Source organism: Thunnus albacares, chromosome 21 (assembly GCF_914725855.1).
Source record: "Thunnus albacares chromosome 21, fThuAlb1.1, whole genome shotgun sequence".
Taxonomy (NCBI): domain Eukaryota; kingdom Metazoa; phylum Chordata; class Actinopteri; order Scombriformes; family Scombridae; genus Thunnus; species Thunnus albacares.
The window spans coordinates 3,522,412-3,581,380 of record NC_058126.1 but is presented as its reverse complement, the minus strand read 5'-3'; the positions used below and the strand labels follow the sequence as shown (position 1 = coordinate 3,581,380).

The following is a 58,969-nucleotide window of genomic DNA, read 5'->3' as shown; positions in this document are numbered from 1 at the left end:
GAAGAGTTTATATAATGAAGCTGCAGGTTTTACAGACTCTTTGCTTCTCTAACAACAGCAGAACAATGTTCTCACACAAAATATATAAATTCAAGCACTTTCAATGACCCGTCTATTTATCTTTCAAGGCCTTGAATTTTTTTTCCCTCAAAATCACAAACTTTCAAGGATTTCAAGGACCCGTGTGAACCCAGCGTTGTTGAATCAACTGTAAACCGTCTCCTACTGAAGTCATTTTAATAAATACTGTTAATTTATATTAAAGCAGAAAATCAAAACATTTATGATAAAACTATAAAACAAAAAGATAAATGAAACAACACTTAAGGAGAAAACAATGATGAGATTTAGAGTCCCGACACTGACATACGGGGGTCCTGAGGGGGTCTCTGGGGGTCTCGGACTCCTTAATTGACAGCTCTCTAATTTTAGGCGTCTCAATAACGAGCCTAATTATTTTTCTATCTGCACAGTGAGGTTGATTCTTATACAACTGTTGAAATCTTTGATGTTTTTTATTATAACAATAAATTTATATTGTAGTTTAATAATTTACATCATTTGAAGACAGTTTGCTTCGTCTGCAGATTAAAACATTAATTAAACTAATTCATGTTTACAAAATAAGTCCTTTTGTTTATCTTGAAAACATTTAAAAAGTCATAAACTGTCAAATAATGTTCATATTCTGACTCCTCACAGTCTCATAATTAATCTTTTTACTAAACTTCTTAACAATAAATCATTAAAACCTCATCGGTCAGATAAATGTGATTAATCCTTAACGAAGCTTTCAGAGTTTATTCTTCAGCTTATTTAATGATCCTTCATCACATAAACAGGAGAAAATAACAATTTCAATTATATTAAATGTGATGAATGCAACAGGGTTTCTGAATAAATGTGTCAAACTACAAAAATGTTTTAAAAAAAGTTGAAATATTTCCTTTTTTTTTTTTTGTATGTTCTGCATCACTTTAGTGTTCAGAGAAGTAAAAACGGGTCAAATGTGACCTTGAACAGGAAGTGAAGGTTAAACGACGGGTTGCTGAGTTACAACCTGCAGGAGATAAAAGAACATTATTATGTTAAAAAGACACTTAAAGTTTCTAATGTGACATTTAAAGTTTAGTTCAGGGTCGATGATAACGAAGGTTTTGAGTGTTTTCTGTTGATCATCCAGAGTAACTGACTGTTTCTGGGAAGACAGTTTATAAAATACAGTTTTCCAATATTTATATAAAAACATGACTCTGTGGTAACTCAGTTATTTAAAGAGCTTCTGTAGTTTGAGGACCAGAGATAAGAGCTTCTAGTTGACTGTCAGAGATGATTAAAAGGCCTTTAGAAGGCAGATAAAATAAACAAAGGTTCTCTAGTGAATCTTAAAGTGATAATCAGTAAAATAAAAGGTTCTAATACTTTAAATCTGAACTCAAATTCACTTTTAGACAAAGAAACAGCAAAAACTACAACAAAACTCCACAACTTACTGAAATAATGAATCTGATGCAACTGGAGACGATGGTTTAATGTCACACAGGTCAGAGACTGAACCAGGTCTCTGATCAGTTCAGGTGTGTCCTGTTTGGTTAAGTCCCGCCCACCAGGTTTACATTTAAATACTTTATTATCCGTCATATTAAAGTAGAAACACATGAAATCCTGGATAAATAAAAAGTCCTGCTTCAGTTTCTTTAATAACTAGAGAAGTTGAGACATAATTGAACCATTTAGAGGTTAATTAGAGTTTAACAGTAATCAGAGCAGCTGGAGGTGACGTCACCCGCTGACTCGTCGATACTTTCCTTCAAAATAAAAGTGAATCTTTTCTGCTTCAGTCAAGGAAAAAATTTACTGACTGACTTGCAGCTTTTTAGAAATGAATGTAAGTTTCTCTTTGTTGTTTTTAAATGTTCACTTTTAACACAAACAGCAATAATTAATTAATTAATTGACAAAGTTGCAAAATTATGAACCAGAGTGATGCAGCAGAAGCTCTTTATAATCTAAATAAATAAAAAATGACTGTCTTTATATTTGATCAAACTACAACTGAAACAATTTATCAGTTAAATAATTAATCAATAACAGGAAATTAATTGGAGGCAACTTTGATAAACTGATCATTAATGAAGAAAAAATGATTTTAAAGCTTCTCAAATATCAATATTTGATCGTCTTTGAGTTTTCAACTGTCAGACAAAACATTTGAATGTGTGAAATTATTAATTACATCTTCTGGTATTTTATTGATCAAATCTAGAAAATATGCTGATTAATTGATAATGAAGATGAAGTTGCAGCCATGTGACTCTTCAAGTGATAAATTTAAGACGAGATCTGCGACTGAAAAATGAAAGATTTGATCTCAGTCTGATCACAACCTCAAATAAACGATTACAAACATGTTAATGAGTTAATCCATCGCTGTGATCAGATGAAGAAACGTCTAAACTAATCGTTAAGTTTAAAAGTTGTGTTAGTTTAGAAGGAAAAAAACAAGAAAACAACCATTTATAATATTTTAATCTGCATCACTTTAAACAACAAAATCCCTGTAAACATTACAAAATCAGCACCTGTGTCATCGGAGGAAAGTGGTTCTGGTTCAACATGAGGAGAAAAAATAATGCAGGCTGATGGTTGAGGCGAGGCCGAGTAACTGTTACCCAGCCCACCAATCACAGATACAAACCATGAACCTTTGACAGTTTCAGAAGTTCTTCATCATCATCATTATCATCATCATCATCATCATCGTCCTGTACCCAAACCTTAAATCTGTCCGTCTGAGTTTCTGAACATCAGTGATTCTCTGACTGAACTCGTCAGCAGCTGATTTACACACCAGGAGAAGAAGAAACGTCTCACGTCTGTAAACTCCAAACTACAACCTGCAGCTGCTTAGCTTAGCTTAGCTTAGCATAAAGACTGGAAACAAAGGGAAACTGCTAGCCTAGCTCTGGCTAAAGGTACCAAAATCCTCCTACCAGCAGTGGAAACTAATTTTAAATTGCTACTTTATACTTCCACTCCACTACATTTCAGAGGGAAATATTGTACTTTCTACTCCACTACATTTATTTGACAGTTTTAGTTACTTTTCAGATGAAGATTTGACACAATGGATAATATAACAAGCTTTTAAAATACAACATATTGTTAAAGATGAAACCAGTGGTTTCCAACCTTTTTGTCTTTTGACGTCTTACAAAAAGCAGTGTGTAGTCGGGGTCACATTTCACATGTCTATGAGTTGTTAACAGCTCCACCAAATAGTGATTTTTCCCTCTAAACTTCTCACATGCTTTCATTTCAATAAATGTTCAAATGATCCAATATTTCAGCAAAAATCAAAGATGAGAGAAAAAGTCCAAAAACTGAAAACAGATTTGTGTATCAGAACTTTGTTTTTTCTTCTTTCCTCTCCCATTAATCATCTCACCACCCCTCAGATTTATCTGCTGACCCTTTGGAGGGGCCCGACCCCTAGGTTGGGAACCACTGGACTAAACTAGCTAACTGTATATAAAGTAGTGTAAACTAGCTCCACCTCCAGCAGCTACAACAGTAACATGCTGCTCTAACACTGATGCTTCACTATTAATAATCTAATGATGTCATATATAATAATATATCAGTCAGAGGGACCAAACCACTACTTTTACTGCAATACTTTAACTACATCAAGCTCATAATACTTATGTACTTTTACTGCAATACTTTAACTACATCAAGCTCATAATACTTATGTACTTTTACTGTAGTGGGATGTTTCATGCAGGACTTGTAATGGAGTATTTCTACATTGCAGTATTGGTACATTTACTGTAGTAAAGTATTTCTAAACTATCTACCAGCATCTATAAAGTTGTTTTATCTTGTTTGTTGTACAAAATCTTCAGTGTAGCAATGACTGGTCTGGCGGTTATTTAATTATTGTTTAATTAAATATAATTTTCTCCATTAATCAATCATTCTTGTAATCTACATAATACGTAAAAATAGTTTCAAAATAATGACAATTTTCTTGTTTTTTTGCAACCAACAATCCAAAATTTCAATATATTTAATTTACTGTCATATATGACAAAGGAAAAAAAAATAGCAAATTGACACATTTAAGAAGTTGAAACAGAAATTTTGTCATTTTTGCTTGAAAAACCAGCAGATTTCTGTTACACTACAGTTTTTTTTTCACAGATTAAAAAAAAAAAAACAACAAAAACGATACATAACATGTTAATTAATGAGCTTTAGAGATGCTGGCAGGTGAACTCTGTTACCTTTAGACAGAGCCATGCTAGCAGTTTCCCCTCATTTCCAGTCTTTATGCTAAGCTAAGCTAACGAGTTGTAACTCTCGACCACACAGACAGAACATGAGCTCGTTTCTTGAACTGTTCCTTTAAGAATCACTGGTGTAAAATGGTCTTAAAAAAAAAAAAAAAAAAGAAGCACCAGACTGGCTTTTACGAACGCAGTCAACGCACCAATCAGATACATCGTCACTGTAAGGAAACACAGGAAGGCTCATATGAATCAGCAGTAAAAAGGTTTGCGATCTTAGGCAACAGATAAAATAATAATAATAATAATAATAAAAGGTTCCTACACATCCTGGTTTGAACAGTTCTCACTGTTTGGATCAGCAGATTCTGGTCAGAATCTCTGCATAAAAAAAAATAAAATACTGAGACGTCACCATCAAACGGACTTCCTGCAGACAGACGTGTAGGAACCCTGCGAGTGAAGCACCAGGTTTCAGAGTCTTTTTTTTTTTTTTTTTCATCCAACAACCACAGACGTGATGAAGATCGAAGGTCGCTCTCCGTCGCCTCCGTCTAAAGTCTGTAATAAGTTACGTCTCCTCAGCAGGAAGCGTCCCGAAACAAGAGGCTGGTATTGCTTCAAGTCCAGTCTGTGGGGTTTTTTTTTTTGTTTTGTTTTTTATGTTTTTTTTTTTTTGTTTTGCTGCGAGCACCAGAATTCACATCAGACAAAATAAAAAGTGTGATTGTTGTTATTAAAAAGGCTTATTTAACAGGAGAGGAATGCTCTGATAACAGGTTATTATAGTGATCACATGGAGGCGGTTCAGTGTCTCTCCTCCAGACAGACGGGAACAGGAGAGGAAGAGGAGGAGGAAGAGGAAGAGGAAGAGGAGCCTCTGTTTGGGGGTTTGTTTGTTTGTGTTTTTTTTTTTCCTCTAAAACTTCATCATGCAGAAAGTAATCAGACACCAACAGGACTGTTCAGTGTTCTGTTCAAGGCTGAAGGCACAGCAGAGAGAGAGAGAGAGAGAGTGAAAACATCTATTAACACTCAGTGACTATTTAACAGTTTAGAAACCAGGTTTTCCCGCCGTACTAGCCGAGCTCAGCGTCCGTCTCAGAGACCGGTTCACTTCTACGTCAGACGTTTATGTTCGTTAGAGAGGAAATCAGGTTTTAGAGCTGAAACAGTTCACCAGTCGTAGTAAATCCAGCTTCTCAACTGTGTTTCATCATCATCATCATCGTAAACTGAACATCTGTTGGTTTTGTGTTGTTGATCAAACAAAATAAAACATTTAAAGACGTCGTGTTGAGTTTTAGGAAACACTGACGGACATTTTTCATACTTCAGGTATTTAATTAGGGCTGCGACGAAGGATTAGCTTCATTAAATTGATTATTTTCTCAATTAATTGATTGTTTGGTCCATAAAATGGTGAAAAATGTTTATCAGTGTTTCTCAAAGATATTCAGTTTATCATCAGAGACTAAAAGAAAACAAAATATTCACATTTAAGAAGCTGCAAATCATTTTCTCTTTAAAAATGACACAAAATGATTAAATTGATACATTTTCTGAGAATCAACTAATCGTTAAACTGATCATTACATTTGATCAAGTCTGGATCAAGTGAAGCTGAACGATGATTGGAGGTTATTGGTAAAAGTTGGTGAATCTTAAATCAATGCTGGTGTCGTTTTATAAAATAATACAAACGTTTTCTGATAAATTAAAATCCTGTTAATAGACAAACTAACAGGAATCTGTTCAGATTATTCAAGTAAAAACAGAACATGAACTTTATCATTATGGTGAAAATCAATCACCTCACAGTGCTGATATATAAAAACAAACATGTTTTACTACATTTAATGAGAAGATTTAATGTTTTTAATCTTTTTGACGCCGACCAACAGAAATATTTCAGTCCTTCAGTCTTCATGCTGCAGGTTTATTAAATCTACTGAAACCAAACAGCTGATCTGCATCACTGAAAACTTGTTTATGTTTGTAGAATCTGTTGATCAGCGTCGTCTCGTCTGATGACTTTATAAACTCTGTAAGTTACTTTATAGATTAATGATTCCACAAATTATAATTGTTAGTTTGTTTTACACATTTCAGAAGTGATTCATAAGAAAAAAAAAGGTCAATTTGATTATTTTGTGATTTATTTTGAAACATTTATCAAATCTGAGGAATAATTTCATCAATAGTGAAATTTATTTCAGCTCTAGAATCAAGAATTAATTAAATCAAACCTGAATCTTTATTTCTGATGAACTTTGGTTCAATTTACACCAAGTTCACGTTGCAAAAGTTAAATATAACTTTAAAGAAGTTCAGTTCAAACACTGACGAAGGAAAACTCAACAACGACTCCAATCAATCATCCAAAATAAAAGAGACCAGATTTGTAAATTCAGGACTCAGTTTCTATTAGAGACTAAAACTCTGCTGATGATGACAGACGATGAAGATCAGTGACTAAAATCTAAAACCAACTGGAGGAGTTCCTGAAGTACGACGGGAAAACACAGACAGACAGACAGACAGACAGACAGACAGACAGACAGACAGACAGCAGTGTCAGAGGAGAAGATGAGTGAGAAACCTTCATCAGTATCGGTGTATTTTGGTTGAGTTTGGTGATGAGCGGCGCTGCTCAGCGAGGAGAGCAGCAGCAGCAGCAGCGGCGGCGGCGGCGACGTGTTCCGGACGGGAAACGTAACCGACCAACCCGCCAGACGACCGGCGGCTGCGGTTGAGTTTCTCGTCGGGGTGAAGTAGCGCTGGTTTTATATGTTTTTTTAGACCATTTCACATTAGCACCTGAAGCACAGGCAGCGTCACAAAGCAGAGTCATCTCCACCAATGAGAATAAAAGAAAAATAAGAAACCAGGAAGTGGAAGCAAAACACTTGTGTTGATATTCGCCTCTGCAGGTGAGTCTCAGACCTGATGACACGATGCTTTAAGATGTTAAGATTTCCTGCAGCACTTGAAGGCATCATGATGAGATGCCTAACAGAGATTTTAACACATTTTAAGTTGTTTTTCTCTCCGTTACATAATCTGAAATCAATTCAGAGAAAACAGTTCACTGATATGAACAAAAATTGAAACTTTAAGAGGCTGAAAATAGTTTTCAGACGCAACTTTGACTTTTTCTTTGATGTTTTTTTTATATAAAAAGTTGATGAAAAGATGAAAACAGGAGCTAGAAAAGACAATAAATGTGATTTGACTGGATTAATTAAGTCAATTAAGTTTTTACTGCTTATGTTCTGTAATCAATGTGTCTGATTAAGTTTCACAATTTTATGGACGAATGAATTAAACCGAATTAGCGACGACTTTGATTAAACATCAAACTTCCAGCTTCTAAAATGTGACGATTTGCTGCTTTTGTGTTTCATAACATTATTAACTGAACATCTTTGGGTTTTCTGACTGTTATTTGAAGCAGTTTTTTTTTTTTTTACTAATTTGACATTTTATTAATAAAATGATTAATCAAAAAAAAAGAATATCCAACAGATTAATTGACAGTGAAAAGAGTCATTAGTTGCATCTCAGCCAATGTTAGTATCAATTCAAAAGAATTCTTGGAAAACCAAACTTCAAAAATGTGTTTTAATAGCAAAAATTTTTTGTTTTTTTTTTCTCACAAAGCTTGTACATAAAATCACACGATTGTCCACCAACGGCCACAACTAACGATTATTTTAATTATCCTTTAATCTGCTGATTGGTTTCTGTTAATAGATTCATGTTTTAGTCAATAAAACCAGAAATACAAAAAAAACCCGCCAAAGATATTATGTTTTCTATCATAGAAGACAAAGAAAAGCAGCAAACAGTAACAGCTCAGAAGATGGAATTAAGGATTGTTTTTTGCGACAAGTTGATGTTGAGTGTTCGAGTGACGCTGCTTTGTGAAAACGCTCCTGTTTGACAGACAGACAGTGATCTGGCACTCTGAGGAGTGTGCGGCTGGTTCAGTTCACACTGTAGAAAAAAAACACACACACACACACACACACACAATACGACAAAGTGTGTCTGCAGACCAGCGAACACACACACACACACACACACACACACACACAGAGACGAGCAGTAAAAACAGAGTCCAGTCAGTTGTGTGGATGCGGCTGGTGGAGGTTTTGGTCCCTGAATGTTGAATTTAAATGCCAGTTTTAAACAGAGTTGTGGGTTTGTCTCCTCTCACCGTTGAAACACTTTATAGATACATTTAAAAAAAACAAAAAACTAAAAAAAAAAAACAACAAGAGTCAGTTTGCAGTTGATCTGCACCTTCAGCTGAGGGAAGATTTATGAATCTGAGACTCCCGCCTCGAGAGAAGACGAAGATTTGTTGACAGAAGAAGAAAAAAAAAAGAAAAAAAAAAAAATCACACAAAGAAAAAAAAAAAGAAAAAAAAGAGAAAACAGATATGAAAAGTTTTTTTGTTGTTTTTTTTTTTTTTTTTTTTTAAAAAGACCATTTCGGCAAAAAGACAGCAACAAAATTCTGCTTCAACGTGTTCAAATATTCCCAGTATTCCTGAAGCTTTCTAGCATTTTGACAAGTCGTCTGGATTTCCTGAAGTGAAGGTGTGTTTGTTTGTTTGTTTGTGTCGGTGTGTAAGGCCTTTGTGTCGTTGATCCACAGGAGGTAGAATCAGAATCAGGCGATCTCCATCTCCCGCTCGATCCCGACGTACTTCAGAGCGTCAGCCTGACTGTACCTGTCACGCACACACACACACACACACACACACAGAAACACAGATAAACAACATATTTATCATCAGCTGCAACAGTTAGAGTCACTTCAGTCACAACTACAGAGACACAAGTGAAATATCTGCATTAATATTATTCAACATTAATCAAACAGCTCCAGTTTATTGTGGCTTAAAGTAAATTCTGCTATTATTGAACACCGAAACACGTGTAGAGCCTCTATGATAAGTTGATTATAATCAATAACTCGTTTCAGTCACTAAGCTCCATAAATGTGAGGAGTTGCATCTTTTCTTCATCATGTCAGATTTTAACACAAACATTGTTGGTTTTGGACTGTTGAATTGAAGACATTACTTCAGACAGAAGGGCATTTTTCTGATATTTTATAGACTTGTCAGTCGATAATAACCGTCAGATTCATTGATGATGAAAATAATTGTTAGTTTCAACCTTTGTTTTTAGTGTGTGTGGATTTGTGTGTCTGCCAATACACTCAAAAAAATCTCTAGACTGTCACGTGAACTGAAACAAAGACGTCTGAACAAAACTTTGAAGACAAATCCAAACATTAATTATTATTACTAGGGCTGCAGTCAACCAAAGAAAATCTACGACTGAAATCGTACATAATCAAATCTTCAACTAATGGGGGCGACGACGACAGAGTGCACCGTAAACTCGGCAGCCACATATTTCTCTGTTCTGTGTCTTCAGGTTATGCTAACCCATTGTTGCTAACTTTGAAGCTAACCCTCTTTACTTTTCCAGCATTTGGGAAAACAACTGACGTGACTTTTTAGCATTTATTAACTGACACATTGTAGTCTGTACTGTACATTTACTATCAGACTGACAACTTACTACTAACCTTTTCCTCTGCTGGACTCGTATCCACCGTCACTTCTCTGTCCCTCGCTCTTTCCCGCTCGCTACGCAAACATACTCCTTAACGGAGCCGCGCGACCAGTGGTTTCCCCGGCAACGACACAGCGGTTGACTCACGTACCGGAACAGCGCTGCTCAGAGACTCCCAAACGCTGTCGATTTCATTTTTTCATTCGGATATCAAATATTAGAAAATATTTTTTTTATATTTTTTGGCCTGGCGGGGGTTCTCGTTGTGTCATTATGGAGAAACACAGATTCAGTAAACGTTCAGTAACCGTTGAGAACAGTTAGACCCAGCAGTCTCCGTTAGGTTGGGCGAGTTCAAAGTTGTGAAAACAACGGGGGTGTTTTGAATACACCCCCGTTGTTTTCACAGGTAATTTGTTAGTCTGTCCCTCCCGCCGCAGGAAATAATGGATTAATCCTGGAAGGCTGTTGATGTAGCACTTTTCTCATTATGAAAGTAACACGGAGATTATTCGACCAATGAGAATTTAATCGGACGAGAGCATATCGACCAACTAATCGACCAGCAGACTACAGCCCTAATTATTACAGTTAAATAACTGGTTCATAGTTTCAGCTGCAGCCGTTTCTTCAAACTACTTCTCAAGTTAAACCTGCAGCTTCAGTTCAGAGTCAGTATGAATGAAGCTGGAAACAAAACATCACCAGTACCTCCGTGTACATGTGATCCATCAGAGAGAACCCAACTTCCCCTTTAAACATTGTTGTGTATATTTTTTTATCTCTCTTCATCATCAATCTACCTTATTAGCCCGAATATGAAACAATATTTTATTTGGAAAGTTACATGTGACGAACTGTAGGTCGTCTGATCAGAGATCCTCTCTGAATGAAGAGAGTAACGCTATAACACCGGCTCCAAACTGATGATAACGACATCTACGCTCGTTATTGTGCAACAAAACCATCGAGGGTAAAAAACCAAGAAGGATTTATCAAACCACCTGATCAACAAACATAAACATGTAGAAAAACAATATTTTCAACTGCTTTGCCTGCAGTGTCTCATCCTGGTTAAACTAATAACAGGAAAGCTGTTATCAGCTGACAACATGTGTAACATCAGACAAACATACAAAACTTATGGATGACGATTATTCATAATAAAGGTTGAGAAATGTGCAAATTACAGGAGTTTCCTGGAGAAACAAAATGGGAGCACAGCAGGGATGAAAATACGGGAGAAACTCAGGAGAAACAGGAGTGCTGGCAGGTCTGATCGGCTCCTACAGAGAATGTTGCATTATGGGTTGTTTGTAGCCTTAATGTTGCTAAGCTAGCCGGTTTCTTCCAGTCTGTTTATAGTGTAATTCTGATTCCAGACAGAGATGGTACGCAATAAAGCAATAAAGGAATTTATTTAGGTTTCAGGATAATAATCTCAGACACTGATGTTATTGGATAAAATAAAAACCTCTGAGTTGTTCCTGTTAGTTTATTAGAAATGAAGACAAACACATGAACGCCGTTACCTGTAGTCAAAGAACAGTTCCTCTCCGGTCTGGATGGCTCTCTTGGCGAAGATCCCGATCCTGTGATCCCCGTTCACCATCATCACTACGAAGAAACAGACAGACGAGTTACCACGGAGACGGAGACACGAGGTTCGGTAAAGCCGCTGGTTGCTCGGCAACATCTTCTTACCTTTTGCATAGCAGTTAGGATTGACAGAATGGTTAGCGAAGCGGATCTTGTTGCCTTTCCTTGTGGCATCAACAACAAAGTCTGGAGAGACAAAAAACAACAAACGTTAAAACCTGCGTTGTCTTTAACAGATTTAAATAATAATAAATAATAATAATAATAAAGGAAGTGATCTGCTCAGAGCTACATCTTCAACATCAACGCTGTGAGTTTCTCGTGTTTGTTAAGTTACCGTTGTTGAGGTTGAAGAGGAAGCTGCACATGTATTTATCGTAGACTTTCCCTCTGCGGTCTGCTTCATCCTGAGAGATAATCTGCAAAGACCAACGTCATGTTACACTTAATATTTCAAAAAGTTTTATATTTCATATTCATACTTTTCTACAGTTGAGAAGAGCTGATAGAGAAGTTCATGTACAAACACATAAAATGTCTCAAATTCTTACATTTTTAAAGTGTTTAATCCACGATTTAAGAGTTTTCCTGCACAGAGAATTTATTTGGGTAGTTCACCCGAACATATTCAATCAAAAATATTGATTTTTTTTTTTTGGATTTCTTTCATCAAAACTCTGTGGAAATGACACCAACAGACACATCACACAGACAGTAGTAGTGAAGGAACGGCAGCTGGGATGTGTTGATCTGAAATCCCTGCTTTTCTGAAGAGTTGAACATGTCGCCGTTGGGAAATAACAGCAGCGTATCGACGAGGAGCTGATGTGCTGAAAACATTGAGTTCAGGTATTTGGATGCTGCTCATTCACTGCCTGATGCTGCCTTCAGGATCAATCGTCTTTTAAAAAAAAAAAATGCAGGTTCAAGTGCAGCTGAACTCGTCAGAGTTTAAGCTCGTGAATACAAAGCTTCTGGTTCAACTCTCAAGTGTCAGAATCTGATCACCACCAATAAACTCTCAACGTCTTTGACAGACAGTTTTTATATAATCTGGATGAAGCAGGTCAGTCAGAGCGTCACGTACCTCTCCACAAAAACATATTCCATCAAAAACATTGATTTTTTTTTTTGCATTTCTTCCTGTCAAAACTCTAGAAACGCAGTCGAGAGTTAAGTGCAGCACACGTTGACTGTGTCGAAGGCGTCAAATCATCTGACACCAACAGACACGTCACACAGGCGGCAGTAGTGGTGAAGGAACGGCAGCTGGGATGTGTTGATCTGAGGTGGGAACGTGATGAAATCGCTGCTTTTCTGAAGAGTTGAACATGTCAACGTTGGGAAATAAGTATTACGAGGAGCTGATGTGCTGAAAACATTGAGTTTGGGTGAGTTGATGCTGCTCATTCACTGCCTGATGCTGCTGCATTTAGGAAACTGCAGGAACGGTGCGTTCAAGTGCAGCTGAACTCATAGAATTTAAGCTCGTGAACACAAAGCTTCTGTTCAACTCTCAAGTGTCTGATCACCACTAATAAACTCTCAACGTCTTTGACAGACAGTTTTTATATAATCTGGATGAAGCAGGTCAGTCAGAGCTTCACGTACCTCTCCACAGTATTCAGAGATGAACTCGTTCTTCTGGACCGGCTCTTTGATGAAGATGCCCCATCCCGCCACGTCTGACGGGGCCAGCAGCAGGTGCTGAGACGGGAAACATCAGAATGAGGTTGTGATGTGTTGATGCACAAAAACACACATGTATGTAGCGGATATGTTCAGTAAGATTGATGACTAAAAAAAGGTGTGAAAGTTACCTTTTTGGCTCCTCTCTGGATGGAGCAGTTCTTGCAGGAGACGTTCTTGCTGTCCCAGTGTTCTGCGGCGCCGCAGGTGAGGCAGAGGTCGGGGTCACACTCCCTGACCGCCAGGTAGCAGGGACACTGCTTGGTGTTGCACTGGGCTTTGCACCGACAACCTGGGAACCGGTTCTGACCTGCGGACACACAGCGGCACAGAAACAGTGACACAACATGAGACGCATATTATGAGAAACACACAAGAACAGCAAACTCTCCCGTTTCACAGGAAGTAATCTGAAGACGTCAATCTGATATCATTGACAAAAATGTATAATCTGATCCAAACTACTGAGTGTCAAGTGTCACACGGGGAGGTCACAGCAGGACATCAGAGAACACATTAGCAAGAACTGCAGTGACTCTTTTAGAGCTGCAACTGTTTGAATGTTCATTATCATTACAATTAACCTGATGAATATTTTCTCAATTAATCATTTGGTCACTTAATTATAAAAAGAAGTCGTTATAGTTTCCCCAGAGTTAAAGGCGACGTCCTCAGATGTCTTATTTTGTTCAACCAACAGTCCAAAACACAAAGTTATTGTTTACGATCATCTACAACAAAGACAAATCTTCACATTTGAGAAGCTAAAAATCAGCATTAAATCCTTTAAAAAGTCAAAACCTGTGAGTCAATTATCTAAATAGCTGCAGATTCATTTCTGTCAATAGACCAATCGATTAATCAACTAATCTTTGCAGCTCTAAACGCTTTACTGTGATACATGTCAACATATAATCTGGTTTCTCTATAATTTTGATTTGTTTTAATGAAATATCGCTGCAGCCTGAAGACTTTTATTCTGCGTTTTGACTGATGACACTTTTTTTTTTTCTGTATCTGTGTGTGAATCTTATCAATAACCTCCAGTGAAGTTGTGTTGGAGACGTTTAAACATTTACTTCAGTATCTGTTTTAAGTGTCTACGTGACCATTAAATCCTCTTTCTCCTGCAGATCTGTGTTCTCTTCCTGCAGCTATGAAAAGCAGTTTTGTTGTTGTCATGAAGATAAAGAAAACAAAGTAAAAGAAACCTGGTTACAAACATCGTTAAGCAGCATGTTTCCTTCCGTCTTTCATCGTCTCCATGATGATGATGATGATAATAATGATGATAATAATAATAATAATAATAATAATAATAATAATAATAATAATAATAATAATAATAATAATAATAATAATAATAATAATAATAAAAAAAGGTAAATGTGTGTTTCTTACACTCAGAGCTGCACTGGCAAAATTTCTCACAGAAGTTTTGAGCGGTGACGCAGGGACAGGAGGAGTCGCAGGGCTGCCGCGGGTGGTCACATGGCTGGTAGTTATACACGTGATTGGACGAGCCGTCTGTAAGGAGATGGAAATATCATGCAAATACAAACTTGAAGTCTTATTTCTCTTCTATCTTATAAAACAGTTGAGTCCAAACAACAACAAAACAAACTGTAACTGAGTATGAATTTAAGTGTATTTAGTGGTTCCATTAGCACGTCTACACGTCTGTTTCCTTTCATGTTCAGGTTGACGTGACCTCTGACCTTTCTTCAGCTGGATCTTCCTGCAGTGAGTGGCCCACAGTCTGTGTTTCCTCTTCTTCTTTCTCGGTGGCGTGTCCTCGTCTTCAGTGGGAGCGCGAGCGATGATGCTCGACTCCTTGACCCTGAACTCGTAAACCTGCAGGACGAAGTCGAGACGACGTCAGGAAGAGTTTAATCTATAGTAGAGCTTATTATCAATTAATCTGCTGATTATTTTTTCAATAAATCATTTTGTCTATAATTTCATCAGAGCTCATAGTGACATCTTGTCTTGTTTTATTCAATCAACTCTAAAATATTCACTTTATCATCATTTATGACAGAAAAATGTCAAATCCTCAAATTCAGGAAGCTGCAACCAGAATTTTTTTTGTGTTTTTGCTCAAAAAAAAAAAATGTCTAAAACGATTAATCAGTTATTAAAATAGTTGCTGATTAATTTCCTGTTGATAAACTAATTGATGAATGATTGTAGCTCTAGTCTGAAGACGACTCCTGGTTGTAGCACCTCACCTGCAAACCCTCATATAAGACTAATGTATGTAAAGGTTTTAACTCCATAAAGCTCTTCTACCTGTTAAATAGTCATCGAATGAAAAATGAAAGGTTACACTCTTAAAAACATTTAACTTTACAGCTTCCAGTTTTAACAGACCAGCTGATCTCTTGCTAGTTTGGTTCTCCGTCGACATTCTACTTTTAAATGATCCTGTGTTTCAGATTTTTATGAAATGATGCATTTCTTCAGATTACAACAGAAGTCATTGTTTGCACCTGTTATAACTGATAAACATAAGATTCTGCTGGATGAGTTTAAATCCTCTGCAACACTTTCACACCCAGACTGTGGAGGTCACATAGAAGTGGTACGCTGATGTTATTTTATTCCTAAAAAACCAGTCAGAACCAGTTTAACACTAATGTTTTAAGACTGAATAATTCCCACATTTAAATACCTTCATCTGTCGCAGAGAGAGAATCCGTGTTTTCATCTGAGTCACTGTAAATGTGTTCAGTTCTCTGCACAACACAAATCTGCCTGTGGATTAGTTTATAGTTTTAACTTTAAGTTTATGTTTAAAGTACAGAATGTTTTAGTATTAAGAGAAGTTTTATCTTTGGCAGTTAAATCTGGTTCTTAAACTTTTAACCCTGCTAGATGACAAAATTTCTGTATAACGCATACAAACCTTTAAACAAGATTAAAGTCGTGTTCACATATAAATAATCCGGACATTGTCCAGAGTTTCACACATGTAGCACTCTGTCTGGTTCAGGTGAGGCGTGCAGGAGGCAAAAAGTACGCTGCAGTTGTGATTTAGTGTTTTTAAGCTTTTCAGCAGAAATAAAACAGCTTTTATCTTACGAGAAATCACAGGAAGTCCTCTCTCCCATTAAAGCTAGCTTCACAGTGAAGCTGCTTAAAGTCCGTTTGACTGTTTCAGACATTTGTGTTCACACATGCAGCTCCTCAGGGTCTCCGGATAACTTGCAGGGTTGCGGTTCATGTGTGAGACAATCAAACATCCAGTCAGGACTCAGCTCTCACCTGTCTGCAGGTCTTGGTGCCTATGAGCCGTGCGATGGCGCAGTAGTTGTCGTAGTACGTCCCGATGAGAACCCTGAACAGAGAGGCCTCGGCTCCGCTCCAGTCCACCGCCTCGGCTTCACCAGTCAGCTTCATCTTCACTGGAGTCTGGCAGCGCGAGTTTCCCTCTGCACAGATATACAACATGACCACCGCTGTTACCAGAGAGCAACAACAACAACAAAGGGAATCGATCATTTTGCTTTAGAGACTCGTATTTTATTTTTTTAAGTTTGTACCCGAGCTGCTGGTGTTGTCGTCCTTCTTGTCGTCATCGTCTTTGTCGTTGTCCCGCTCGTCGTCTTTGCTGCCCTCGCGGTCGCTGTCTGTGTCTTTGGTTTCCGAGGAAACGGTTGGCGTGCTGGGCCGGCTGTTGCTGTTCGGCAGTCGTCCGCGGCGGCGGCCCACCATGCGCTTGGAGGGCGTCTTGGCTCGCTCTGCAACTACACCTGCAGGGTATTCCCTCACCATCCCATCCTGAGAAACAACAGCACAACACTGTCACAAATAAAAACAATCCCTGCTGGCTGTCAGTGTTTATTTCTCTCTCTTTAGTGTTTGAAAAAGTACAAGAAGAGCTCAAAAAGAAATAAAAACCATGAACGCTGCCGTGAAAGCTTCAGGTATTAGTGAACTCACCTGCACCAGGTACATGTAGCAGTCGATGCCGCAGGGTTTACTGTCCACCAGGTTCTCCAAGTTCTTGCGCTTATACGTGTTTGGAGTTGCATGGAAAGCTAAAGGAAGGAACACAAGGAGGAGGACAGTGTTTAGAGAAGATGCAGCTGGTTGGACGTGTCAAAGTCTGACGTTTATTTTAAGGTCATCAGACGACTTTCAGTTTAAACTTGACGGAACAAATTTAAACCTTAAAGCTGCCAGTTAAAACCACATCACAACTTTAAACTGCTACACATTTTGAGCTAATATGATGGAAATGTTATCTTTATTGTTTGGTTTTCTGTCAGTACGTCCGGCTGCTTGAGGAGTGTGTGTGTGTGTGTGTGTGTGTGTGTGTGTGTGTGTGAGTGTGTGTGTGTGTACTAACGGTGGAGGAAGCAGTCGTATTTGAAGCAGCGTCTGCAGAACAGTGTGTGGAAGGAGTGCAGGCTCTGCTCTCGCTGCACGGAGCGAGCGTTGGGGCCGTCGATGTTCGGCGTGCATTCGGGGGGCAGCGCGCCCGGCAGCTGCTGCTCCGTCAGCTCCTTGTACCTGAAAAAACAAAAACACACACAGAAATCAGAGCTGCTGCAGTCATGAGTCATGAGCTGAGACACACGTGGCTGAACAATACTGGGTTTTTGACGCCAATCTGATAAGTTGAAAGACAATACGATATATGAGCCATAATGAGTTGCATGAACACAAAACACTTTGGCAACGATCGCTGAAAATCGTTATTAAAGAATTGTGACAAAGATCAAGTGAAGCAAAAAGGTTCATTATCAAAGACGACATTAACAGTTAACATTTATCATTGATTATTTCCATAATACCTACAAATAAAAGTGTAAATATGACAAAATATATTAAACCTGATTTGTGAATAGAGGTGTAAATATCAAGCATCAACCTCCGGGGCTGTAAAATGAAGCCAAAAACTGCAGTTCCTTGAATGGCCACTCGAGGCTCCAAAAGTGAGTCAATCCTCATAGACCTCCATGTTAAAATGTCCAACTTTACAGCAGAAATAAACTTGTTTACAGCCTGGTACAAACAACGGTTTTGGTCTCTGTAGCTAATTTCCTCTTTCATGACAACTGTACGGGGGGTGATTCTTTTTATAACTCACTCATTTAAGTTTTATTAAGCCGTAATGAATAATGAAGGACATGGCTGCTTTGAGTGACAGGTCCACCAGCCACTAGGTGGCTTGTTTCAGCCATTCGGCCCCGCCTCTTTGCCTATTTTTGATTGGCTGGGAGTTAGGCAGAGTCACGCGCTGCCAAGATGGCGACGGCCGGATTTGTTTCTTTAAGAGAAATGCTTCCATGTTTGTCCTCGGTTCTGGTGGCCAGTTTAGGTGTATTTGGATTCAATCAAAGTCACAATGGGCTGTGTCATTTAATGCTATGCTACTCAATTGATTTTATCTCACCATTACCATGACAACGCTAGCACATGCACGCACAAACAAAACCCACTAACTTCTCTTTCAGCTCCTCAGTGGAGCCCTTGTCGGGGAACATGGAGGAGATGGCTTCAAAGATTTTGTCAGAAGGAAACTTCTTGGTGCTGTCGTTGCTGGTTCGACCTGCAGAGACACACGCACACACGCACACACACACACGAACACACACACACACACACACACACACGCACACACTTTCCATCAGGGCACAAAACTAACTAACACGGTTTTTATTAACTGAAACAAAAGCTTCTGAAATGTTGTTCAGCCATGAAGGAAACTGCAGAATATACAAATAATCTTTAACCCTTCATGTTTCATCAACATCAGGCCAGAGGTTTGACAGTTATATCATTTTAAACTTTGACCTTAAATATAGTTCCCTTATCAGGTGACCTGTGTGATTTGTTAAACTTGTGTAAAAGTGCAGATGATTGGACGCAGTTTCAACTGTAATCTTTCCTGCCAAATTCACTGTGTGAGGGACAAGAAAACAGAAAATAAAGGAGGTATTAAAAAGTTTTCTCCAGATTTTACGTGATACTCTGCAGGAATAAATGAATAAAAAAAATGTTGCATCCATTGTTGGGAGTGCAAAGACAGTCCTAAAGCTGCAGGAAACACAACGTGCTCAGTTTAGTAGCTGCACAGAATAACGAGGTGAATCTGACTGAAGCCTGTCGGTCTGGACACACCGAGACGTTAGCAAGCGACGCGGAGGAACAGCTGGTGAAGAGGCAGGTTGGCTTCATCTGACCCTACAAAGACTGATGTACTTACTCTCGTTGTTGATGAGGCCATCCTTGCGGGGGTCCTCTGGGTGCTCTTTGCCGTCGCACAGCTCCATCTTGTCCACCTTGAAGTCCTGTTCTTCCTCCTCCTCATCGTCCTCGTTGTCGCTGTACTGTGCCAGAGCGCTGACCAACTCCACGAAGATCTCGTCGTTGATGAAGCCGCACTCTACGAAACACAAGACGCGCAGAAAACGTCTGACGGTTACGACTTACAACACTTAGAAAAATAAAGAAATACAAAGCAACATCTCTAGTTTTAAGAGCCACAAACTCTTGAGTTGAACTTTTACCTCGTTATCTCTGAGGATAAAATGATCAAACATTTGTAAACATTTGTCATCGTATTATAAACTGCTGTGCTGTGTTCAAGTGTCTCATAAGTTTTGAAACTCTTGAATCTATTACTCAAACTGGACCTTCTGAGTCACTCTCCACATCCTCACCAGTCCTTCAGTACTGACGGAAAACACCCACAACGCTACACCTCCCTTGCATATTTTTAAACACGGCGCTATTTTCAGTCAGAGATATTGATACAGGATGCTCAAGAGTGCAGAAAGAACATTTCGAGTGCAGCTACAGGCTCCGTTTACCGCCGCCGAGCCTCACCTCTGTCTCCGTGGACTTTGCCGTCATAGTTCTTGATGAGCTCTTCTATGAAAGTGCCGTCCTGGTCCAGGATCTCGTCTCCCATGTAGGGGATGTTATGGAGCACCGTCTCATCCTCCACCTAATGCCAACAATTTAAAAAAAAACAAAACATTACAAAACGACACATCATCACAACCGGATGCAAAAAGTAACATTTTACTGTAGGTTTTTCTGATTCGCACCATGAAGTTTTGCTGCAGCGGTGACCAGGAGTACATGACCGGGACCGAGGCCACAGCGTTGAGGGTCTTCAGGGGGATCACCTGCCTCGGGAACTCGGAGAAGCCGCTGTCCACCGTGCACTGCGACGGACAGCAGGGAACAGGAACACTCAGAACACCCTTTTAAACACTTCTGACAAAACACTTTATAGACACGACGGGTCACCGAACACGATGTCGATCAATCCACTGACCTCTCGGGTTCCTCTTAGGGAGCCGACAGACGTCATGATGTGAACAGGCTGGATTCTCCTGGTCTTCCATTCCTGGTTCAAAATGTCGGTCCGCTCCATGATTTTCTGACGGTTGGTGTTGAACATGCTCTGAAAGAGTTCAAGGAAACTTTAATCAACAACAAAAAAATTTTAAGGAGGAACTGATGGGAGCGGAGTGCCAACATTTCACAGACTTTGTTCAGTCTTCCAGCCGTTTTGGCAGATGAAACTTTATTTGAGTTTCCCTTTTAAAACGCTGTAAAAACAGTGACATCACCAATAAAAGATGCATCACCAGTATAAGTGACAGAGAACATTACTGGAATGTTAAGTGGTCTCTATATCTGACAGTGATTTAAAGAATTTCCAGTAGCTGTGGCTGCTGGTCTCCTCTCCGTCTGGATAAATTAACAACATTTTATGTTCTTTTATATGAACATTTCTCATAAATCAAAAGGCTGAATTAAAGACTCCCCCGGTGCATCTAAAGCTTTTCTTCAACTGCCTGAACAGCAGAGACAATTTAAACAAACCATTACAGAGACAAAGTGCTGCTGAAGTGAGGGTTAGAAGCCTTTATGAACCTAAATCAAGGTCAATATGACTTTGAACTTCAGCTTTTAAACCAACATGAGAAGCCTTTACTTGATCAGAAACATCTACAACACCATGACAACTGAAACTTCCTCTACTACACTGACCCTGTGGTGAAAGTTGTTTTTCTCAAAGTCTAAATCTCAATGTGGTTATTTTTAACTGCTGTTTTGTCAGTTTTACACAAGGGAACAGTGAGAAGCTGAAGGAGTTTACAGCAGCTTGGACAAATATCCGATTCAGTTAGTTTATAAGAGTAGTGTGGGTCAGTGTTGTCATACAAACAGGGAGACAACAAAAGACAAACTAACAAACAGCCTCCTGTCTTCTAAAAGCAAACGTCTCTTCTGCAATTCTGCCAAACACCAAACACAACCAAGAACCTAATAAACATTTTACCTTCTTTTTTTCCCCGATGACACTTCCTGGTATTTTTGCACTGTGTTTAATGCTATAAATGATCGTTAGTCCTCTGCCAGCCTCCGTTAACATGCACCAGCCCCTCAGCTGATTTCTCTGAACATGTGCACGGAGTGAACGTCTTGTAAACGTGTGTGTGTGTGTGTGTGTGTGTGTGTGAACAAACCTTGACCTCGTCGGCCCGTCTGAAGCGTTTGAGCTGCCGAAGCCTCATGTACTCAGACTTCACTCTCCTCTTCCAGCAGGCAGGACCCTTTTCCGAACGCTTCCCAGTCAGCACCATGATCACCCTGCAGTCAAACACAAGGAGCGTCTTCACACAGTTTTCATAATCAATGTCGTCACAACTGATATCGTCACACTTTTACGAGACATTGAGGCCTAATAAAAGTCTGCTGATCATCTCCAGCTTGTGCCTGTCGAGTAACTGCTGCCTTAAACCTGCGTTCTCTCTAACGGCCAGCAGGGGGCGACTCCACTGGCTCCAAAAAGAAGTCCGATTGTTTGGAAGTCTATGAGAGAATGACTCGACTTCTTATTTGATTTATTACCTCAGTAAACATTTTCCTCACGAGTTTATTGTCTCAATCGCTAGTTTCAAGTCTTCTTCAATACAACATGATGTTCATTTTATAAATTGTGGTCCCCATTTAGAGTAAAATAGACGATAAAGCAGCGTACGCGTTAGGGCGTGCTACATTGTGATTGACAAGTCGCTACCACAGCGGTGCATGAGGTGCTGTAGATGGAGCTCCTCCCCAGCTCCACGCTCTTGTCCAAATATGGTCACTTCTGGCTCCAAACAAACCCCAAGATGGTGACGTTCAAAATGCCAAACTCAAGGTTTCGAAACAGGAGCCCATAAACCGATGGGTGACGTTACAGTGGCTACGTCCGTTATTTTTATACAGTTTATGTTTGATCCTTTTGTATTTATGATTATAGTGCAGTAACAGATAAGCTGGTCTTCCCATCAAGAACCAGACAGACTTTGCTGTTCAATAACCTGCAAGGTTTTTCACTTACTGTGTTTTCTGAAGACATGTCTCCAATCTTCAAAGCCTTTTCTGTTGGGCTGGTACAAACTATATATATACACTGTATATATTAACTTCTGCTGCACAGTGAAGTAGATATTAAATCCCTTTTGCAAGAAGTGAAGCCATTTCTCAAACCAATACGCGTCTACTTTTTTTGTAGAACACATCACCAAAACACAATGTTTTATTATCATTTTTGTTCATTTATCTATATTAATCTCACTATATATGAAAATATAAAATCATGTGTTCTTGCAACATACGAGGAGATACAGTACGTCATTTATCTAGTTTAGGAAAGAGTACAGACTATAAAACAGTGGCTTTAAAGTGGGAGAAAACTGGTTTATATCTGTGACTCGGACGCAATAATCAATCTTCAAATCGTGGGGGTAAAAACAATGTTATACAGGTATAAACTGATTTCTGACACTGATACATAATCAGCAACTTTCTTTTATGGAAGGAAAAAGTACCTCATAAATTGAGTAATAAATGTTCATCACATCAGAAAGGATAGTAACGTCATGGGAAGTGAAACTGCGGTTGTCATTTTAAGAAACGTCGCCTCCATGAAATGTTGTAGCTGCAGGTTTTAGACGGTGTTCAGGAACTTTTCTTATTAATAATCCTATAAAATCTCCCCCTCACCTCCCCCCCACCCCCACGCCGAGAGACACACAGCAACAACTCATCTACAACTACAGCTTCAACTCAGCTCTCATTCCTGTGGAGGACGGTTCAGGTGCAAGTGACGGGATTCCCCAAAACCTCTTTGCAAGATCTGTTGTTCACTTGGAGGGGGGGGGGGGGGTATAGAACAGGAAACTTTCTCTACTCTTTATGAATTGCAACAGTCTTCTTGTCCATGTGTGATATCCATCTGTCACCCCGGCAGTCAGCGCCTGTCGCTGCCTACCGGCCCGGCTGGTCTGACTGAATGTCACACTTCTGATCAGACATGTCAGACGGCTGTCATGGAGACATGCTGCTGCAGTCTCAGTTAGAAATGTGGGGGACTGAGTACACCTATTAATATTTAGCACATCCTCACTGATATGAATGGAGCAGAGAAAATATTAGAAACAGCTCACCATATAATTCAACAGCCTTCAAAATTACCGCACTAAATACGCTTTTGACATCACAACTCCCACTACGGCTGTATTCACTGCAAGGCCGTAGTTTTAGATTGCATCAGCTCCGTGTACATAAAAAAAAAAATATGTAACTGAGTGTGTATGAGCCTCTTTATCAACATGTGGCTGTTTGACATGACTTCAAACTGATATGGTGAAACAAAGAGGTGCCTCGGTTATAAACCAGCACCAGAAATGACTCCATAGTTGACTCCAGTTCATATGATGTTGTGAATAATACAATAAAGTACATTTACCCAACAACTGTTCTTGTACTTTACTTGAGTATTTCCATGTGATGCTACTTTCTACATTTCAGAGGGAAATATTGTACTTTCTACTCCACTACATTTATTTGACAGCTTTAGTTACTTTTCAGATGAAGATTTGACACAATGGATAATAAAACAAGCTTTTAAAATACAACACATTGTTAAAGATGAAACCAGTGGTTTCCAACCTTTTTGGCTTTTGACGTCTTACAAAAAGCAGTGTGTAGTCGGGGTCACATTTCACATGTCTATGAGTTGTTAACAGCTCCACCAAATAGTGATTTTTCCCTCTAAACTTCTCACATGCTTTCATTTCAATAAATGTTCAAATGATCCAATATTTCAGCAAAAATCAAAGATTAGAGGAAAAAGTCCAAAAATTGAAAACAGATTTGTGTATCAGAACTTTGTTTTTTCTTCTTTCCTCTCCCATTAATCATCTCACGACCCCTCAGATTTATCTGATGACCCTTTGGAGGGGCAAAGTAGTTCAAACAAGGATCTAAATACTTCTTCCACCACTGGTTGAATATATGGCACGTAGACAAACAAACAGAGGGATCTTTGATTAAGTGACCAACAGCGTGTCTTGTTGATGGTGAAAACACCTCCCAGTTAAGTGTCCTGGTTTGATTTAGAGAATACACATCATCCAGAGTGCTGTTCTCTGCCTCTCCCTCTTTATCTAAATACACTCTAGCAGACAACCAGAGACATGTCAAGCAATAACAGGAAACAGCCAAGTTCATTAACGACATATCTGGATATACAAGGATGTGAATTAATCTAGATAAGGACTGCTTCCACCTGCTTTCAGGACCAGTTAGCTTCAAATAACAATAGTAAGGAGAGCTTACTCCACCTTTATTTAACATCTGGAAGTCAAATGTAAACATAATTTTAGAAATGGAAAGAATACTTTATAAAATCAGTAAACAAGAACTGTGATATTTGAAACTGGTATAAATGGATTAAATATGAGGTTCACAATTACATAACATTGAAGGATTTATTGTAAAAGGAAGCAGATGGTGAGCTATAAAATAAGGATTCAGCCTTGAAGAGTTAAAGATGTAATCAAATCAATGTTAAATATAAGGACCAAAGGATTATTTGACATTGATAAATGAGTTAATCAATGAGGTATTTGTATGTGTGTGTATATAATATATATATATATATATATATATATATATATAAAAAAGAGGTATGCAAGTGTACTGTTTTTACCATGTACCATGGGCAAACTGTCAGCCCTGCCAGCCATTTTCACCACCATCATTATCGTTGTTTCAGGCGACATCAAACACTTCACAGCTCTCCCACCTTCGTTAGCAGTTTTATTTTTATTTAGCCACAAAGACGGAGCTTTCTACCGGTCAGACAGAGACAGAATAACCACCAAGAACCAGGTTCCTGTCTGTCCGGCTCCTCTGGCCATGACTGTCTATATCAACATAGTCGTCAACCCACTGCAGTGTGGCTAATTAACAGGTGTTTAGTTGTAATGTTAACAGAGAATGCTGCATTTTACCAACCTGACAAACTCCCTGGGTTGAGATCAAACATACTACGTTCTTCCTCACGGCTCAGATTCAGCTCTGCTGGTTTTTGTTAGTGATTATGTGGAGCAGGTGTTAGTTAGCGCTTCTGGCCTGTAAGAGCCCAGTAGAACTGTTATGTTCTGTGTGCGTTTTACTAATTTCTCTGCCTTTTAAAAAGATTACTTTAACTGTTAATACCCAGCAGATAAAACTTGCAACACAATTCTTGCACTCCAGAAATCAATCGATCAATTTCATCACGAAAAATGTATTAATTTTCAATATATGAATGGGTGTGTAGAATCTAAAAAGACACTGAGCTGCATTCAAAGTCATTTTTTGGTGGGCGGGGGGTTCTTATGCAGAGTCCAACAAAGCTGCAATAAACAGGCCACTGTTAAGTGAATAAAATGTGAGGTAATTTAACTATATTTTAGCGCTAATAGTGTGATCTCAGGAAATGTTGGTTATTGCGATAATACTGCTTACTGTGATATCACTATAGGTCATTCTTTTCAAACCTGAAAACTAAAGTTGACTAGGCTCTTCTGTTAGGGCCCCTCAGTTGTTGAAAGACCTGCTAACACATTGTCTTCTTTTAAGTCACTTTTAAAAACTCACTGTTTTAGACTAACTTTTTAAAAAATATATATATATTACTGTTTATTTTATTATATTTCAGTGTATTTTATTATGATTTATTAACCCTTTGCTTCTCTTTATAAAATAGTATGTAAAACACTTTATAACTTGTTTTGAAAAGTGTTATATAAAGGTATTCTTCTTATCATTATTATTATTATTATTATTAACATCCATAACAATCATAGCATGAAAATGTGATACTGACAAAACCCTAATATACACATGTGTGTGTGTATGTATATCCTCCATCATAACACCTCATTTTTTTCATTTCTTTATTTTTCTTTCATTTTTTATGAATGCCATCATATGAAATCAAATGTAAATTACGTAAAATGCACTCTTAGCTGTCGATAGCTTGCCGGTGTCGTACCAAGTTTGTATCCCCTCATAAGTGTGTTTCTCCCGGCATAAAAACGACTTCACCATGGTCCAAGTTGAAATGAAGAGTGGCTCTTCCAGCATCCATTTTTAAATTTAAAGAAATGCGTAAGAACTACGCTTAAAAAAGTTAGTATCTCTTTACGAAGGGGAACAATTCTGACAGGGATACAAAATTTGGCACGACACCCCCGGCGAGCTAGCTAACAGTTGGTTAGTTAACAAAGATTGAGACGTCCGCAAAGCATCAAGAGCTGAATATTAAAGACACCAACACTGACACCTCGTCTTACCTGTACAGGTGGCTCCGTCCTCATTCAACGGGGTGATTCGAGATCGATACGACAAACACGGGCAAAGTCGTCCTTTGTGTTGGGGATTAGCACAGCTAGCTGGACGGTTAGCTCGGTGGCTAACTAGCGGTTAGCTCCGGAGGAGGGAGTGATTCTCTACGCGACGCCGGCTTTACGCACACGGAGTCGGCACACAGACCAACCAGCCGTCCCCTCCTTCTAGACACGGCTTTACCACTAAAGACACCGTGTTTACAGGTGGGATTCACACTGGTTATTTCCACCACTGCCTTGTAAACGATTTGTCCGGCTTCAATGTTTCCGCCTCGGCACGGCCGCGGTTCAAACTGCTCTCTCACTCACCGCCCACTACGGCTGCAGCAGATTCAAGAGGCGCCAAACGTTTGGGCCAATCACATCAGCCGACGTTAGGGATTCTCAGTGTCGTGGCACACGATTGGTCAGATTGTGTCACAGTGTTAGCCAATGAGATTTAGCAGTGCGCCGGGGGCCCTGCAGCGGGGACATGTGGACAGGTTCCCTTTGTTCTCTCTCATGTCAGCGGAATAAAACACACACAAAAACACACAAAACAGCGCGTTTGACAGCTAAATTGTTAATGACTATTCTTAACCATTAATTTTCCACCAGTGTCAGTGACGCGTGTCAGTTGTCACATTCGTATTAGTGAGCTAAAAACAACCAGGTTTCAGGAAAATATTGTGCCGAATTATCAATTAAGTAAGACCTCTGTTATCGCTGGATCTGGGTTTTCTTTAGTTAACATCCCCCTCCACTCAAAAATGTGTTTTTCCTCTTGTTCCCACAGCTGAATGTTTGATTTTCTCTGTGCAGAATGATGTGTGTGCAGAGTTTGTTTTCATATTCATCTGCTGAAAGTGGAAAGTTTCTCTGTGAACCCTGAAAATCAGATTTTGAGGAGTGGGCATACCAGCAGGATTTGTGACATAACAGCTAATTTGGAGCTAATCTTGGATCAATATTCAATATACACAAGTGTGATGTGGAAACATGAAGTCTCCAGTGCACAAACACTGAGAATTGACTTAACAGTGAAGTAGGAGACATCTTGAGGTCCCAAACAAACACTCATAAAACAAATGGAAAACGAAACAGCACATGACACAATAATACATAACACAACAATGACACAACAAACAACCAAACAAACAAGAAACTGAGAAACAAAAAAACAGATGCGTTACAACCTTAGACTAGACATAAGAAAAAAGATCAATCTGTAAAGGAACAGTGATAGCACTACTGAAAACAGACAATTTGTTTTAAGAGGAGAAAACAAAACATTTTTAAATAAGCCAAATTATGACGTATATATTTTCAGGTAACTTATTCTTCCAATCAGAAGGAGCCTGAATCATAAAAGCTCAATAACAGTGAGCATTTAAACGCACTCTGTGTCTCATCTACTGTGTTTTAGATGTGATAAATCCTCCACCTGTCTCGTGCCCGGCTGATGACAGCTCAGGTAAGAGCACGAGCGCAGGTGACAGCTCCGTCTGTAGCAGCTGTGACAGTTAATAAACGTTCAACAGCCTCAGTTTATCCAGAAAACACACACACAGGGATGTTGTGGGCCAAGCGGTGTGTGTGAATGAATGAGACTGCCGCAGGAGCAAGGGTCGCAAAGTTTATTAAGCCCCGCCTCTAAACAGCCATTGGCTGACAGCTCGACGCTGTCGTCATGCTGCGTTCAAAGACCAAAGGAAATACAAGACGCAGCAACCAGAGATGTTATCCATCAAACTACTCCCCCAGAATTATGCATGAAGAGTTCTAGTACTTGTTTTTGAGTTAAAAACAAACAAACAAAACAACTAATAATAATTGTATAAGTGAAATAATTAAGAGAGAATTAAGTAAACCTGCGTCTGCATTTGTTTGGAAAAATCTGCAAGGTTATTACCAGGGATTTTTGTTTGTTTGTTTGTTTCATATGAGGTGTGAGGGGTGTCTGAAAATATTGCACACAGGGGCAGACTTTACCACAAGGCAAGGCAAGGCAGGAAACTAACAAACAGCTAAGAAATTATAAATATTACAGACAAATAGAGTTTTAAAGGCCTTTTTGTTAAGAGAGGTCCCAGTAGTTTTAAAATAAAGTTTAAAATCCTTTAAGAAAACAAAATAAAGGGGTTTTGCTTAATAAGATCAATACCTTTATATAAAAAAACTGTCTTTTTCAGATCTGTGAAAATAGCACATTATGGATATACAAACAAAAATTATGACATATATTAGTGATAATAAAACCTGCAAGATCTTGCCAACATATTGTAGTGTGAGAACAGATCCAAAGCAGTGTTTCAGAGTTTTTCAAAATGACTTGTTTACATAAATATCAGGTTTAAATCTTGTCATGTAATGCTGAACTGGATGTGAATAATCTTACATGTCACTTCATTTATCTTATCTGTGATTAAATATTTATGTGGTAATATCCATCGATCCTATTGTAGACACTCTATATGTAATACAAAGTTACATTCAGGAACATTTTGTTGAAAAAGAGACCTGCTGGCTCTGTTGTTATTCTTTGATGTAGAAGAAAAATACATTTTCCCTTTGAAAGGAATCAGTGGGATTAACAGAGGAGATTTGAACAAGTTGTTTAATGTACATTTATGAGTTTTGTTCTGTTTGCAAGTACAGTGTCATATTTGTTTTAAGACACTGCTAAGAATAGTAATTTATGTCTACTTTTTATTTTTTGTTTGTTTGCACAATAAAAAAATACAATTTTTTATAAGAGATTTAAAGGACCAGTGTGTAGGATTTAGTGGCAATTACTTAGTGTATAATCACCTGAAAATAAGAACTAAAGACTGGCTCTAGAGAGGGCCTTTTGTGTTTTTCGTAAGTTTCACAGCCGCCATAGGTTCTCCTACATGCTTGGATGGAAGGCAGCCTGGTCGCCAGAATAAAACATTGGCATTGTACGTTTCTGCAAACCACAGATACATTGAATATCTACGTCTCAACACGTGTTATACGTATCATATCAACATTTCAACAAAATGTATCATATCAACATTTCTAAAGTGATGTAGTTCATGTGAGATCTTTCCCTCACTAACCCTAACCAAGTGGTATTTGTGCCTAAATCTAACTAGACCTTAACCACAGCGTTGTCACATCATAATACATAATTATTCAACGGATAATGGCCAACATTGAAATATTGACATTCAACGTATCTGTGGTTTGCAGAAATGTACAATGCCAAAGTTTTGTTCTGGCATTTGGGTTGTGGAAGGGGAGGGGTATTCAGCTGGTTGCGATCTGTGACTTCACCACTAGATGCCACTAAATCCTACAGACTGGTCCTTTAAAGATTTGATATGTACACAAAGACATTCATATATATATACAAGCACACATTTACAAATTTACAGCAATTAAAGTGATACATAAATTTAAAGAGAGATAAAAGTTTATACAAAGATCTCTCCTAAAAGCCCAAGACAAGACAAACAGAATTACATTAAATAAAAATAAAAACTTTGGATGGAATATAGTTTTTCCACAAAACAAAGTTAAATTACCTTGTTAAAAATTCTTAAAACTACATCTAGTCTTTCTCCCTCATTACATAAATAATCCAGAGTATATGAATAAAAATATTTCAGTAGTTTTAACTGCTGGACAGAAGATGTCTCCTCCTTCACCGTAAAGTCCGTTCTCAGTGTTTGTGCACCGGAGGCTTCAAGTTTGCTTTAGTTTACAAGTTTACTCCTCATCACACTGGGAAGACAATTGGCTTCCAGTTTAGTTGCGATGTCATAAAGCCATATTTGAACATACATATCTTAAGCTGAGATTTAAGGTGTGCACAGAGAAACTTTCCACTATCAGCAGATTAATGTTGAAATTTCAATATCTGCGTTTCAAAGACAGCCGGGCAAACTCCATCTGCTGAGGAAAACTGTGTGATACAGTCAAAAGCTGCAGAACAGCAACTAAACACTTGTCTTTTATATACTGTTATAATATCAGATGTTAACATTTCCAAAGTTTGAGCTGAACATATGTAGAAATGCTGCCTGCAAGTCAAAAGTCAGGGCTTCAACCTGCTTCGAAAGCTTCATTTGCAAAGTTATTTCTACTTCCCCATCAAACTGCCCACAAAAGGCTGTTTGTTCTGTAACCTTTGTTGCTAAGGTTGTTTCACGGGTTGTTCACAAACTGGCTCTTCTAACTGTCTTCTGCTATAAATCCTGTGGGTTTATTCTGAATTTGGAAAATATTCCTTTAGTTTTTGTGCACCACACACATGGAATTATCTTCAACACATCCTCAAGATCGACGCTCTCGCTAGCCCTGGACAACTCAAGACTATGATCTCAAACCACTTCACTGTTTCCACTGACTATTGTCCTCTTTTGATCTATTTAAGTCTCTTTGTATCTCGACATTGTTGCAAATGAAGGAAACCTCAATGATTTTTGAGGCTTAAATGAAGGTTTAAATTACTTGAATGAATATTTTGGATTTCATTTCATCTCCAACATGTGCAGATGTATTTGGGAAGTTCACATTTTGAGTAAAGAAGGAGAAAAATAAGTGAAATCCTGCTACTATAGTTTGTTTATATAGCCTCCAGAGCTGAAAAAAGCTTCCTAAAAGTGTGTCCTCTTCCATGGAGACCACCATGTTGAGAGAGGGCCTTTCAAGTTTTTCATGAGTTTCATGGCCACAGTAGGTTCCCCTATATGCTTGGAAGGGGACGGGGAGGGGAGGGGTATTCAGTCGGTTGCAATCTGCAACCTCACCACTAGATGCCACTAAATCCTTCACACTGGTCCTTTAAAGCCTCTGGAAAGGCAAATCCATGATTGGCTATGAATTATGTAATTTGGGATCTGATGTGCATATAGTAAACAGCTAAAAAGTATGAGAACATAGCCTCTGACATATCCTATGTAATTCTTCAGAAAGTTTGTCTCTTCCCTTGTTACTGGGTTGCAGTTAGGCGGGGCTAAACTAGGGAATTTATTACGTAATAAATACCTGCCCAATCATATTTAAGAGAAAGATGATTGACGTGGCTATCCGGCCAAGCTGACTTCACAACACTTACTCTTGTCTCCTGCATGCAGTGCACTTTTCTTTGCTTTTAGCTAGATTGAGAATTCAAATTAGCCTGATATGGTTTGAAAGTTACTGTGTTAAGCTAACTAGCAGACTCAGGTACACCACCCAAATCTGTATTAATCACGGAGTGGAGTGTGGATAAGTAGCTCAAAAGTGTAGCATAGTAAAGCTAATGCTAACCGTTTCATGTTAGTGAATGAAAGATGCTAAACGATTAGCGCCAAACTCCAGGAGTGATAGTTAAATAAAAACACAGTTTCAGGTGGTCTAACCTAGTTTGTTAGTTAGGGGATTATTCAAGCTTTCAACCAAGCAGGGTCTATTTGATAGATTTGGTAGTTAACAGCAAAATGTTTAAGCTATGCTAACCGTTTCATGTAAGTGAATGGAAGATGCTAAAACGATTAGCATCATACTCTGGGAGGTATAGTTAAATAAAAACACAGATTTGGGTGGTTTAACCTGCTTTGCTAGTTAGTCAATTAGTCAAGCTTTCTAACCAAGTAGTGTCCATTTGATAGATTTGGTAATTTATTCCATATCAGCAAAACATTTTAGTGAATGAATAGAAAATAAAACGGTACTTGAGCTGAAAGTGAGCTGTCAATCAAACGTGATCTGGACACGCCCACACAGTCCTGAGAAATGCTTTGAGCAGCCAAATGAGCCGTTTCTGAGCTAAGTCTTCTAATAGTTATGAAAGTTTATTTTCATTCAGATTTTTGTGGATGCTTCATGAGACACTCAACTTTGATATCATATATGCATTTTTATGATTTCAAGCCACGTTTCCAGAGGCTTTAAAGAGACAGGAGCTAAAACGGCCTGTTTCAGACAGAGGCTGAACTGAGGGGCTGCATAAAGGTATAAGACAAATAAGGAGTTTTTTTTTTTTACTGTAAATCATGCAAAGATATTCCAGAAGGGGTTCCAGAATATAAATATACACCAAGAGGTGTGCTTGATATGTCTCCTTTAAAAATTAGAGTTAACAGGAGCTCATGTCCGCCAGCAGATGGCTCTAAACTCCCTCAAAGTTAAATCTCATGTTCACTCTGAACAAACAGATCAGGGAGATTCTCAGAAGCACATGCACTAAACCACACAGCATCAACAACAGGAAACACAGTGTAACTAACCTGCTGCCCGCTGTTCTGTTTTATGGTAATATATGGGGCACTGCATCTGACTTTAGAGATGAGTGTTGATGCCAGTAACTTAAAACATGGCATGAATGTGGGCGGTTGATTGAAGCCTCGTTCTGAAAATTTGCAGCATGCTGTTTCTGCTTAACAGATATTAACCAATGAATCTTGATCTTTCCTACATGCAAATTTAAAATTTTACATTATTGCTCTGTCGATTTTAAGTTTTCCTTTGGTTCCTCTCAGTCTTATCAAGCTAAATCTGCCCTGTTACTGGAATTATTTCAAACTGATCAATTTACTTATTTCCTCCTGGCAGAAAGTGATACATAAATATATATTATATATTTCCCGCCTCTTCATTGTGCTTCACATCAACCCGAGATGTTCACAGAGGAAGGGGTCGACCTCACAGAGAAACTCAATCATCTCTGAACTCGCAGCTTCACCTTTCTTCCTCACCGTGTCGATGACAAAACGAGCCTTGTCGCTTTTGTTTTGCATCTCATCCGCTGACTCCCTCTCAGAGTCAGTTATCACCTTTTTCTCAAACATCTTGTCCAACAGACTTTTGAGAACAGGTCCTGATATCCCATCGATGAAGCAGGTCCGTATGTCCATCAGCCTCTCGTTTGAAGGGAGACTCTGAGCACACTGTCTTCGGGGCTTTGTTACTCCAGCAGACAAAAGACAAACCTGCCTTTCCCAGACACAGCAGGAGCTGTTCTTATCTTTCAAAAACAGCTTAATATTTTTCATGACTGTTTTTAAATTCACCTGGAATGATGGGAAGTAGTTGTCGTAGGACTCCTCATCAAATTCTGCTTCTGTTGGTTGAACTAGAACTGAGTCGTCTTCAGGACTAGTGGACAGTGTGTACTCCTGCTTTGGGAGCAGTTTACAGTGTGCAGGTGTCTCGATGTACCTCTCATCTCCAACTAACTTCTTCCTCGTGCGCAGCACATCACGCAGCACGACGTTCTTTGGTAGCAACAACACATTGAGGAGAGATTCTGGATCAGGATCAGTTGGGGGTCTGTAGAACAGCAGCACCATCACTCGGACCGGGTCAGGAGGAGAGTCTTCATCCTTGACATTACCGAAACCAGAAAACCCTGTGATGTTTATAATGACATGAGTCTCTGTTATCTTATGAGGAGTAATAAACTCGATGTCCTCATCATTCACATGAGCAACTGACAAGAATTCACATCCACCTGTGGAGCGGATCTCACAGTGTGGGAGATGAAGCTGACACACAGACTGCTGGAGACATCTGATGTCAAACAGGGGTCCTGCAGGCTTCTTGTGATGTTGGGCCAGTAGTCTGCGGTTCCAAGAGACAATCCTGTAAACCATGTCCCCTTCTCCCTCCATGTGAAACACCAGACCTGTCACACTGCACTGGTACAGGCCTGGACGAGACCAGTGGAAGCTGTAGGTTTCCTCATTTTCATCAACAGTGATATCAGGTGAAAACTCCTCAAAGTTGTCTTTTAAAAACATGTCAGGTAAACTATCAGCTTGTGTAAAATTCTTGTTCTTTGCAGAAGGTATTTGACTAAATGCAGGCACGCTGTGAGAACGAGGCAAGCAGCTGGAGTGTCTTCTCCTCAAACTGGGATCCGAGGAGCAGGTTTGGAAGTGAGAACAGGTTGACAGGGTTTCAGTGACAGAGTAGCACTCAGTTGTAACAGGTGCCTCCATTTCCACCAGGGCTTCATAGTCAACTTTTGACTCACTTTCAGAGGGCATAGACAAAAGATAAATTGCATCATGCACTCCGTCTCCTTCAGTACAGACATTGGAGTCCTGGAAGACTGCAGGCCCGCCTTGGAGAGGTGGGGGGTCAGCAACAGTAGGGGCCCGGAACCGAGATCCAACTAAGATGGACAAATAATCAGGTTGAGGTCGCGCTTTTAGAGGTTGATATGAGTCATTGATGCCACCGTTGGCACCGGTCTTCCTATAATTTACTCTGTGTTGTATCCCTGAAGCATAGTAAGTTCTAGATTCAGAGGTATTGTGAGAATTATCTCTGCAAATCCTGGACAGAGCGCCCCTGATCGTTCTGGCTGCTCTGCTGAAACAAGACGCTTCTCTTTCTGTTCTTTTATTTTCCACAGCTGGTGGCATTTGGTGATACTTATCTCTGTCCCTCTTCTGAGGAAGTAAGCGGTATGTGTCATTTTGTCTGAAGCGAGGAGGTGTCTGTGCTCCGTGTTCATTCATTCTTTTTCTCATCTCAGAGTTTTTAGACATATTCAAACTGCTCCTGTTCCCTGAAATAAAGTAGAGGATGCACAAATGAAATCTCCCATAAACATTCCAGTTTGTTCATTCAACAAAATACAATTCTGTATAGGTTTTTAACCCAAATACCGCAAATGATTAACCATATTAAGTCTGCTATTGGCTCTCCCACCCTTTCTTGCCACAATATGTCACACCCCTTGTGGATTTGCCCTCATCAGGAAGAGCTCATGTTCACAAAAAGAGTCTCTGAATGTCCTTTTAGGAAATCTGCCTGGACTATTTCATGAAAAAAAGACCTGCTGTCATACCTGTGCTGTCTTCATTGGATTTGGGGCAGGTATTCACTGATATTTCTTACTATACAGTCACAATTTGAGATGCAGTAGCTTTTACAAACCTTGTAGAGGGATTTGTTGGTCACTTTTTATTGCATCAATTAAACATTTGACAGAACAACTTCCTAATGAAACCTTAGTGATATTTTTTAAGGTCATTTCGATTACTTAACTTTACCTGCGATGGTGCCTTTAACAGTTCGTCTATAATACAGGATGTTACAGAATTGTTCCCTCAGCTTTTTCCTCTCAGCTCATGATTTTTCTCACTTTCAATAAATCCAAATATCATATAAATTATATTAAGTTCATTGAAACAACAAATAACACAAATGACTGCCTAATAGTAAGTTCACTGTGGACTGGACTGGTAAATCTGTCTGTATTTTTGTTGTTGAAATAATGCAGAATAACTCACTGGTTCATTTTCATTAATATACACATTGAACAGTATTATATTTAATAAAAACAATTATTATAAATGCTAACCAGTAAAACAATTATGCTCAGTGTTTCAGTTTCAGCCACATGTGATGTAAAGATAAACTGATCATCCCACACAAATGTACATACTGTAATCTACATTTCTAACAAACTCACAAACACAAGTTTTAGCTATTATTTCAAATGTTAACACATCAGTTTTATATCTGACTTACCTGTGAGCTGCACAGGACGAGTTCAGTCTTCAAACAATGTTAAAAAAAGATCAAATGGCAGAGATGGTTGGTTAACTTGTGGTTTTCAAACCTCTGTGTCTGTGTTTTCTTCCTCGTCTGGTTTTCGTCACAAAAACTAAGCTGAATTTTAGTAAGAGGTTATTTTCAGTCTTTCATCCTGCAATTTTTTTTCTCAAAAAAATCCCCCAAACTACCAACAACAAACAGAAAATACAACAGCCTAATAATGCTGCATTGTTTAATATAAGGACTATGATATAGATAATAAGGACTGTGTGTGTGGTGTCTAAGGGAAATTCTGTTTTATAGTTTCTGTTATACGCTGTTATGAAACTGATGACTGATTGTTATTCCCCATCACTATCATGTAGCTCTGATGTTCCTATGATATTTTTAGTATGTGTAAAGGTTTCTGAATTGTGAATTAGTTTGTGTTCTTTGTCTTTAGGGTGCCCCCTGCTGCAATTCATTCACAATCCAGCAGTGGTTCCCAACCTGGGGGTCAGGACCCCTACAAGGTAGTCTTTTTAAATATACTGTAGCTTCTGAAAATGTATTTTTATGTTATTCTCTAATTCAATCTGGGTAAATTTGTCTGCATGTGTGTATTTTTTTTTTTGGGCACAATTTGGCCACTTGGAGACGTTTCGGAGAGGTTTGGGGACACCAGTGACACCACAAACTAAAAACTCCTTAGCTCCCATAAGGTTAGGCCTAGAGGTCTTGAATTTTGTATAGGTGTGGTCAACAAGATGTAGAAGGTATGTGATGATTTGCATAGTTCTGGCATAAAGCACGTACTAGTTATTGTTATTCAAATATGACTCATTATAGACGAGGACCAAAAATTTTTTTGAATCATATTTGAACTGATGTAGTTTTGGTTGTGTTTTAGCCACATGCTAAACAAGCACATTTCTAGAAATAAGAATATGTTACCTTTCAAATGAAGCCTGATTTATGCATATCGACCCCACAGTTCTTCTGTTATAAGCTTTTCCATTTGGGTATGCCAAATAGGCGAAAATTCCAGAAAAGGGTGGATGTTAAGAGGCTACAGCAAATGTGTTCACATATTATTCATAATTTTGTCTCAATCATGTTTGATATAAGCGCATCTCTGATAAAGGACACAAGCTGAAATGCATTAGTCTTAAAATAAAGTTGTTCTTTATACTACAAGTTGCTCTAGTTCTAACCCCTTTGGACTTCTTTCCTCCTCCATGCACCTTAGACATAGGTGAAGTTGTGCCAGAAATCCCTTCTCTGCTTTTACACACACTGGATTTACCACAAGTTGACTCTATATAGTTCATGACATATCTCATGGATGTTCAAAAGACACAGGGTTGAGGTCTTTCTGTATTTTAGTGAGTTTTATAAATCAAATCAAGTCAAAACAACTTTGTTGTCCTCCTTTGTTGCAAAAAAGTAGAAATTCGTCTTCAGCTTGCAGCATGACAATCAACAATATCAAATTATTCATATCAAACATGACAGAAACAGCAAGTGAAAACATTTTACTGTAGGGTAAAGTCCCCGCATGTTTCAAAGGCAGACAGCACAAGCCTCAAACAACAGACCGGCTCTTTTTTCAATCCCCCAGGAATGCTGGCCAATAATATATAAGTGAGAGTCCCAAACTTCTCACTGACCAGACCATCTAAACAACCCCCTGCAAACAGAAAGGATCCTGCATGGTCACCAAACCAGACCACTGACCCAAACCACCTTTAATCCTTCAAGCTACAAGAGCCAGGAAGATGGGAAGACCAATTCACACCCCAGTGTGAATTGATAGACGCCATTTGCATAAATGACCCCCACCAATAGTTATCATAGCTCACCTCTAAGAGCCAGTCACACACAGAGATGAGCTGGCACCAACTTTAATCCGACTGTGGATTTTGATTTTCAGGACTTGAGTGATCAACTCAAGAACTGATCACTGGACAAACCAGCATAAGGTACAAGACATGCAGCACAATATGCCATGCTCCAGTGACACACACACACACACACACAGATACACACCCTTAAATGACATGGACCCCTGTCGTTTGCAGTCAGATCAAGAAGAACAGACGACTGTAAAACCCATGGACTTACAAATGTAGTTACAAATGTAGTTTTAGATTTTAGATTTTAGGACAATTATTGTTGTATGTTAATGTGTGTGTATATCACAATATGTGTTGTATGTACTTAGGTTAGACTTTTATTCCACTGCCTTTATACCAAGAAATGTACCACTAATCCCATCATCCATGATAATGCTATCATGTTTAGTACCATTCTGCTTGTTTCACTTTCAGAACGCTAAAGCTACTATCAAAATAGCAAAATTAGGAATCATGAAATTGTTAAATTGTAAATACTTTGATTAATGGTTTAACCGTATTCAGGAACTGTACCTGCCTGTCTGTGGACAGGAGGGGACTGACTCTGCTCCCCCAGAACTCTGCAACCCCTGGGATCAGCCAGGATGCACCTTCTGAGCGGGCAGACTGAAACTTTTAAACAGTGTCTTATCTGTGACACCGTGCTGTTTTAGGCTGCTCTTTTGGGCTGCTTTTTGCTGTTTGCTGGTTCTTCTTGCTTTTGTTTTTGTCTTCTTGCTTTCTGCCATGCTGGTTGAAAGCTTGCATTTTGTCTGAAGATGTGATTCAGAGCAATAGGAAGTAAAACCCCAAAAGTCTTGAGTTGAGGATCAAGCCTAGGAGAACATGAACCAGGAGCTCTCTTCCAATGGGAACTTTTCATCTCCGGACTGGCTGACTTACTTATCATTACAAGATCCAGACTCCAGCTTCTCAACCCAGCACATCGGACTCCATTCTCTGCAAGAAGCTACCCCAGGGAGCAAGCAAGTATTCGTACAAAACCCTCATCAACTTGTTTAACCTTTATGCTTTCGTGATATGTAATTTCAATTGGCAATTCAAAACTAAGCTGTTGTACTGTTGATTTGACTCACTGCTTCTCAGGTAACAGTCATCTCATCTGTTTGTCAGGTCTCTCATACCAACTACACAATACATAACTCTGCATCATGCATTTCAATCATTCACTAGCCATAGCCTTGTGTACCAGTTTTCCTTTCCCTCTTGTGTCTTGTTTGTAAAATGTTGTAGTGTTTAGTACTTGTAACTGTAGTATTTGTAATAAATGTACATGTAATTAAAATGAACTTGTTTGTGTTTTATTGTGCTTGCATCTCAGTCACATAACCTTAAAAGACATATACCCTTGCAAAATCATAATTATGTTTAATAACAATCATAATTCTAATTGACTTCTCTTGTGTTTCCAACAAGGAAGACTATTTCCCTATTATTATACCTACTCTAATATGAGATATGTCGCTGGACAAATAATTTCATGTTGGAGTTGTGCACAATAATAATTCATAATTCCCCATAAAATCATAATGATATTCGATTGCACAAATTCCAACATTACACTATATTAGATGCAACTTCATAAAAAGAAAAGACTAAATGGCTGGAAATGACAAGACCAATTTAAGAAGTAAAATGATACATGGGATTCAAACCAATGTTGGCATGTCCATTAAGTACTGGTTTAATTGATGTATGGCATGTGGGATGAATGATTAATTTTTGTAGATATTTTTCATTGCACAGAGACTCTGTACTGTCTCCCTGAAGGCAGGAGCTGAAAGTGGATTCAGGGGATAGTATGAATCCTCCAAGATTCTGTCTGTCATATGTTCATCTGCTTTGTCATGGTGATAAGCTGACGAGTGTTGTTTACAGCCTGATATTGCACTGCCAAGTTTGACTGTGGTGGAAAGTTTGGTCTTGTTTTTGACAGTCAGGTATTTGAACCAGGACACAATGTTGAATGTAGGAATACTTTCTATGAGGGACTGATATACTGTTTAAGATGTGCTGATTAACTTCAAAACTCCTCAGTTTGCGCGAAAGAAAGAGTTAATGTGATCCCACATGCTCAGAAATGGTGAAAGTTTGATCCAAAACAGTCCAAACATATTTAAAGGAGCTCACTTGCTCCACCTCCTGGCTGTTGACCATCACAGACTTTAATGAAGGGTTTGGAAGGTTTTTTCTTATTACTGTCTGTGTACATTTCTTTGGTTTTAAACACAATTAACAAAAAATGAGAACTGTTAAACCACTGTGTTAGTTCTGCCACATAGTCAATGTGAATCTGCAAAGAAATCCAGTGTGTGTAGACTAATACATTTAAAACAATAAGTCCGCTGACTACCTGCAGTCATAGTACGAGTATAATATTAAGAGTTGTGACAGGAATTAGTTGTTTGACAACATCTATATACAGTATATTTATAGTACTTAGTTTGTATAGTTATAGTGAAGTAATCCTTCAATCCAACCACAGTTCAAACTGATTTTTGTACATTCAGAGTCCAGCAGATGGTGATATTTCACCAGTAATACCACAGTTGACTGATCCTCTACTTGAGTGCACAGGTTTGGTTTCAGACTAAAAATACAGGATGAAGAAAGAAAATAAAAATATTACTTTACAAATTACTAACACATGTGCCTCACTACCCTCACAAAACTCTCACCTCACAAAGCAGGATGTTCATGTATATTCAGGTTAAATAAAAAGGAGCAGAGATTTTATCTCCTAGAACATATTTAGACCATAAAATCTCATGACAAGGTCCCTTCAGTAGCTTTTCTGGAGCTTTCAATCACATCACACAATCTTCCTTTTAGGAATATAAGGCAATTTTAATTAAAACATAACCTTGTTTGGGCACCACTTCCCTTCATGATTAGAATGTGTTGGTGCCAGGAGGAAGCACTAACCATTATTCACTTTAATCAATGAATCAGTCTCAAGCATTGACCTCTGTCTGCTGCACACAAATAAACCACAACAACATCTCAGGATAAATGAAGATATTTATAAATAGCTAAATGTTTTGAGGATACATGATAAAGCATAACATAACAAGGAAAAAGAATAATAAGGCCTATAAATGATAATAAAATAATAGAGAAAATTGTTTAGAAACAGTGGCTCCAAGTGTGTGACTCAAGACTAACATACTGCAACAGGGAATGCTAAGGGAAAGCTAATTCAACTTCTCTAAAGAAATTATATTTTAATTTTAATGTTATTTGACATCAACCCTTGATCACAAAGCCATGTTATGCTTTACTGTTGACCAGTTTTGTTGTAGTTGATGTCGTCTCAGCAGGTCCGGTGTTGTTTTGGATTAAACTGGAGTTAGCTGGGGTGTTAGCGATGCGGTGCAGCCCAGCATGAGCCATGTAACAGATGTGTCTTCGTGATAAAGTGGTGTTGAATCATCGGTGAAGACGAGTCAAGTGGTTTCAGGCTGCTCTGGAAACAGTCTTTAGGTAAGCTTAACTTCCAGTTTGCAGTATTGCTCTCAGCAAGCAGGCAGAGATCCAGTTAAAGTGTCACTGTCTTCTTTAAAGCGATGTTTGAGTTGAGGATTCAGGCTTCGGCTGGCCTCTTGTAATCTCAGTTTAGTACCGAATAAAATCTAATCTGGCTACATTCAAATCCTTGTTCAGTGGAGATGTAAACTTCAAAAATTAAATATTATGTGTGGAAGTGTGAGACTTAATGTTACAAGTGAAATGAAAACAAACTGAACTTGTTTCAATAAAAAATTTAAATATGCATATATTTGGGCTCACCTCACAAAGCAGAGTGTATTTATTCAGGTTAAATAAAAATGAGCAGAGAATTTATCTCCTAGAACATATTTAGACCATAAAATATCACCACAAGGTCCCTTCAGTAGCTGTTCCGGAGCTTTCAGTAACATCACACAGTCTTCCTCAGCAAATATAGTTTGTACAGTTGCCTTGATTTTTTTTCTTTTTCTTTTCACTCATCAAGGTGAGAAAACTGCTGAAAATTGTATAAATTCATACATTACTTACAATATACAGAACATTCTGATAAATTCTCTGAGCTCAATGCACACAAGGAAACGTAATACAGTTATTTGCTTCCACATCAGTTACAGGACGATCAGTTTCTAACCAGCAGGTCAACATAAAGTGTATTTCCCGCCTCTTCATTGTGCTTCACATCAACCCAAGATGTTCACAGAGGAAGGGGTCGACCTCACAGAGAAACTCAATCATCTCTGAACTCGCAGCTTCACCTTTCTTCCTCACCGTATCGATGACAAAACGAGCCTTGTCGCTTTTGTTTTGCATCTCGTCCGCTGACTCCCTCTCAGAGTCAGTCATCACCTTTTTCTCAAATATCTTGTCCAGCAGACTACTGAGAACAGGTCCTGATATCCCATCGATGAAGCAGGTCCGTATGTCCATCAGCCTCTCGTTTGAAGGGAGGGTCAGAGCACTCGGCCCACAGGTCCTTCTTACTCCAATGGACAAAAGACAAACATGTCTTTCCCAGACACAGTGGGAGCTTTTGGTGTCTCTCAAAAACAGCTTAATATTTTTCATGATTGTTTTTAAATTCACCTGGAATGATGGGAAGTAGTTGTCGTAGGACTCCTCATCAAATTCTGCTTCTGTTGGTTGAACTAGAACTGAGTTGTCTTCAGGACTAGTGGACAGTGTGTACTCCTGCTTTGGGAGCAGTTTACAGTGTGCAGGTGTCTCGATGTACCTCTCATCTCCAACTAACTTCTTCCTCGTGCGCAGCACATCACGCAGCACGACGTTCTTTGGTAGCAACAACACATTGATGAGAGATTCTGGATCAGGATCAGTCGGGGGTCTGTAGAACAGCAGCACCATCGCTCGGACCGGTTTAGGAGGAGAGTCTTCATCCTTGACATTACCGAAACCAGAAAACCCTGTGATGTTTATAATGACATGAGTTTCTGTTATCTGATGAGGAGTAATAAACTCGATGTCCTCATCAATCACATGAGCAACTGACAAGAATTCACATCCACCTGTGGAGCGGATCTCACAGTGTGGGAGATGAAGCTGACACACAGACTGCTGGAGACATTTGATGTCAAACAGGGGTCCTGCAGGCTTCTTGTGATGTTGGGCCAGTAGTCTGCGGTTCCAAGAGACAATCCTGTAAACCACGTCCCCTTCTCCCTCCATATGAAACACCAGACCTGTCACACTGCACTGGTACAGGCCTGGACGGGAGCAGTGGAACCTGTAGGTTTCCTCATTTTCATCAACAGTGATATCAGGTGTAAACTCCTCAAAGCTGTCTTTTAACAACATGTCAGGTGAACTTTCAGTTCTTGTAAAGTTCTTTGCAGAACGTATTTGACTAACTGTGGCCATGCTGTGAGAACGAGGCAAGCAACTGGGGTCTTTTCTCCACAAACTGGGATCCGAGGAGCAGGTTTGGAGGTGAGAACGGGTTGACAGGGTTTCAGTGACAGAGTAGTACTCAGCTAAAACAAGTGCCTCCATTTCCACCAGGACTTCACTGTCACCAGTATGGTGACTTCGATCTATCCTACCAATAAATACCGAAGAGTCAGGAACTTTATAATTGAAATCTGAATCTGAGTGAGTTTTAGATCCAATAATCCAGATATTGTGTGAATTATCTTTGCAAATCCTGGACAGAGCGCCCCTGATCGTTCTGGCTGCTTTGCTGAAACAAGACGCTTCTCTTTCTGTTCTTTTATGTTCCACAGCTGGTGGTCTTTGGGAGGTACCCAATGTCCCTCTGGTGTATGTGTTGTCACTATTGAAGCTAGGATATTTCTGTGCTCTTTATCTTTCTCTCTTGTGCTGTTTTCTTTTTCTTTATCCTTTTCTTTTTGAGACAAAAGTTGGACTCTCTGGCGATTCACCTCTGTGTCCAGTCATTCTTTTACTCATCTCAGAGTTTTTAGACATATTCGAACTGCTCCCGTTCCCTGAAATGAAGTAGAGGAAGTAAAAATAAAATCTTCCACAAATATTTCATTTTGTTTATTCAACACAGTACTATCCTATGTAGGGTTTTAACCCCAAATACCATAAATGATCAACCATAGTAAGTCTGCTAGTTGGCTCTCTCTCCCTTTCTTCTTGCAATATGTCACACCACTTGTGGATGTGCCATAATCAAAAAGACCTTTTATTCACAAAAAAATCTGCAGTCATATGTGTTCTGTCTTCATCATATTTGGGGCAGGTATTCACTGGTATTTTATTGACAGCATCATACTGCCAAAACCACAGGCAGTTATTTGGACTGTAAAAACATTTTTATTTTAGGTGGACAATATCAATTTACTGACTTCAAAGATCTTCTGCTTTATTTCTATATAAAATCCCTTTTCTAGAGCACAACAACATTTCTGAAAAATTCCAGGATGCTCCACAATACCGAGTCCGCTCTGCTAAAGGTAAAAAATGACTGATACTGCTGTCCTTAGACATTAGAAAACATGCCATTTTATTCTTATTTATTTATATCATTATTTATATCAATATAGGAGCCTATATTGGGCTCCACCTGACTTTTTACCAGTTTCACCTGGTGTTGAAATAATGGTGTCACAACTTCCCTAAATTCAAAAAATAAAAATAGGCCTGCTAGCCTTTAATCACACAACATAAGCAAATAAGTCTTTTGTACTGTTACTGCCATGACTGTTTACTCAAGGCAATTAGTCTCCACAATAAACTCCAGTACACCACCACCACCCACTATGACCTCAGTAATAAACATGTCGGTGTCAACTGAAAATGTATAAACTTTGAGTGAATAATTTTATGGTAAATGGCATTTTCATAGGGCTTTGCAATGTTTCTGCTCATTCACACAGCAAGCTACCATGCAGGGTGCTGGCACAACCATCGGGAGCAATTTTGAGTTCAGTATGAAGAGGCTGGGTATTGAACCACTGACCATCTGATTAGTGTGATTAATCTCCATATAGTTAATGCAGTGTTAATGATTTGTTTCTATTTGTCTTTTCACGTGAAGTCCAACTCATTTTTGGAGGTACGATCAAAAGTCAAAAAAAGCTTTTGCACTCTGAAACAGACGTTTCCGTCTCTTTCAGTCAGACTCAGGTATGAGAGTCTCTGTTTGGGATAAAGATTCATCTGTGGGGTTGAAGCCAGGTCCATTTGCATTCTTACTGATAAGCTACAGTGATCACAATCTGAGTAAGAAGCTATCACAGATGAACCGTTAAAGGCCACATCACAGGTAAGGTTAAGAAATAACCCAAAAAAGTCACTAAGGTTACATTTATAAGTTGTTGTGTCATATGTTTAACTGATGTCATAAAAAGTGACCAACAAACTCATCTGCAAGGTTTGAAAAAGCTACTGCGTCCCAAATTGTGACTTCATAAAGAAAAATCAGAAATGATCTCCGGTAACAGAAACTGGGAAGAGACTGTTACGTTCTCTTGCTCTACAATACAGGATGTTTCAGAATTGTTCTCTCAGCGTTTACTTTTTAACTCAAGATTTTTTATCATTTTCAATAAATCCAAATAACAGATCAATTACATTAAGTTCATTGAAACAACAAATAACAAATGATAAAATTCAACAGTGACTGTTGCTGAACCATATTTTATGTTATAGAGAAATACTTACACCAGACACCACAAACCACAAACACTAAAAATCTCCATACAGTGAGCTGTACTATAAATAACTGATTAATGCTTAACAATAAAAAAGTCTTTCATCCATTGAGGAGGAAACATTCCTTTTACCAAAGTAAAAGCAACAATGTAAAATACTCCATTACAAGTAATAGTCCTGAATACAAAATCTTACTGAAGTACAGAAATATTATCAGCAAAACATACTTTAAGTATCAAAAGCAAAAGTATTCATTATGTCAGTTATATATTATTTTGTGGCTGATATATAAACATGTACTTGATCAAACGGAGATAATGTGGACTGCTTTGTACACTATTTTCATCTAAATAAATCTATTCTTTTAATAATCATATAATCAGATTTGTAGGTAAAGTCCTAAAGTCAGTATTTCCTCCAGCTGTCAGATACATTTAGTACAGTACTAAGAAATTTATTGGACCAAAACTTTAAAGTAGGAGAAAAATGCTGATTCAAAATTGCCCTCAAGTACAGTAAAGTAATAATAACTAATGAGTAAATCACCCCCAGTTTAATAAGTGCACATGGTTTTCATTCACACACACACAAAGAAAGTAAAAAGAGTTTCCTCTTAACTCATTTTCAAAAACAGAGATGAACTTACTCTACATATTCCCATCTTATCTTAGTCCATCAGTGCAGCAGCTCTCTCGTGTTGTGATGATGTCTGAAAAATAAGTTATTATTCATCTCAGTGGGACGACCTGTGTCAGTTAGAACTCCCACCCATCATTATTCAACTCTGATTCTGCCACTTTCCTGTTACAGTCAGACACCTGAGGCTAAACTCTGTTAATCAGCCCCGTGTGTGTGCAGGCTACTGTTTCCTCATTACCGATAAAAGATCAAAGTACAAAATACATAGGCAGACGGGTCTGACAGTGACGTAAAAAGCAGGCAATGTTCCAGTCTTGACCAATGATGCTGATAGTAAGTTATTTCTCACTGAGCTGTTTGTGACATCAGACAAGATCAATAAACTCAGCAGGCTCAGTCTGTGATTTTGATGATTGTATGAAGACTTTTGAGAACTCTGTTTTGCTCTTTCTGTTCTGCAAATAAGAAACACAGTTTAGGTGTTTATGTCAGAACTGGGCCTTTTATTTCCAACAATTAGGCCAATATCTCATATCCCAATATAGGTAATTTCATATCCAGATAACGATACATATCATAACATATATAACATAAATGAACATAGTCTTAGGGCTGGACGCTATGGACAAAATCAAATATCATGATATTTTTGACCAAAAACCTTGATATTGATATTGTGGCAGTATTACAGGGATGACAAAAGATAATGATATGATAAATAATCATCAGTAACGCGTTCATATAATGACTAAGTGGATAAAGGCCAATAATAGGACAGCTAGAACAGTCTGGTAAGTTCAGAAAATTACATCACTTCACTGTAATGCAGCCTTTAAAACCAGGAACAGACAACACCTATGCCATATCATGATATTATGATATCCAAAATCTAAGATATATCTAGTCTCATATCACAATATCAATATAATATCGATATATTGCCCAACACTACATAGTCTCTACTGAGTTTTGCTGTCATTTATGGTCACGTTAGTTTTTCTCTCCTCTCCTCTGCTCTGTTTCACTGTAAGCGAGGCTCAGCCCCTCCACACATGGAGCGCAGCAGAGCGGAGGAAAAACAGACAGCAGTGGAGAGTTGAAGACAACTACACTAGTTACGTTACTATAACTGCAAAAAAGCTTTGCGAGTAAAAAGTATTGATGTGATCTGCACAAAAGATGGGAAGACTCCACATGAAGAAAAATACTGCTGTAAAGAGTGTAAAGAGCTGTATCACACAGCATTATCAAAACAATGCATCAAAACAATGGGGAGAAAAACTGTAAGCAGCATAAAAGGGAAAGGAAAAGTATCTCAAATTGTACTTGAGAACAATACTTGAGTAAATGTACTGCTGCCGCACCTTCACACTGTCTATCAGGGTATGCAGTCTGACTTGGTCTGATGGTAAAACTTCAGTTCAGATGGTGTCATGTTACTCTTCATGGTGCGCTCACACTCTGTGTATAGGCTGTGGTTTTTCAGTGTATCAAACTGAGCATAAATATACAGTTGCAATGTTGTCCAATCTCACATGATGTTTTTGTTTAGTCCATATGAAAAGTTACTTATTTTGGTCTAATAAAAACAATAATAAAGACTTGAGGCCTATTTTGTGTCGGTCATGGACAGAGTAATTTGATTAACCAAATTAACCTCATTCACTCTGAGACATCCACATGTAAATTCACATGTAAATTTTGATACAGTTTCCTTCTACAAGAGCATGTATGCTGGCAGCTTTATGATGTTGCAGGTGATATTATACAAATCAGAAAGAGTCAAATCCACTGGGCTGACACTCAAGTGTTTCAATCTGTGACTGGAGCTCCTCTTCCTTCACATCTGAGCTGCTGACAAGAAAACACAGTTTAAACATAGAAAACTAAATCACTCAAATGTTCAGTGAAAAACGTCAAAGCTTACAAAGGCCCTTTGTAAGCTTACAAACAACAATTTTGTTTACAGTCATAACCCTGGTCTCATTTAACAGGCAAATATTTAAATTTTACAACCAAAAAGTCACAATGGGTATAAATGATCTTGAAAGTAATGCCAGCATGAGAGAGACTAAAAGCAGGTTAAAAACCTTACTTTTCACAACAGTTTATAGCTAAATTATGTGTGTGTGTTTTATATATTTTGACATTCATATATTCTGCACTGATTCTTGTATAACTGCACTAACAGCTGTTGATGCATACTTATTTTCTGCATTTGCAGTTCTATGATTGTGTTGTGATGGTACTGTCACTTATGTAAAGCACATTGTGTTGTCCTGTCTATGAAATGTGCTATAAATAAAGTTTGAATTGGCAGGTTCACACCATGAAGCAAAAAGAAACACACTTTATAACAAACACAACAAGCACATATCAAAAACACCTGCAGCTTCATGAAATTCCTGCTTTACAACCATAAAACACACCTGCCAGGTGTTATTTAGTTGCACTATACATAGACAAAGTCCCAGCATTAAGTATCTGTACTGAATGCGTCAGAGCAGGACTGACAGTAACATTTATCAAATCTCACTTTTTTATCTTATTGAATTGAATTTAATCTTATCTTATTAATACTGGCTGTCAGTACTCAGAGTATCTGCTGATACTGAGTCCCGATCCAATACCACTGTTCTCTTTTTCCCAAAATTACAATCTGTAAACCTCATTAGAATCATTTTAATGAGGTCAGGGATGCTATGGCAGTAAAAACTGAGTCATCAGCCGCTGTGACTGAATGAATATTGAAAAACGAGCGCGCCACCTCACAGTCTGTGTGACCAGTAAAATTCACTGGATTATAAAAGACAAGTTTGTGATTATTCATGCAAACTTACCATGTTTACAGCTGTGTTGACCACCGCATCAGCAAAAAACTAGGAGATTCATCTGTAGAAAATAGTTGGTAACGTTATTTAAATCACAATTTTTATTTCTATCAGCTAGCTAAAGCTAGTGAGAAGAGTAACTTTAGTTGGCTATAAACCAAATTAGCTGATGGCTAACTAAACCAAGATCGCTCACTAAGTGTAGTTTTTAGTTTAGTTATCTTACAGCTATACCCTAACCCTTCATTCTTGTTTGTTTTTAAGCTGAGCTGTATATGAGTAATAAGCTTAAAGTAACTAAAATTAAGACTTTTTGAATACTAAAAGTATGTTGGTTTATGTTTTTTTTTAAATCTTGTTCCATGTGACCCTTTTTAACTTTGAGGTCTCTGCACTGCCCTGCATTTGAACATAAGAACATAACATAACTTGAACATAATAAAGCAGAAATAAGTAGCCAACTAGTATAAAATAACATGACACTGTGGGTTGGTTTTCCTCCTATCCTCCCCAATTTTTTGAGTCACCAGCTGCCACTGCTGTTTACTTATGAAACATATAAATGAGTCATAAATGAGTCAGAAGTATAAATGAGTTCATTTGGGATTAATCATTTTTAGTTTGTTTGTTTTTTTCTTTTTCCACATCCTTTTGTGCATGCTTTGTACATGTGTAAGTGGAAGATGCATGTTTTGTAAAATAGTGGTGTCTTGTAATCCTATGTGTGATGGGCCAAATGTTTGGAAAGAAATAAAAATAAAAACTATTTTCATTCATTCATCAAAATGCCTCATTGATCATTAATTACTCATTATGTCAGAATGAAACTGCTGAAAGTACATTTTATTTTGCTTTATTTTCTGACTCAAATAATAAGACAAGAATCAGAGACAGGATTTAATATGAACCAGATTGAGAACTGATCAAATCTTAAAGCTCAAGTCTCTACGAAGAGGTGGAGGAAGTGTTCAGATCAATTACTCAAAAGCATCAATACCACAGTGAACAAATACTCCATTACAAGTTAAAGTAGTGCATTTGTAAAATCGAAATCTGAAAAGTAAAAATAAGTTTAATTAAAGCTGCAAGCAGCATTGAACAGGATAGGTACGAGTACCTGTTGATTGTAGTAAAGTACAGTACTTGAGTAAATGGACCAGTGGAAATAAAAAAAACAAAGATGATGTTTTGGTGTTTTACTTCAATACTGAATCTAACTGCTGCTGCAGTTTTACAGTCTTAAAGCTACGTAAGGGTAAATATAAAGTGGAAACTGGATTAGAAGAAGTTAATAAAATGTCAAAGCTTCTGGTTTCACACCTGATATTTATGTAGATTTATTTGAGTTGTGTCCATATCACAGGTTTGAACCCAGTTTCTCTCCCTGTGAGATAAAAACACATAATAATAATAGTCATGATAATAATAATAACTTTATTTATATAGCACCTTTAAAAACAGAGTTTACAAAGTGCTTTGACAGACAAAGCAAAGGTAGTACAATACAAAAGCAAAGACACATGACACAGAAATCAGTAACAAGTCAGACATTAGGAAGACGACAGTAGAAGACATGTTTGAGTCAAACATGTCTTCTCAACTCACTGTTGAGGCAACATCACCACCTGCTGTCCAAACCAACAAATTACCTGCTACTGTCCACGAGGATACATTACAACCACAATCGATATTTCATTCACAAACACATGAAATATAATAAGTACATGAAATACTATGTTACCAAAGAAAAAGGAAATTAGAAATCAGGGACAACCTGATAATTGCTCAATTATTAATATGTACCTCCTGAATAACTCTAAATGAAGGAATATACACTCATTAGTGCTCGGTGTGTTTACTTTGCTCCCAATACAACCTCAATTACTGGTTGCATGGATTCCACCAAATGTTGGAAACGTTCCTTTGAGATTCTGGTCCATGTCGACATGATTGCATCACATTTCTGCAGATTTGTCAGCTGTACATTCATGCTGTGAATCTCCTGTTCTACCACATCCCAAAGCTGCTCTATTGGGTTCAGATGTGGTGACTGGGGAGTCCACTGGAGTACACTGAACTAATTGTCATGTTCATTAAAATTAGTTTGTCTTTGTGATATGGTATATTATCATGCTCAAAGTAGCATAGAAGATGGTAAATTGTGATGTTAAAGGGATGCAAATGGTCAGCAACAATACTCAGATAGGCTGTGGCATTCAAACCATGACTGGTTGGTATTAAGAGGCCCAAAATGCGCCAAGAAAACATTCCCCCACAGAGGTCTCGTCCTCTCCAAAACAAACGTACACAGGGATTAAAACTGTAAAAACACTATATAAAGCAATACCACTTCACTTAAAAGATCTAGATGTCTGATGACTAAAATCTTTCATCCGGTTAAAAGATACAGATAAAAATTACCAAAATCTAAAATGTTTATCATAAAAATGTGGCTTAAAACAGAATAAAAGTACATTTATGACCGTTTCTTGCGGGCAACCACAACGGCGACGTATCATCTTGTATGTTTATTCTCTTTGGTAGATGCCATTGTCATGGACAAACACAATGCCTCCGAGGTATTATCTTGTACGCTAATAGTCTCTGTTAGATGTCACTGTGGCAGACAGCCACAATGCTGATGCATCTTGTGCTGGTATACTCTTTGGTAGAGGGAGTACGACGCCATCGACAGGCGACAAAATGAAACGGACCGTTACCTTGATTAAAATTATGGATTTCTCTGGGTTTGAAAATTGTTGGAAACATTTGGGATAATGTAAGTACTAGGGATGTGCAGAAGTATTTGTATCTATATTTGTTGAGGCAGCTAAATTTTTTGTATTTGTATTGGAATAAAAGTGGAAAGAGGCTAAAAAATCCTGTTTTTGTTATTATTACGCTTTTAATTTTAGAAAATTAAAGTGTTACAATAAGTGTTCATGAAGCATGTGTCAGTAACTCAGCTTTATCTCTGGGGAATAACCCCAACTCTGGGAGTGATGTCCAAATTAGGAAATGTGCGTCATGTAGCAGGTGGATGTGACTCCCCTCATCGAGACCTGCTGCTGGACGTAACAGCAGAGCAGGAGAGCGACTGAGATAGTGATGTAACCAACCTGCACGCTGGTAATTGACTTCTTCCTGAAAACAAAATTTTAAAAATATTTGTATGAAACAAATATTATTTGTGCTTTGCCGAATAACGTATTTGTATTCGGGCCCACCCCTAGTAAGTACACAACAAAATAGATAACATAGGTCTAGTTGTTTTTTTAGACATTTTAGTGCAGAATACTTACTTATTATAGCTTTGAGATGTGTTGACTAACTTCAAACGTCCTCAGTTTGCACAGTAGAAAGAGTCTATCTTGTGATTTTTTGTAAATGTAATCCAACATGCTCAGAAAAGGTGAAGGCTTGACCCAAAACAGTCCAAACATATTTAAAGGAGCTCACTTGCTCCACCTCCTGGCTGTTGACCGTCACAGGCTTTAATAAAGAATTTGGCAGATTGTTCTTATTACTGTCTGTGTACATGCCTTTACCTTTAAACACATTTAATAAAAGATGAGAACTGTCAAACCACTTTGTTAGTTCTGTCACATAGTCAGTGTAAATCTGCAAATAAATCCAGTGTGTGTAGACTGATACATTTAAAACAATAAGTCTACTGACTACCTGCAGTCATAGTGCATGAGGATAATATTAAGAATTGTGACAGGAATTAGTTGTTTGATTGATGAAGCAACAACATCTATAAACAGTATATTTATAGTACTGAGTTTGTGTATTTATAGTGAAGTAATCCTTCAATCCAACCACAGTTCAAACTGATTTTTATACATCCAGAGTCCAGCAGATGGTGATATTTCACCAGTAATACCACAGTTAATTGATCCTCTACTTGAGTGCACAGGTTTGGTTTCAGAGTAATAATAAAGGATGAAGAAAGAAAATAAAAATTTTACTTTACAAATTACTGACCCATGTGCCTCACTACCCTCACAAAACTCTCACCTCACAAAGCAGGATGTTCATGTATATTCAGGTTAAATAAAAAGGAGCAGAGATTTTATCTCCTAGAACATATTTAGACCATAAAATCTCATGACAAGGTCCCTTCAGTAGCTTTTCTGGAGCTTTCAATCACATCACACAGTCCTCCTCAGCAGATGTAATTTGTACAGTTGCCTTGATTTTTTTTTCTCTGAATACTTGAAGAGACTGGCCACATTGACTTAAAAGTTGAAGAGGAAGATCGTGTAATAGAATCAAAAGCTTCTCTGAATAGTTTCTTCTTTCTTTCTTTTTCTTTTCCCTCATCAGGGTGAGACAACTACTGAAAATAAATAACCAGGATCTTGTATAAATTCATACAGTACTTACAGTATACAGAACATTCAGATAAATTCTCTGAGCTCCATGCACACAAGGAACATAATAAAGTTATTTATTTCCACATCAGTTACAGGACAATCAGCTTCTAACCAGCAGGTCAACATAAAGTGTATTTCCCGCCTCTTCATTGTGCTTCACATCAACCCAAGATGTTCACAGAGGAAGAGGTCTTCCTCACAGAGAAACTCAATCATCTCTGAACTCGCAGCTTCACCTTTATTCCTCACCGTGTCGATGACAAAACGAGCCTTGTCGCTTTTGTTTTGCATCTCGTCCGCTGACTCCCTCTCAGAGTCAGTTATCACCTTTTTCTCAAACATCTTGTCCAGCAGACTTTTGAGAACAGGTCCTGATATCCTATTGATGAAGCAGGTCCGTATGTCCATCAGCCTCTCGTTTGAAGGGAGGGTCAGAGCACTCGGCCCACAGGTCCTTCTTACTCCAGTGGACAAAAGACAAACATGTCTTTCCCAGACACAGTGGGAGCTTTTGGTGTCTTTCAAAAACAGCTTAATATTTTTCATGATTGTTTTTAAATTCACCTGGAATGATGAGACGTAGTTGTTGTAGGACTCCTCATCAAATTCTGCTTCTGTTGGTTGAACTAGAACTGAGTCGTCTTCAGGACTAGTGGACAGTGTGTACTCCTGCTTTGGGAGCAGTTTACAGTGTGCAGGTGTCTCGATGTACCTCTCATCTCCAACTAACTTCTTCCTCGTGTGCAGCACATCACGCAGCACGACGTTCTTTGGTAGCAACAACACATTGATGAGAGATTCTGGATCAGGATCAGTCGGGGGTCTGTAGAACAGCAGCACCAGCGCTCGGACCGGGTCAGGAGGAGAGTCTTCATCCTTGACATTACCGAAACCAGAAAACCCTGTGATGTTTATAATGACATGAGTTTCTGTTATCTTATGAGGAGTAATAAACTCGATGCCCTCATCATCCACATGAGCAACTGACAAGAATTCACATCCACCAGTGGAGCGGATCTCACAGTGTGGGAGATGAAGCTGACACACAGACTGCTGGAGACATTTGATGTCAAACAGGGGTCCCGCAGGCGTCTTGTGATGTTGGGCCAGTAGTCTGCGGTTCCAAGAGACAATCCTGTAAACCACGTCCCCTTCTCCCTCCATGTGAAACACCAGACCTGTCAAACTGCACTGGTACAGGCCTGGACGGGACCAGTGGAACCAGTAGGTTTCCTCATTTTCATCAACAGTGATATCAGGTGTAAACTCCTCAAAGCTGTCTTTTAACAACATGCCAGGTAAACTTTCAGTTTTTGTAACGGTCATCTTCTTTACAGAAGGTATTTGACTAACTGTGGCCATGCTGTGAGAACGAGGCAAGCAGCTGGAGTGTCTTCTCCACAAACTGGGATCCGAGGAGCAGGTTTGGAGGTGAGAACGGGTTGACAGGGTTTCAGTGACAGAGTAGCACTCAGCTGTAACAGGTGCCTCCATTTCCACCAGGACTTCACTGTCACCAGTATGGTGACTTCGATCTATCCTACCAATAAATACCGAAGAGTCAGGAACTTTATAATTGGAATCTGAATCTGAGGGAGTTTTAGATCCAATAATCCAGATATTGTGTGAATTATCTTTGCAAGTCCTGGACAGAGCGCCCCTGATCGTTCTGGCTGCTTTGCTGTGACATGACGCTTCTCTTTCTGTTCTTTTATGTTCCACAGCTGGTGGTCTTTGGGAGGTACCCAATGTCCCTCTGGTGTATGTGTTGTCACTATCGAAGCTAGGATATTTCTGTGCTCTTTTTCTTTCTCTCTTGTGCTCTTTTCTTTTTCTTTTTCCCTTTCTTTTTGAGACAAAAGTTGGACTCTCTGGTGATTCTCCTCTGTGTCCAGTCATTCTTATACTCATCTCAGAGTTTTTAGACATATTCGAACTGCTCCCGTTCCCTGAAATGAAATAGAGGAAGTAAAAATAAAATCTTCCACAAATATTTCATTTTGTTTATTCAAAACAATACAATTCTGTATAGGTTTTTAACCCCAAATACCACAAATGATTAACCATAATAAGTCTTCTAGTTGGCTCCCTCTCTCTTTCTTGCCTCAATACGTCACACCCCTTGTGGATTTGCCATAATCAAAAAGACCTTGTGTTCACTCAAAGAGACTCTAAATGTCCTTTTCGGAAATCTGCCTGGACTATTTCATGAAAAAAAAAATCTGCAGTCATATGTGTTCTGTCTTCATCATATTTGGGGCAGGTATTCACTGGTATTTTATTGACAGCATCATACTGCCAAAACCACAGGCAGTTATTTGGACTGTAAAAACATTTTTATTTCAGGCGGATAAAATTTTTCAATTTTTACTGACTTCAAAGATCTTCTGCTCTATTTCTATATAAAATCCCTTTTCTAGAGCACAACAACATTTTTGACAAATTCCAGGATGCCCCACAATACCGAGTCCGCTCTGCTAAAGGTAAAAAATGACTGATACTGCTGTCCTTAGACATTAGAAAACATGCCATTTTATTCTTATTTATTTATATCATTAATATTTTGTCCATGCCATGAACATACATGAGGGAACACTTTTTAATATAATATTGTTGTGGGAAATCTTCAGATGGGCCGATAAGTCTTCAGGTCTCCCACATCTTAGTATTAAACTCAAATAATTATATGTAGAATCAGACTCAGAGAACACACTTGAAACTGATAGAGTTCAATGTGAATAGGTTTACTGTACATCAAGTGTAATACAGAGCAAACCGAGGCCCTGAATTCCGAAAATAAAAATGGGCCTGCTGGCCTTTAATCACACAACATAAGCAAATTAAAGCTGCAAGCAGCGTTGAACGGGCCCTCGCACCTCCACGCACGTCGGGCCACGAGGCAATTGAAGGGCTTCTATGACGGGCATGTAGATGTCTTCAGACCCGGACTTTTTTCAGACAGTGCAAGAAGGAGATAAACATCACTTCCTTTGTCCACTATTTTGCCCGCTGCTGGGGCTGCTTTGCTGAAATTTTGTAGGGGGCGCTATTCAGCCAGTTTGCATCACTGATGGAATATTGTCATGTAGACGTGTTCAGGCCGGGACTCTTATCAAACATGTAAAGTTTGGTGCAGACTGGAGCATTTACAATAAAGTTACAGCAACTTCCTCTGTCATGGCGAAACATCAAATCTCAACAGTGTGAGGATGAGAATTTTCTGCAGGGTGAGACATGTCTCCATTCAAATGTTTGAGTATATTTCTGTGTCCAGCTGCAGTTACTTATTGTCTCTACACACCTGACAATACACATTTCAATCAAACTTTGACCAGGTCATGTGGGTCAAAAGTCTTTACTTTTCTAAAAATAGACTTGATGAAAATTTGGAAATTAATTTGTTTTACACACAAACTCATCAAGAGTTTTCAATTTACTAATTGAAATTCAAGTGAATTGAGCCCAAAACTTGCATGATTTTGATGACACAGGTGTGAGCAAGACAGACATGTCTCATGTCTCAAGACAGACATGTCTCATCCTGCAGAAAATTCTCATCCTCGCACTGTTGAGATTTGATGTTTTGCCATGACAGAGGATGTTGCTATAACTTTATTGTAAATGCTCCAATCTGCACCAAACTTTACATGTTTGATAAGAGTCCCGGCCTGAACACGTGTACATGACAATATTCCATCAGTGATGCAAACTGGCTGAATAGCGCGAAATTTCAGTAAAACAGCTCCAACAGCAGGCAAAATAGTGGACAAAGGAAGTGATGTTTATCTCCGTCTTGCACTGTCTGAAAAAAGTCCGGGTCTGAAGACATCCACATGCCCGTCATAGAAGCCTTTCAATTGCCTCATGGCCCGATGTGCGTGGAGGTGCGAGGGCCTGTTCAACGCTGCTTGCAGCTTTAATTTGCTTATGTTGTGTGATTAAAGGCCAGCAGGCCCATTTTTATTTTCGGAATTCAGGGACTCGGTTTGCTCTGTATTACACTTGATGTACAGTAAACCTATTCACATTGAACTCTATCTCTAAAACAGCCTGGGTCTGAAGACATCTACATGCCCGTCACAGAAGCCCTTCGATTGCGTTGCGGCCCGACGTGCGCAAGGGCACGAAGGCCCGTTCAACGCTGCTTGCAGCTTTAATATAAATTATGGTGAAATACTTACACCAGACACCACAAACCACAAACACTAACAGTCTCCATACAGTGAGCTGTAACTGATTAATGATGAACAATAAAGTCTTTCATCCATTGAGGAGGAAACATTCCTTTTACCAAAGTAAAAGCAACAATGTAAAATACTCCATTACAAGTAATAGTCCTGAATACAAAATCTTACTGAAGTACAGAAATATTATCAGCAAAACATACTTTAAGTATCAAAAGCAAAAGTGCTCATTATGTCAGTTATATATTATGTTATGACTGATATATAAACATGTACTTGATCAAATGGAGATAATGTGGACTACTTTGTACACTAATAAATCTATTCTTTTGAAAATCATATAATCAGATTTGTAGGTAAAGTACTAAAGTCAGTATTTACTCCAGCTGTCAGATACATTTAGTACAGCAGAGAGTTCAATATTCACCTAAGAAATTTATTGGACTAAAAATATAAAGTAGGAGAAAAACGCTGACTCTAAATTGCCCTCAAGTACAGTAAAGTAACAATAACTAATAGGAAAATCACCTCCAGTTTTTACACTGATTTTCATTCACACAAAGAAAGAAAGAAGACTTTCCTCTCAACTCAATGAAACATATAAACCATCTCCTTTGTCATCATGGCACCTAGCAAATAACTGAATCTGAATTGCAACATTTTCAAAAATGTATTTTGCACTCTTAAGCTGTTCTTTCTCTGCTCACACAGACAGCCAAGTTTAAATTGCTGTCCAGAATGATGATAAAAAGAAATATCTGCAAAGATTTTGATAATAATTTCTCAAAAATGATATAAATGATCATGTCAGATGTGAACATTTTCAAAAACAACTTACTCTATGTATTCCCTTCTTAAATTATGTCCATCAGTGCAGCAGGTTTCTCATGTAGTGAGGATGTCTGTAAAAGAAGTTATTATTCACTCAGTGGGAGGACCTGCTTCAGTTAGAACTCCACCCATCATTATTCAATGACTGATTCTTCTACTTCATCAGTCCCTGTTAGTCGGACAA

The 58,969-nt window shown here is 38.5% G+C and overlaps 2 protein-coding genes across 2 annotated transcripts; both read right to left on the bottom strand.

Annotated features, from left to right (window-relative positions):
* Positions 1–7,902: 7,902 nt before the first annotated feature.
* ezh2 (enhancer of zeste 2 polycomb repressive complex 2 subunit) lies at positions 7,903–27,208 on the bottom strand. The gene is made up of 19 exons (XM_044338815.1): positions 26,825–27,208; positions 21,677–21,800; positions 20,476–20,604; positions 20,243–20,362; positions 20,019–20,139; positions 19,396–19,575; positions 18,633–18,738; positions 17,533–17,696; positions 17,124–17,221; positions 16,724–16,961; positions 16,446–16,612; positions 14,897–15,032; positions 14,580–14,705; positions 13,310–13,488; positions 13,101–13,196; positions 11,827–11,908; positions 11,595–11,675; positions 11,423–11,507; positions 7,903–9,034 (listed from the first exon to the last, which is right to left on the bottom strand). The coding sequence occupies exons 2-19, from the start codon at positions 21,791–21,793 to the stop codon at positions 8,974–8,976; spliced, it is 2,286 nt and encodes a 761-aa protein (XP_044194750.1). The 5' UTR covers positions 21,794–21,800; positions 26,825–27,208; the 3' UTR covers positions 7,903–8,973.
* Positions 27,209–33,199: 5,991 nt separating this feature from the next.
* On the bottom strand, positions 33,200–35,334 carry LOC122972988 (NACHT, LRR and PYD domains-containing protein 1b allele 3-like). The gene has a single exon (XM_044340434.1). It carries the CDS (start codon positions 35,332–35,334, stop codon positions 33,472–33,474), a length of 1,863 nt encoding a protein of 620 aa, XP_044196369.1. The 3' UTR covers positions 33,200–33,471.
* Positions 35,335–58,969: the final 23,635 nt, after the last annotated feature.

Excerpts from the sequence above, each read along its gene's own strand:
- ezh2 (XM_044338815.1), bottom strand. The coding sequence starts at position 21,793 with ATGGTGCTGACTGGGAAGCGTTCGGAAAAGGGTCCTGCCTGCTGGAAG. Across the intron at positions 16,962-17,123 it reads GCTACATGTACCTGGTGCAG|GATGGGATGGTGAGGGAATA; the intron begins GTGAGTTCACTA and ends GTTGTTTCTCAG. Across the intron at positions 11,909-13,100 it reads TCTCTGAATACTGTGGAGAG|ATTATCTCTCAGGATGAAGC; the intron begins GTACGTGAAGCT and ends TGGTCTTTGCAG.
- LOC122972988 (XM_044340434.1), bottom strand. The coding sequence starts at position 35,334 with ATGAATGAACACGGAGCACAGACACCTCCTCGCTTCAGACAAAATGAC.